The sequence below is a fragment of the Tiliqua scincoides genome, chromosome 11 (genome assembly GCF_035046505.1).
Source record: "Tiliqua scincoides isolate rTilSci1 chromosome 11, rTilSci1.hap2, whole genome shotgun sequence".
Lineage (NCBI taxonomy): Eukaryota > Metazoa > Chordata > Lepidosauria > Squamata > Scincidae > Tiliqua > Tiliqua scincoides.
Window position 1 is genome coordinate 18,549,437 of NC_089831.1, and position 60,948 is coordinate 18,610,384.

General features: G+C 46.9%; 1 protein-coding gene across 1 annotated transcript; it reads right to left on the reverse strand.

The window, feature by feature from the left end:
* Positions 1–16,680: 16,680 nt before the first annotated feature.
* Positions 16,681–45,289, reverse strand: ADAMTS8 (ADAM metallopeptidase with thrombospondin type 1 motif 8). Its single transcript, XM_066639370.1, has 9 exons — positions 44,097–45,289; positions 24,949–25,188; positions 23,551–23,683; positions 22,534–22,701; positions 21,079–21,377; positions 19,974–20,157; positions 19,366–19,538; positions 18,253–18,428; positions 16,681–17,783 (listed from the first exon to the last, which is right to left on the reverse strand). Exons 1-9 carry the CDS (start codon positions 44,763–44,765, stop codon positions 17,039–17,041), a joined length of 2,787 nt encoding a protein of 928 aa, XP_066495467.1. The 5' UTR covers positions 44,766–45,289; the 3' UTR covers positions 16,681–17,038.
* Positions 45,290–60,948: the final 15,659 nt, after the last annotated feature.

Consider the following 60,948-nt stretch of genomic DNA (forward strand, 5'->3'; position numbering starts at 1 on the left):
AAGCACAGGCACCATCCAGGCAGGCTAAGGTGCCCTTGCTGTGAGATGGGGTGGGGTTTAAGCCTGTGTGTCAGTGTGGCTGTGTGGCTGCATGTGTCTGATGAAGGGACAGAGTGCCAGCTTTGTATGCAGAAGATCCCAGGTTCCATATCCAGGTAGGGTTGGGAGGTGGGAATCTTGCCCAGGAGTCTGGAAAGCCACCGCCATTCAGCCTAGTGGAAGTACTGGGCCAGGTGGACCACTGTTTTGCTTCATGTTGCTGTTCTTGCTGAAATCTATGGGGCTTACTGTGGTTTGGTTGGCTTGTGTTCCTTGACTAGGCAAATGAAAAAGTACATTGACTTGGCACCTCACACTTAATAGCTAGGGAAACAAATGACAGCCCAATCCTACGCATCTCTACCAGCAGTAACCTTCCCCCGCCCCCCATTGAGTTCAATGGGATCTACACCCAGGTGAATGTATAAAGGATTGCAGCCTGAGTCTCCCCTCAAGGATATTCCTGCAACAGGTCACCACTACCAAAAAGGCTCTCTCTCTCTCTCTCTCTGTACCCCAATTCTGAAGTGCATAGGGTAGGGGTTTATCCCCACTCTGCTTTTTTTTTTTTCTTCCAAGGAGCATCCTGAGCAGGTGAGTCCTCTCAGATTCCGGGTCCCTGTCCAGTCACCCCTAACCAATACAGCCCCATCTCACATCTTGTGGATTCTGATCACCACAGTCGCATCATGTGAAGGCCAGAGGCTGCATATAGTCATCATGGCTTGCAACCTTTGATGGACTGTTCCTTCATAAATTTTCCAGTCCCCAATAGTTTCACAGGCTTGTGGAGTGCTCTGTGTTATCATGATATGGTACAGTCAGCCCTTGTTATCTGCGAGTTCCGCACCCGTAGGCTTCACTCAACGTGGATGCTGAGTCTGCAGCTGGAGGGCCTCAGAGAACCTTTCAGGTGCAACTGGAAGCACCTTCCTGTCACATCCAGGAGGTCCTGTGAGGCACCTCCATGGATTTGATTATCCATGGAAATAGGTGTCCGCAGTGTCCTGGAATGGTTCCCCAAGGGTCCACTGTATTGTTATTACATGGCAATATTAGCCATCTCTGTCTTGCTTGCTCTCTTTCACACACACACCCCTGAGCTTCTTATCCTTAGTTCTCCAAGTATCAGTTGCAAGAACATTTGTCGGAGCCCTCTTTGAAGCCGTCGCCTGGAGTCCACCATTCCTTATCGGCCTTGTTTTGTATCGCTCTTCACAGCTTGTAGCTCTTCTGTATGACTTCCTGTGAAAATGCTCTGTACTTCAGCTTGCAAGGAATGCTTTGCAGCCCAGCTCCTGGAAATCCACTTGAGCTTTCCTGAGCGCTTGAAAACCAGCGGTGGAGATCTTTCAGTTGACAATTCTTGTCAAAACAATTCTCCAGTCCTCCAGTCTGGAGGCGCAATCTCACGCTTCCTGCCCTGTGCGAGGCGGACACCCAGTCCTATCTCTTGGCTCCATGCTAGCGGTGCTGCTGCCAGTGCTGTGTCGAGGAGATGACTAATTTCTTGTGATGAGCGCTGACAAGTCAGGTCTGTAATTGATTGATCCCATGCGTCCTCACCAAACCGCTCCCCACCCAGGCTGCTTCCTTTCCTGGTCGCTTTTTGCTCTTCCTGCCCACCAAGACTGGAATTTATTTTTGACTTTTGGCATGTGGACTTTTCATTCTTTACGTCGGCACCCCGAGGACAATGGCAGGAATCATCCCCTTGACAGAAAGCCATTTTTGCTCTCTGTCTCATTGCAGGTACTGTTGTCTTCCAGGTTTTGAACACAGCATTTTTCCAAGCCGTTTAGCTGCCGAGGAGCTCTTAAATGTTTGCAGTGTAATTTCTGTGTGTCTCAGAGAAGATTCTTGGAACTGTATTTAAAAACAAAAATCTGTAAGAACCAAAGCCCACAGGATCCATGTCCTGGAATCCACTAATTGGAAAGTGCCGTAATCTCTAAACCTTTGTTGTATCTCCATCATAAACATCCAGGCTATTAACCCATTGAGGAGTGACCCGTCCTTTTTGATGACGCTTCTCTATAAAGCACCATGTGCCTTGATGTTGTTGGTATTAGTATTAAATAATAAGCACTGACAAAGGCTGTCCTGACTGAATCTTCACCTTGTTTGTTTTTACTGCCATGACACATACTGTCAATATCTTTGCTCTAGGTGTTTGCCAAGAAAGCAGCTTGAGGCTTTCTTCATGATGCATTTATGTACAGAGTGCCTTTCCTCCTATAACCCTGGCTGGCATCACTTCTTTCTGGGGCAATCAGTCATGTCATGCAATTTCCTCTTTTGTAAAATGCCTTTTACTGTCTTTGGAACCTTGGCATCATGAATGTCATCCAACAGCCATTAAAATCAATGCCCATTAACTTGAGTGATGAAGCTGTGTTCCAGTTTGGGATTCCGAGGCTCCTAGACAGTGCATCATCCTTTACCAGGGGCTCATGTGCTGCCTCAGCTTTTTCCCAATGTGTCCTCTATCGCAATTAACAACCTCCCTTGTTGGAGTGCCCCACGAGGATTGCTACTTGTTACCACCTCCCTTGAAGAGTGAAAAACCCTTCCTTGATTTATTCTCAGAGCTTAAGCCATTTCTGTCCAGTGTTGCATATATATGCAACAGGGATCAAATGTGTACACTTGTGGGCTGGGCAGAAATGGGTTAAGCTGCTTCTGTTCCCCTTCTGCAGCTCGCTTTCTCAGGGGATGTTGAAAGAACCTTCAATCAACATTCCCATGGATTTTGTCTGAGCTGGTTCACACCTGCAGCATCATCATGTGACATGGGGAAGGGCTGTAGTCGAGCACACCCTTTGCTTGCAGGAGGTCCCTGGTGCACTCCCTGGCATCAATAGGTTGGGCTGGGAAATCCCCTTGGACTGTCTCACCAGCGAGTTTGGATAAATGACAGCCAGTTTGGTGTAGTGGTTTGGAAGCTGGAAGATCCAAGTTCAAATCCATGAAGCTTCCTGGGTGACCTTGGGCCAGTCACTCTCTTAGCCTCACAGGATTGTTGTGAGGACAAAAAGGAGGGGGGAAACTATGTATACCACCATGAGCTCCTTGGAGTAAGGGTGGTATAAAAATTAGATAAATTAGAAAATATATATTAGGTGAGGTGGAGCTGTGACTCAGTATAAGGAAGGCTTCCTATGATTTGCTTGTGTGAATGGCCATCACTGCTCCAACACTAGAAATAAGAGCTTTCGTACTGCCTTAAGCAATGCTTTTCAACTGAATCAGTTCACATAGACAGCTACTGCAGACAGGCATGCTTGAACTAGTCTTTGATCTGTCAGTTGTCCATTGACCTCTCCTTCCAAGACCTGTGGCTATTGTTTCAGTTGTAACAATTGGGCACTTCAGCCCTAATCAGGGGCTTAATATTGCTTGCACCTTGTGATGTTACTCATGGGGAAGGGACCACAGATCAGTGGCGCGACACGTTTTGAATTGCAGGAATTCCCAGGTTCAGTGGCTGGGTTCTCCAGGATAGCCCAGTTTTTACCTGAGCACTTGGAGAGCCACTGACAATCTAATAATAATAATAATAATATACAGTATTTATATACCGCCTTTCTTGGTCTTTATTCAAGACTTTATTCAAGGCGGTTTACACAGGCAGGCTTATTAAATCCACGCAGGGATTTTTACAAATTGAAAGAAGGTTCTCTCTTTCAAGAACCACCACATTCAAGATGATACACTCCGATCTGGTTTAACATTCTGGCCTCCATCCTCCCACGCTCCGAGCAGATGGAACAGCTCAGCTGCAGCTTGCCAGCTGCTTCAAGGTCGCACAGTGCCGGTGGCCTCGAACTGGCGACCTTGTGGATGTTAATCTTCAGGCAAATGGAGGCTCTACCCTCTAGACCAGACCTTCTGCCCTACATAGGCCATGCTGAGCCTGATAGACCACTGGTGGTCCAACATTCCTGTCAAGCACTGCAAAGCGCTTGCATGTGTCTGGATGCCAAGCTACGGGGCGGGGGGGGGGGAGGTAGTGGTAGCTGGAGGAAGAGTTACACAACTTGTCCCCAATCAATGGCAGCCGTACCCTCATCCTTATTTTGCAGCTGTTCAGTAGTAACTGGGCTTCCTAGACCTCTGTCTGCCACTGAGCTTCCAGTCCCCAAACAAGGAAGATATATATAACGCTGATGGCAGAGGAAATTAATGAATCCCAAATACAAATCAAGAAAAAAGGAAACCAAACCAAGTTATCTTAGAGGAAGTCTTTTATTTGCAGCTAAAAAGCTAGTGTTAAAATCCGGCTATCTGTTTTTAAAAGATTAAAGAGAAAGAATGTCTTTTTAAACACGGAACAAAAAATAAAATTAGAAAGTTTATTTCCATCAGCAAAGCTTGGCTGAAAATAGCTTCCTGCCATGCACATGAAACTGTACTGCTATATTAGTTGTCCAATGAAACCATTAAGAGAAAGGGGCAGCACTTTTCTCATGTGCGAAAAGGTAGCTGAGAAGATGGGAGAAGCAGTAGCTTTGTGGAACACAGTTAGTCAGCCCTTCTTCCCCGCCCACCCTTGACATCTCTGAACATCATTATTGACTTCTCTTGACAGATGTTGACTCTTGTCTCTCCCCAGATGTTTCAATGGAGAATGAACCTCTGTATTTGTTTTGAATTCTCCATTCTGGGTTGCGCTGTGCCACACAGTGATGAGATATAGTGGGTGCTGTGTGTGAACCAAGAAGTTGCTCTGGAACGTGCCCCATAATCCTCTGCAACATGGTAGGGTTTCTTGGCATACACGTTAATGTGAAAATGGACCCCCAGCAAGGTAGGAAGTTTGAAAAGATGGGGACCAGGGCTTGATGAGTCTGTGGCATATCTGGGGGGAAGCTTCCAAGCAAGAAACCCCCGAGAAGTGTTATGCTTATGAAACCTAAGGGGATTTCCTTCCTAGACTCCAACACTGGTTCACATGAATGGAAGGGAGATGCCCATTTCCTGGTGCAGGCTCATTAAAAACTTGTGCCTTCCCACTCCTGCAAGAAATCTCAATCCTGCCTTCTGCTGAGTCAGACTATTTGTGCAGTTAGTGCAATACTGTGTTGACTGGCATTTGGTCTCCAGGCCTTGATTCAGGAGTATCTTTCCCAGCCCTACCTGGAGATGCTAGGCTTTGAACCTGAGTCCTTCTGCTTGCTAAACAGGCCTTCTACCATGGAACAACAGACCCTATGTCCTATTCTGAACTGAGAAAAGTTTGGCGTTTATTTCAGTTGGGTTTTGTATACATTGTGCTGCTGCTTTTTTTTTCTCAGCACAGCACAAACCAAACATAGAACCACATTGGGCTCAGAAATGATCTCTCGTTCCTTTTCTGTAAAAGGAAAAAGCAAACAGTGGCCTGCTCCTACAACAGTGATAGATGAGGTGTTGTTCTCCCCAGTTCTGGCAGAGGCTTTATGACAACTGACATATCTCTAACATAGCCTCGGGGAAATGTCAGGCTAAAATACCCGGCATATTCCAAAGAGGTGTTAGTTACAGCCCCAGAGAAAAGACGCACATTGTGACCTTTGAGTTTGGAACCACAATGCCAGAGAGAAGAATGAATCGAGATGATTACAATGGCAGCATCCACTTCCGATAAATTGCACTTAGGGGGAAGACAGACACAACATTCTAGCTGTGGCCAAAAGTGGTGTGAATGCACCTTTGCTGTCTTGGGGAAAAAAAAATTGCACACGTCATTTAGTCCTGGAGCAAGCGCTGAAAAACAAATGGTTCTGCAATTTTCCAGTGTGTCATGGAAATGCTGAATGTGGTTAATTGCCTATGGGCAAGCGCCCATGCCATCACCAAATTTGGATGCTGCCTCTTTAAGAGGCAAGCCCCAGTGGCCTTAGGATGAGATAGGACAAGCGAGGTACTACAGGAAACGGTTTTGCAATTGCAACAGACGTCTGTGTGATTGGTTGACCCCGTATGATCTCTTGCAATGGATCTGAACAATCCCTAGGTGCGGACGATTGGAAAGCATAGGCTAGCCTTAGAAAAAATGTACTTGAGTCGCTAATCTAAGTTTTCCACTGAGTTGTAAGCAATGCACAGTCAAATTATTAGATTGCGTCTAACGGCACATGCTGCTATTCTCACCTAGGCAATATTCTGATGGCAAGAATAGGATTCGTTTCCAGCAGAGGCAGCGTGAAATTGTGTGAACAGCATGCTGGGACCAGTTGTAGTTGTCATTTTTCCTTCCTTTCTGCTCCTGTGATTAAAAGGACTGCATTGGACTCCGGTGAAGAATACTATGAACTGTTCATAGCACATTCACACATACCTCTGCTGCAGGAGTTAAATTGCTTTCTCACATGGCCTGTCTCATCCCAAAGTTTTCAGAACTTGCCTCTCAAAGACCCCAGTACGCAACGATCAAGCCACTTCCCCTCACTGACAGTCTCCTGAGCCATCTTGCAACCATGGTTTCAGGGTTCATGGGAGAGACAAGGCTATATATATGGCTATATAAACGGTTCAACAGACAGGCTTGATCCATAGTCGCTATGCTTTGATCCATAGACACATTCAAGGCATGTTGCAAAGCTAGGTTCGCTCTGCTAGCAAAGAGTTTACTGCAATCACGGTTATGAATGCAATGGCTGCAGAGTAAGTCCCATTGACTTTAATGGGACTTACTTCTGAGTAGACATGTATAGGATTGGGCTGTATGTCTCTCTTCAGCCCCTGAACACAGCAAAACATTGTCAGAACACCCCATTAAGCAAACCCTCTTGTTATTTATCTGATCTCCAGGTAGCCTCACACCAATATTGAACCATAAGATAGTTCTTTCCACCCAAATTCAGTTTTGTCCAAATGTTTTAAATCTGACCAATAAGGAGATTTCTGCAGTTGCTAGATACGGGTTGAGATTGCCTGCGGGGTTGGGAGTTTTAGGACTGATCCAAATTTTGCAGCTGTTGGGTTTCTTAAATAGGGCAAATTTGAAATCCTCCAGTTTGTCTGTCACAGGTCCCAGAACAAGCAATGTGTGGATTTGGCTCACCTCTTGTTTAACTGAAAATGTACTATGCTGGTAAAATGATATATGCTTTTTATACACAGAGAGAGAGAGAGAGAGAGAGAGAGAGAGAGAGAGAGAGAGAGAGCTTGTCACCAAAAAAATGGCATCATTTTCTACAAACACACTGAGAATGTCAAAGGATTCTCCAGGATATCTGCAAAAATGCAAAGAGCACGTCCAGTGGTTTGGCTCAGGAAACTCACCCAGGTCAGAAGGAACTCTATCTTCGCTCCAGCCCTCTTTGCAGGATAAGAGATGTTCTTGGCTTCCACAGGAGTTAGCCATATCCTGCAAGGGGGAGGCTGGGCCTGTTGTAGCTGCCTTGTCTTGAGCCTACAAAATCAAGATCACTGACTGGTGAGGACAAGGATTCTGGCTCCGATCCTCAGTGTTTCCTGTTTCTGGTCAGGCCTCTCCAACTGTCTTTTGTTGCGATGTGTAGAATTTCTGCCTCAGGTTGCATCCAGATCCTTGAAAGGCAGTGGCAGCAGCCAAAGGTTTTTTCTGCCTAGGCACAGTTCAGATGTGGGTCAGCCGCCTTCTTTCCTACCTGACTGGGAGACTCCTCCGCCTGGCTCCAAGGAGCTGGCTGCTGAATGATTTGCAGAAGAGCAGCTTCCTACAGTCAGGCCATGGGCCACCTAAGCAGGCATTGTGGACACTGACTGGCAGCAGTTCTCCAGGGTTTTGAGGTGCCCAGGATCAGAGGCATAACCAGGGCAGAGCCTGAGCGGCATCTGCCTCTGGTGCTATGCCAAGGGAATGGTGCATGACTGCTCCTTTGGATCCGCCTTAGTTACAAAGGAGGCACTGGCAGCTTTGAGCCCCCATTCCTTCTCCTTCAAAGGGCAGCCTCCAAAAGGGAAGGAATGGGGGGCACAAAGCTGCCGCAGCATGTGCTGTTTCATTTGGGGGGGGAACCCGGAAGTGACATTACAGCATCACAGGACATTGTGATATCACTGCCCCGCATGCTGGGGCAGTGTGTTACACCTTTGCCAAGGATTGCGCATGGAACGCCCTGTAGGCAATGCAGGCATTCTACCCGAGTTTCATCATACGCATGATGTAGACCATACTGTAGACCTGAGAGATGAAGCTGAGATGCAGCAGCTTGCCCAAGACCAATTTGACGAATTTAGATCCTGGCTAGATCAGACCAAAGGTCCATTGGGTCCAGCATCCATTGGTGGCCAACCAGATTTCTCTAAGAAGCAAAGGCAAGAGTCCTTCACTCCTGTTGTTCTCCCTCCCAGTGGCTTGTATTTAGAAGTACACTGTCCCTGGCCATGGAGGTTCCACATAGCCATCAAGACTCAAAAAATAGATCTCTCATCCGCGGACATGTCAAATCCCTCTCTAGAGCCAGGGCACTTCCTGATTTCCAAACTGCAGCACTCAAACCCCACACGCTACATAATACAGAGTACACATTTCAGCGTAGTTTTTTCCATTCGCCTGTTTTATGCAGGATCGAAAGAGACCACTGACACCAAGCTAAGTTTAAGGCTTTTTATTAGGAGGAATGGAACCTGAACCAAACAAATGGAAAGACCTTATTTCAAATCCCCCCAATTGAGAGAGGACCTGAGGCAAGCAGGCAGGCACTAGGCAGGCAGGAGGCAGCAAGACTTGAGGCAGGCCAAGGGCTGGAGGCTTGATGGAAGTTTGGTTCTCAGCTCCAGCAAGAGGCTCTCTCCCAGGGCTCCTTCCAGCAGCCCTCCCGCAGAGCTCAGGGTTCAGCTCCTCTCTACAGCTGTTCCCTGGTGGTCTCTTGTCCTGCAGCTCAATCTCAAAGCTCTTCTCAGCAGCTTTTCCCTGGCGGTCTCTCAGCCTGCAGCTTGAAGCTCCTCTTGGCAGCTCTTCCCTGGTGGTGTCTCTGCGCTCTGTGCTGGTGCAGCCCCTTTTATAGCCTCAGTGGCTCTACACACAGCAGCCTCTACCTTTCCTCCAGTGGTACTGCAGCCTTTTCTCCTGCAGCAGTTTTCCATTTGGTCCTCCAACTCTCTAGGACTTGTTACAAGGTACTCAGTTCACTTTCCTCAACAGTGAGCCCATTGGCTCAAATGAAACTTTATAATGATTGGCTCAGACAAACTCAGACTGACTGTCTATTGGCTCATGAAAGGCACAGGCTACGATCCCCTCAGGCCAATTTACAGCAGTCAACTGAGCCCAAGTTCTGCCCATATCACCTGTCTGTTCCAGCAGGGCAAGCTTTCGGCACTCATTAACTGGCTCTGCTCAAGAAGAACGAAACCAGCTTCCCCTCAATTGTTGAAAGGCTGCCAGGGGTCAGGGCCTTCACTTCGTGGCAGGTCCTCGGTGAAAAGGTTTTCCCTTTCACACCAGCGGAACGAAGCTGAGCTCTTTGTGCTCAGCCAAAGCTGCAGTGGCTGAAGACAGAGCCCCTTCCAAACACACTGTGCAGAACCACTTTTGCTTGAAAGGTTGCTGTCTGCAGGGAAACGGGGCCATCCCTGCCCCGGGCCCACCCTTCTTGCAACTGCCAGAGCACATTCTGCACTGTTGCAGGCCCCGAGGGAGCAGCCAGGCCATGCTGTGGAATGCCGGAACTCTTTCTCAGGAATGCGCCGGGTCTTGCCACATCCCAGAAGCCAGATGCTCAATGACCTTCGGAACTGGCATCAAAGGTTGCTTTGGAAAAACGTGCATGTCTGGCTTGCAGACAGACAAGCCAGAACGTAGACTGGGCGTCAATCTTGGATGGCATCGGCCTTGGGCTGCCACAGCAGCCTTGAGCCATTTTCTCCTGCACGTCCCATACAATGTACAATTAAACACCCCGAATTTGGACAGTGCCACTGCAGATTACATGTGAGGTGTGTGGCAAAACCAGTGTTTGGGGCAACTGGATTGGCCTGTGAAGCAGCGGGGAGGTTTTCTTGGTATTCTAAAGAGAACATGCAGGGTAGAGGAGCAAATTCTGCTCTGTCTTACCTTCCCTCACTTGGCTCAGCAAGGCTGGGTAAAATGACTGAACACAGTGGAGTGTGCTTAGGTAAGGACAGAGGGGAGAAGATTTTGCTCCCCTCTCCCTGTGCAGTTTTTGGGATATTAAGGAGCCCCCCCCCCAACTTCCTGGGGGAACAAGACAAGCACATGTTATTTGGCCAGGGGAAGGAGGAGCCATTTTTATTAATCTTCCTCTATGCAATGAAACACCCTGCGTGCCAGTAAACTAACATGCAGGGAGAAAAGTTTAGCAGAAACTTTCTGCGTCCTAATAAACTAGCACATCAGGGCACCTTCCGCTGAGTAGATCTACTTCAGTGCCACAGACTGCTGTTTCAGATGGCAAGCTGGGGTGATGGGAGGGGGTCGAGGAACACAGTCTCAGATCTTCAAAGATGTACTATCTTCATTTGGAAAGGGGAAAAAGGACAAATGAGAAATGAAGAGAACCAGGGCTTTCATTCCAAAGCAAAACACATGGTGTAGAGGGAGAGCAACACGTAGGATGGAATCTCAAAAGATAGACTGAAATATTGGATTACTCCCCACCACTCCATCTCTGCCTCTACCTGAGTATATATAATACACTCTTTTTTTTTTGGTTTGTGTGTTTTTGTTTTGCAAGACACCTCTTGCTGCCAGGATCCATTTGTCTCCATGCAAGTTCTATCAAAGGCAGCTTGCTTGAAAAGGTGAAAGTTCACTCAGTGATTGGGTGTCTGCTCTAGGGTCAGACAGTCTGGGCTGGAGGGAGATATTTTGGCTGTTCTACTCAGGATTTGGCAGGGATCCTCAATGGGAAGGAAAGGCTTCTCCATCCTCAGGAACATGATAGGAGCAGAGGGCCAAGTAGGAGATAATGACAGGATAAGGATCGTGGTGCAGATGAACGAGGAAGGCAGCAATACAGTCTCTGTTAAATAGTTGGTTAAATAGGGAGGTTTGGGGGTTTAGCAAAACATGTGCCAACTTCCTTAATATTGAGTCCAACCAGCTCCTCATATATCTAACTGAAATCAGAATTTGCATTTTTCTAGTTGAAAGCAGGAGATAATTCTGGATTATTTTATTCAGGCTTTTGATATTGGGGGCCTCAAAGAAAAAATTCAGTGAGCACCCAGGCTGTTTTCATACCACAAGAAGCAGATGGAATTGATGCAAGGTCCTTTGCACCTCAAAAGCCAGTGATGGGGTCAGACAACTGGGTTGGTGTACCGAGAACCACCTATACTACTACGGTATAGATTCTACTGAAAAGTCCACCAAGCAAATTGTTCCAAGGCTGGTGCATCAGCACTTTCTACCCATGGGTGGGATTTCACTGGGGACAGTAATAACCTGAATCCTCCCTGACATTGCATGTTTGCCAAGACCATCCAGGGGAAAAGCTGCAATCTGAGGCCTATGAGTCTGCATATAGGAAGACAGGAAAATGACCAAAGGAGCTAACAAATTGCTCCGATTCATGGTTTATTTCTGTGTCGTCCGAAGCTTCAGCTGATAGACAACACACACACCTCCTGTCCTGCATGGAAAAGCTTAAACCCAAAGCCATGGGTTTTGTGTCTCAAGCGATGGGGTCCTGAGGAATACCATACAGGGATCCTGCTTGAGAGTCCCATCAAGCTCTTGCTAAAGGAGGGAACTGCAGGGAAATGAGGCAAGACAATAAATCTCCTAAACAACTATAGGCCCGAAATATACTTGCCCAACAAGACATCCAGGTCAAGTTAACTTGCTAATCATAGCAACAAGGAGACTTTGCTGCAGGATATTTTTTGCCTTCCTCTTCCCCAACTGTTAACGTGAGTTGGATCTGTCAATGCCGATTTTGTCCCATTTAAATGTGCACAGGACTGCACATTTACCTGGGAGCAAGTCCCAGATAGATCTGTGCATTCACCAGAGTCCCAACTGTCTGTTTTGCTTTCACAGTACAACCCTGTGCATGTCTTCTCAGAAGTAAGCCGCACTAAGTTCCGTGGGACTTGCTTCCAGGTGAATGTGCACAGGACTGCAGTCTTAGCAACCCATTTTCCCCTCTGAAATCTAAAAGAAGACCTAAGGTTTGGTGCAAGAGCTGCTGAAACTGAAAAGTTGATGCCCATGCTCCAGTGTAAGTGCAGACCACTTTGCTGGATCGCAGCCACTGGGAAGAGGCCAAAGGATGCTGAAGTCAATGTGGCTTCAGGTCTCAAATGGGTCATTAAGTGACTTCACTAGAACTTAAGCATGACCAACTCCATGCTTGGGTGGTGCCCATTATACAGAACTGAAAGAAGAGCTCTGCGTTACCCAGGCAAATGCTTACTTCCCAAAGACATGCTAAGACGGGTTAGCTTGACTGTGGGAGTGTGCCTCTGATCAGGAAGGGTGTGCCCATTTTCCATGCCCATTGATTTATTCCCTGATTTGTCACCCACCCACTCAACCATCCTGATTAGCACTATGTAGCAAACACACACACTTGCTTTGTAACATGTGGTTCCACAAGATGCAGAATCTCACTGATTTCAGTGGAACCGACTTCCATGTGCTGTGCTTATTTATTTATTTATTTATTATTAATAGAATTTATGAGCTCAATGTTAAGTTCACAAGCAAAAGAGGAAGGTACTTCCCTATGAATCAGAATATTGGTCCACTCTAGGTCAATATCACCTATGCTGGCTGAAAGCAGCTCTCAGACAGGTGTCTTTCTCAGCCCTACCTGAAGGTGCCAAGGTTAAACCTGGGATTTTACGCATGCAAAGCACATGCTACTATAACACAGAGCTGTGACCTCTTTGCGCTTTGGCTTCTGGTTGTTCCACAGGAGTCACAAGCAGAATCACCCTTTACATACATTCTGAAGCTTTAATTGTAGGAATTTAATTGTAGGTATGTAGGAACATACCAAGATCCAGGTCTACAGAGCTTGCGTCCTGAGTACATTTCTGTACCGCAGCGAGTCATGGACTCTTCGCTCACAACAGGAGAGGAAACTGAACGCTTTCCACATGCGCTGCCTCCAACGCATTCTCGGCATCACCTGGCAGGACAAAGTTCCAAACAACACAGTCCTGGAACGTGCTGGAATACCTAGCATGTATGCACTGCTGAAACAGAGACGCCTGCTCGGTCATGTCATGAGAATGGATGATGACCGGATCCCAAAGGATCTCCTCTATGGAGAACTTGTGCAAGGAAAGCGCCCTACAGGTAGACCACAGCTGCGATACAAGGACATCTGCAAGAGGGATCTGAAGGCCTTAGGAGTGGACCTCAACAAGTGGGAAACCCTGGCCTCTGAGCGGCCCGCTTGGAAGCAGGCTGTGCAGCATGGCCTTTCCCAGTTTGAAGAGACACTTGGCCAACTGAGGCAAAGAGGCAAAGACGGAAGGCCCATAGCCAGGGAGACAGACCAGGGACAGACTGCACTTGCTCCCAGTGTGGAAGGGATTGTCACTCCCGAATTGGCCTTTTCAGCCACACTAGACGCTGTTCCAGAACCACCTTTCAGAGCGCAATACCATAGTCTTTCGAGACTGAAGGTTGCCAACAAAAAAATTGTAGGAATAAGAATCAGACTTGCTGCTGTCAGATTTTGGGCCCAATCCTATCCAATCTTCCAGTACCGGTGCAGCTGTACCAATGGGGCATGTGCCACATCCTGCAGGGGGCAGTCATAGAGGCCTCTTCAAGGTAAGGGAACATTTACTCCCTTACCTTGGGGCTGCAGTGCAGCTGCATTGACACTGGAAAGTTGGTTAGGATTGAACTCTTAGGGCACAATCCTAACCAGCTTTCCAGCAGCAAGGAAAGGGCAATGTAGCTTCAAAGTAAGGGAACAAATGTTTGCTTTGCTTGAGGAGGCCGCCGTGAGTACCACCCAACTTCAGGATGCAGCACAAGCCCCATTGGCACAGCCGTGGGGAAAGTTGGTTAGGTTTTGGGCCTAACAGTTAGAACATTTTATATGCTGCCTGATCCAGTGTTCAAGCATTCCAGGGAACTGAGCATGAAAAAGGTCAGTGAGAAAAGTTCCTGGAATTCAGTGTCAGCACAATCACTTAACAAGGCTGCAGTCCTCTCCTGGGAGTAAGTCCCTTTGACTGTAATGGGACTATCTTCTGAAAAAGATATGCGTAGGATTGTGCGATCAATCTATGTATTGGGTTCTGGCTATTGTTATACTGGCCATTGTTATACTGGTTATACTGTTATTACTATGTACAACAAATGCCCTCTCTAGGATACTCTATATCAGGAACCCCACTACTGTCAGCATTTTAAGGATGGATAGGCCAATATTCAGAATTTGGGCCTGCAAATTGTTCATCATACTACTTAGGGCTTCAGCCCTGAGCATGAGTCCTGGGAATAACCTGCACATACTTCCAAGGAAACATGGCTAGGGTTGAGATGGTAGAGGAATGGTATTCCAGCACTCCAGTTTTTGAATGGAAAATTTTTTTGTGGGGGACACATGTTTCTGACCTTTTTCAGCTTTGGTCAGTGCCATTATTCCTCTTGGCTTCTTCTTCTCCTTCTTCCTCTTCTTTATCATCATCATCATCATCATCATCATATGGGCAATCAGGGATCACACACTGAATGGGATACCATCACAGTGCTACTTAGCTAATCATCAGCTGAGAGTGAGGGCAATCTCAATGGATTTTTTTTTTTTTTGAAGGGGTGCCACAAAGGGCCAGAAAGGAGAGGTGTTTTGGGGGCACTGCCAAAATGGGGGGCGGTGGAATGTCAGGTCTGGCAATTATTGCATGTGAAATGCATAATTATATTTCCAAGCTGTATAACTCACATTTATTAGTCTGGTTATTGTTAATATGGTCTTCCAGCATGATGCCATACACCTAAAACAGAGACACCAGAAATGGCAGCAATTTTGGTTCAAATGTCCATGATACAGACTGGGTAATACTATGCTCCACCTCCATTTCCCTGTTATATGTGTACAGACCTCGTGTCACCCCTAAGGCTGAAAGCTAGATTAACAACATGAAGCATTTAATAAATCTACAAGTAAAACAAGTCAGGAGTTACTGGGGATATATTCATAAATGCCAACATAACCGTATCCACACTGAAACTGGGTAAACTATTCTCACAGGTAATAAAATACATGGTTCCACTTTCTTTGTGTGTGTGTGAATCATCTCCTTATCCAAACATACAGCTGGCAATTATACAATGGATGGAAACCACAAAGAGTTTCTGTGGACAAGAAAATGTGGTGCTCAACCCAAGACAAGAAGAGGCTGAGATGTCTTTGTGTTATGCAACAGGCACGACACGTCCAAATGTTTTGGATCATCTGTGCTTCTGTCAACTCTCAAACCTCCTTGTGAATTTAAGGCATTTGTTGGTTGGCCTCACTTCCTCATCCACAAAAAGCCCAGCCACAAATGCGAGACAAGTCTTGTTTGCAAGCTACAAGGGGAATGTCTTGGGGATGTTCTCAACATCCCAGTAATCATTTCAAAGCACCCAAACCAACTCATTTTTAATGTACGTTCACTGGTTCTGTGGCTGCATCCCAAACATTGTGGGGGGGGGGGGAGAAAGGAAGTCAATCATGTCTCCCACCCTACTGGACAGAGGGTGGTGAAATATTCTCCATGTTCCCTAAAATTACACTTATCTTTGTCCTACTGCCACCACTTGCACTACTGATAAGTGCTAAGCGTCCAACACGGGGGTTGTAACAAGACAACAAACATAAGGATGGACAACATCTTCCATTTTTAATCCCCAAAGGCAATCTTAAGTAGCATTTCCCAAGGCATGGGGCTCTAAGCAAAAAGTGTCAGTGCCAAATCAATCCATTGCAAAACTTTGATTGAGGTCTCGTGAAGCACCGGTCAATTGTGTACCAAAGCACCAATGAAGCGCAACTCATGTTTACCTTGGAAGTCTTGTGTAGACTCTCACCTAATCCCCATAAACGTCCCCAAAGACAGGTTTGTATTGGTACTAGGATATTTGCATCCTGGACAATTGTGTCCTGTTTATTCATGTCCAGATTTTTGGGTCCTGGCTATTTGCGTTCAGCTATAACTGGGCAACAAACCCCATGTTACATAAGCTAAACTTCTTTCCCCAGCACTAAGCCTACCTTTGTGTTGTAAAAATAAAAAAGTATATCTAATATAAATAAACATATTGGAACACATAAAAGGGGTGCAAATGTCCAGAGACATGAATGACTGGGACACTTTTGGCCAGGACATGGTTGTCCAGAATGCAGTGGTCCTATCAGAGTTTGTATCAAGAGCCGTGTTTTTCACCAGCTTGAACTGAGGCAGGGACTGGAAAATAAATTATTCCAGAAGAGTCCTACCGACTGGGAAGCGCACGTGTTGCAGCTTGAGTAGATTATGGAAGCCACTCCAAATCACATGAAAGGCTAGTATCTAGGATGGGACCTGGCTTTCATGCCTAGATTGAGTTGTTTCCATTCTGGTGACAGGAGTTGTTTAACGGTGACATTCAAAGGAGGTTCTCTTTGCACCTGGTGGGTTTTCTTGGATGTCATCCCTACAATAAGACCCACAAAGAGATTTGGCAAAGGCAGGGATGAGACTCAGGTCAACTTTGGAAACAGCCTCGGATACATTTATATTTCTCCGCAGATGTTAAATATGGCCTTCAAAATGAACAATAAACAAAAATAATCATATCAATCATCATCAAAAAACCCCACACTATTTGTTTCCCACTGAGGTAGATGTCAGCTTGGAGGAAGACAAAGCAGAAAAAAACAGTGGTTGTTATTCAATGCCTGCTCATCTTGCAAACAGGTTGGCCTGGGGGGGCCTGTTCAGGTCAGTTAGTGCATTTTTGCCTTCAAACCTATATCCTTGCTTGGCCATACCAAGCCTGGTTCGTGTTAGGTTAGTAGTTAGCCTATGTTACACATGCCCCCGACCACGTGTTAGCCCTTGCTTGACCTCAGCACTCTTGCAGCATACAGGGGGCTGTTCCTGCCGGTGGCTGCGGTGCACTACATTTCTCTGGGGAGATAGGTTTCCCCGCATAGTCAATGCACAAGGCGTTCCGCGTCCTCGTTCCCTCTCCGCACGTTTGGGAACAGGAGGACCAAGGGCCCATCTGCCAGATGGGACATGGGAGGTGGCCGCAGGGCTTGATGTCCTCAGGCTTGAGTGCTTTGTCACAGGTGGACGAGGCCTGGCCTTCCACATCGAGGCACTCCACTGTTCGTCTTTGCCAGCCGGAGCCACAAGATCGGGAGCATTCAGACCAGTCCCCCAGCAGCCATTGCGCAGTCAACATGGGCTTGATGACATTGGCCAGGTTCTTCTCCTTGCCCTTGGGCTTGCCAAAGTGGACGTTCTTGGGGATGAAGAAAGTGTACTTCACCTTTGGATTGAACACCCTGGGAGGAAAGACCTCACTAGAAACCGACAGCACTTGGACTGTGAGAGGTTCCGGTAACTGCTGGTAACTCTGCAGGCGTTCCAAGGTGGTCAGGGAGCCGCTGTACCGCAGGACGGTCCCTTTCACAAAAATGTCTTGTTCCATGGCTGAGATGGTGAGGTTTCCGTTCAGGAGGTACTTGCCATCCAGGGTGCGAAGCGCTAAATAGTTGCCATCATACCTCATCCCTCGGCTATGCTGCTTGATGTCAATGTTGGTTGCTCCCGCAGGGATCGTGACAATCTCATTATACCCACCCCTGCAAAGATCAAAGAGATAATTATTGTCCTCAACATTATAGACACGTAAACAAAGAAAGACTGTAGGGTGGGCCTTAGACCACCTCCTGGACATGGGTAATCGTCCCCACCTGTGGATTCAATTATCTGCAGGTATCAGTATCTGCAGGGGGTCTAGGAATACTCCCCACGGATACCAAGGTCCAACTGTATGTCCCTAACAACAGCAACAGGTAAATTTGGGGACTTGTGGGATACAGTAAAGCCACATCTGCTTCTGGATCTCCCAGCCCCAATGCATGTTGTGATGGAACCAGTGCTCTTTGAATCTATGGCTTGTGCTCAGGCAGAGGAAGCCCTTACAACCAGCTCCAGCAGCAGCATGAACAGGATAATCAGATCAACTACATGTTATCTCCTCATCTACACCCTCTTCCTCCGCCTTTGCAATACCAGGACTGGGCTGAGCTGCCCAACCACGTCTCTTACTTGGATCTGTTGAGAGAGCCAGATATTTTCCTGCATGTCGAACCGTTGCCGCCGCAAACCCCACATTTGTCCAGCTTCTTGGGTGACCCAATGACATGGTCGCAACCAGCCTTGATGCACTGACCATGTACACAAACAGCAAGAGTCTGGGGTGCGCAGAGGGTCCCATCAATCACCTGGCACAAAACCAAAGGCGGAGCAAAATTAGATTGCATCACCCGTTCCCCACACCCACTGCTGCTTCAGACCTATCACATGCAAACCCGCGTGAACTGGGAATATACATTCAGTTGAATGTCACTCCTGGTTCTCTCTTACTGCCCTTCAGGCTTGGAACTGCCTCCCAGAATATCTGCATGATGCCACTTCTGGTATTGTCTTCAAATTCAACTTTTCTATAAAGCCTGTAGTACAACCTCATTCCTCTTTCCTCAAGAGCAAAGTCCTAACTGGTTGTTCGCTCAGCGAAAGTCCGTTGCACTGGTTTGGGAATGTTGTGAATGTGCCGTAAAGCACATGTAAACTATTCTGGAGTCGGGGAGGCTGGCACTAGAACCCACACCAGCCTCCCCGTGCGAGATCCAGGCCCCAGCCAATAAGTTTCTAGCAGCCAAGGGCCACTGGCACAGGGGTCAGTGGGGTTGGTGGGATAAATCCCCTTACTCCAAGTTGTGGGGCAACCACCTTCTAATCTGTGCTGGATATGATGCAGGCCAGTTGGAGAAGCCCTTGACCATGAGCAGCTCCTGTGCAGCTGAGAGAATATTTAAAGACCCAAGCACACAGGAAAGGGGTTGATTGTGGGTCTCTTTTCCATGCAATCAAATCCCCGTCTGGGCAATGCGAAATGGGTGTGTATTTTTCATCAGCCCACAGCCATGCAGTTGAACCACTTGAATAGTTCCCCAGGCCTGTAGCAGCTGTTTGGGAATCAGTGGCTTCCATGTAACTGGGAGAACTTCTCCAAAGGGAACACTCTCACACACACAAATAGCCGGAGAAAAGCCCAGATGCACTTATGCAAGCCACAAAAGCAACAGTGGCCTGAGGCCCTTTGCTGCGGCCACCCCTCAAGGAGGACAACAATGATGGATGCCAAGTCAGAGCTCTCACTTTGGTATCAAACACTTTGAATTCGTTGCCCCTTTTAGCCCGACAGACCAGCTTGCAGCGATCTCGAGGAGACACCCCTGTGTACATGGGGATCCACTCCAGCAGATTTCCGCTCAGATCCGTGATGTTGTAGCTGTTGTATTTTTCGCACTGTTCCTCTCGAAAACTCTTGCCTGCAAAGAAAGGAAACAGATCCCACACAGATCTCAGTAAAAAGGGGAGATTTTGCTTTAGTCCTCTGGTTCAGGTCAATGATTTGATGGTTGGATTTTGTATGCAAATAAAATGTGTGTGTTTTGGGTGGGTTTCTTTTTCTGGTGGGAATTGTAGTTTTTGTGAAGGAGGGTTAGGAGTTGCTTAGAGACCTCTCCGTACTATAATTCCAAGGATTCCTTTGGGAAAGTCGTGACTCTTAAAATGGTCTCAACTGGCATGCCTCTTGTGTGGATGTGGCCTGAAAGCACATCAGCGGATGTCTAAGAGCCAGTTTCCTAGGTTGTCCGCCAAACGACTTTGTTTATATCAGTCACTCCTCTTACATGCGGAATATCTGCCCCTTTCTCCTGGTGCCACGGGGAAGCAAGCATTATTAGACAAAAAGTGATTACCATTTGATACACACTCTTCGGTGTTGCATGACTCATACTGGACCCTTTGACCCTCACAGTATTTGCCTCCATTCTTAGGCACAGGGTTATCGCAGTCTCTATATGAGAAGTGCACTCCTCCACCACATGACCTGGAACATGGCCCCCAAGGGCTCCAGGGTCCCCAGTTTCCATCCACTGCAGGCTGCAAGACATAAGGTCCATGGTTACTAAACTGTAACCCACCAACTGTATTTTCTCTGCAAGAAAAACATGGCAAGATCAAAGTATATGGGAGCCTTCTTCAATTTTTGGCCCATGTGAGACTCTGTTTTGCCAGTCCACGCGCAGAAGCAAAGAGGCACACATATTCAGTGGCAACACTGAAGGCAGAAATGGAGACAAAGTCATTTTTTTTGCCTCCTGCCTTGATTACCGCACCTGTAAGATTTACCCTGGGAAAGACAGCAAGGGCCAGCTGTCCGACGTTTAATTCCAGTTTAGCTCACTCATTGAGACTGGCATGGTCAGCTCCAGTGGGTAGTGAGTGCATTGGACTTAGGCATAGGAGATCAGAATTCAGAGCCCTGCTTAGTCAAATATTCGACGAGTGACTTTGGATAAATCACTATATCTCAGTTTCCCCAATGTCACATTGACTGTCGTGAAGAGATGGGGGGGGGCATCTGTGCTTTAGGGAAGAGCTAAATGTGAAAGGCAGATGGGTAGTTCTGGAGTGCCGAGGCGAACAGTGGGAGCTGGACGAAAGCGTCTTGTGGTTTTTGCTTTCTCCTTGGGCTTAACAAGGTTGGCTGCTCCTCTCAGTTGAAGGAAACAGATGCCAAATTTGCATATCAACCATTCCTGCCATTTGTCTGTTCAGAACCATGCTCTCCATAACTAATGATGTTTCCACAGGAGATATGGGGCTTCCAATGGGTTCTAAGCAAATAAATGGTAGGAAATATTATGCACGGCCAGCCCCTGTTGGTCCTCCACTCCTGAGGCTAGACTTCCACATCTGCTTTTTATTCAAATAGAAATGGGAAGAATCACAGAACTGCCCACATTGTTTCATCAGGTCCTAAGCCAGAGACAGGTTGCCTGCTTCTCACGACAAGTTTACCTGGGGCCACACGGTGTCTCGTGCCACACAGAGGCCATCCAAACACATCTTCCCCGCCCCACAAGGTGTCCCATCTGCCCAGGGCAAGCTGCCATTTTTGGTGTGGCAGAGGCGCTCTCCGGTCTCCAGCTTGCACCAGAGCTGAGAACAGATGTCCTCCTGCGTGGTGTTTGGGCAGTGTTGGAACTCTTTGCCAAATATCTGCTGGCACTGACGATCCAGATTGTAGAAGGGCACTTGGCCTGGGAGGTCCGTGGGGAGAGAGATGGCTTTGGTTGGTTCATCAAGCAGGCAGTCACCTAGAGAGGGAGAAAGAAACAAGAAGATCACACCCAAGGGCAATTCACATCATCATGTACAGTAAGCCCTTGGTTTCTGCAGGAGATCATTTCCATGATCTCTCTCAGATACCAAAATCCGTGGATATGGCAAGGGTCATTGTACAGCTCTCTGCCACAAGGAGCTTACAATCAAAAAGCCAATAATAGGAGAAGAAGAGAGTGGCAACATTTCTTAGGGACAGATTTAGTCACCTTGGTGCAGTTCTCATCATTCCCCATCTTTTGTTTATCATCTTTTGTTTGAGCAACTGCAAACCTGGTTTGCATTTTTGACTCCTGGTAGGCTGATACGTTTACAGAAAGAACCATGCATGTTTCCAAGCCACTCAGATGACAAATCCACTGAATGAGTGGTGTCCCCACAAACCAAATCTGCATAGCAAAAGGAGCCCAGGTTCCAGTTAGGAGTGCCACCAAACCTAGAGATACTGATGTAGGGGCCCACCCCTGGAGGGACCTGGAGCAAGCTTGTTCCACCCCCAGGGAGGCCTCACATTGGCTGAAGGGGGAGGGGGTTCCAGCACCCTTGTCCTTCTCCCTAGCAGAGCTGCCAAACCTGGCCTAGGAGCAGGGGCTGTTGACCTCACAGCTCCCTGCTTCACTCTGACTACCTCTCATCCCTGGCCTTCCTGCTTTATGGAGCAGGCCCGCCCCCTTTGGCCCCTCCCCTTCCTCCAGGTGGGGCAGAAAAGGCCCTTCCTGTTCCTGGCTTGTTTCCTGCAGTGTTCCTTGTTTGCCCTGCCAGCTTCCTCTGGCTGGTTGGGGTGAGCCAACCTGCTTTGCCCCCTTCAAGGGCAGTGAAGCCTCCCCACCCTGGGCATGGGGTGCCTGCTCCAGGATAAGTCGGGGGTCAGGGCATCTGGGAGGGGCCCCGACAACTGAGAAGTTCCTTGCAAAATGAATGTGCACACAGAAGAAAGCCCAAGTGTGCAAGATTTGCCACAAGGCTTGCCTTGAGCTTGGCTTTGCTTAAACTCCACACGCAAACCAAGAAAGGGGGAGGAAAGGCAACGCTGTAGAAAGAGGTGGGAGGAGCCAGCAGGGGATTTTGAACGGCCGTTCTCACTTGGCTGCCTGAATAGCGACAAGGAATGGACAGTGAGCCAACGCCTACCATGTCCTCCGTCCAGAAACTCTGTGATGTACATGGCACTGCAAGGGGACCAAGGCAGAGTCTTGTTGAGGTGGATAAAGAGTGGAGCCATCATGTGATGCTTTCCTAAGGTCCCAAAGAGCCTCTCACAGGTTTTGGAATCATCATGGGGCATGCTGAGCACATGCCCTGGAACAGAAGAGGCGACAAAGAGACAAGTCAGCAGAGTAATTTTGTCTTTCTGAACCTAGATTAGCTCTGGGTGTAACCAAACCCTTTAAAGCATCGCTGCCATCTATCATATCCTATTGAATCCCCCCTCCCCAAGCTTCCCATCTCAGCATTTTGTGTATTTGGCACTCAAAAAAAAAAAGAAAAAAAAAAAAAAGAGTAATCCAAATTCTGCAATTGAAAAATTGAATTCTACAACTTGTTTGCATTTTACAAATGTGGAGGATTGCTCTTCTTTTGCATAACTTTTTTCTGCAATATTTAGTACTCTGTGTTATTCTTCTGCTTTCACTAATCATGAGAGAAGAGTCAGCCTTGGGCCAGCCCTGGATAGAACTCAAGGTGGGACAAGTGCAGGTTCTGCATAGTCTCCCAGCCAAGAACTGGCGAAACCCGGGGGCCAATCCTATCCAATTTTCCAGCACCTGTGCAGCCACAGTGCAATCCCAAAGTAAGGGAACTAATGTTCCCATACCTTAAGGAGGCCTCTGGGACTGCCTGCCCACCACAGAATGCAGTGCGTGTCCCATAAGAACATAAGAACAGCCCCACTGGATCAGGTCATAGGCCCATCTAGTCCAGCTTCCTGTATCTCACAGCGGCCCACCAAATGCCCCAGAATTGGCATGGCTGCACTGGCACTGGAAAATTGGATAGGATTGGGCCCCCTGACTTTTTCAGCTTCAGCAGCGGGGCATCCTCTCCTGTCTTCTGACCACATCTTGAGCTCCCTGCTCTATAAACCTGGTTATTGATTTATGCAGAAAGAGATGTTGCCCAATTGTGCCCTATGGGTTTGGTGGCTACCTAGTTCATGTGCCAAGGTATAGGCTGCCTGGAGACCCTCATCTTCAATCACGGAACAGCTTTTGTTTGGGTCGCACATGGTACCAGTCTCTGCCACTCCGAGGGTACTGCAGCTCTGGTGCCCACAGAAATCCTATGGGTGAGAACAGGAATTTAAAAAAAACATGAAGAAAACACTTGCACTCCTCAAGTGGAACCTTCCCTCAAGTTGATTCAGATTCACAGTGGTTTGCAAAGGAAATGGCTTCATACTAAGCTCCATCTACCTCAATATGGTCTACAGCAGTGCTTCTCAATCTTTTTATTGCTGTGACCTATTTTGTTGGGGCAGCCATGTCACAGCCCAGAATGTCTTACGGCTTCTGGGGAGTGCCCCAGAATGCCCGATGGCTTCCTAGTCATGCCAGTGTGCACCCCACCAATTAGGCTGTGACCCACCGGTGGGCCAGGACCCATAGTTTGAGAAACACTGGTCTACCGAGACAAACAGCAGCTCTCCAGGGTTTCACACAGAAATCTGTTCTAGCCTTTTCTTGAGATGCAGGGATTGAAGCTGGAACTTGGTTTGTTCTTAGCCCTTCCGCTGAGCTACAGGACCAGTTGTGAGGCGTCCGGTTTTGGGAATTCATCAACGGGACCAGCTTGTTAATTATTAAAGCTGAAATCTTTTAAAATGACACACTTTTCACACTTTAAATTTTTTTTTTTTAAATGACATTACAAAGCATTACTTCCATTGGACACAGTGGGACTTCCAGGCAGACAGGCAGTGAACTCCACTGTCCGACTCTTCGTGAAATATGCTACCACCATGAGAGTGCTATTGGTTATTTACTGCTAAAATGCAGCACCAAAACATGTGACTCCATTGCCAGGAGCTGCTAGGGTTAGACCCAGTTATGTGCAGAAACCCAAAACTTTGTAGAAAAGCTGCCAGCCTATTTGGTGCAGGATGCCACAGCCTCTCCAGCTGGCTGGTCACCAGCTATCCTCCACAGGAAGAGCTATAAAGGCTTCCTGTTGAGGCTGGGTGTTTACGTGTGCAATTATAGCATTTGCCTGATCTGACCCTCTGGGATAGCTCGTCATGGCTCTCACTCAGTGGACACCTAGAGCTCCTCCCTCTCTGGTAGGATAATCCTGTGAATTCGCAGGCCACTTTGGATGTATCATGAACCCAGAGTCTGCCGCTTTTCTCTTGTATACCTTGCAGCGGTCACTTGCTTGGTTGCCCGTGGCGAGTCTAGATTGTACTCAGGTGACCAGGTAGGACTGATACTGCCAGCTAAGGATCAGGACCCTAGGTTGACAGTCCCCAACTTGTTAACACTTCTCCATCCCTCCTGCAGTTCACCTTCCATAGGATGAGAACCAATTCTGGTCAGAGCATCTACGCACCTGTCTGGTCAGCAGGATTGCCGTGTCATAATGCTCTGCATCACGATCGCTGGGAGGATTGAAGAGCTGCTGCCAGGTACAGAAGTTGCGCAGCATGAGGCCTCCATTGTCGGACACCTCCGGCCCAAGCTTCTCGTCTTCCACCACCAGCACCCGAACCACCACCAGATTGATGGCATTCTTCAGGCTGGGGTGTTTGTAGATCTGAGCAGCCACAGACATCAGGGTGAGGATGTGGTTCTGGAAAACAGACAAGGGATAACTCTGTGGAGAGACGGCCTAGCGCCGGGGTGTCAAACTCATTTCATATACGCAAAACTTGATCAAATTTTCAAGGTATGGGAGAGCCCAATTAGCACATGGGCCACCCTTTCAGCAGTGACACCTCAAGAAAGCTCCACAGCTGATGATGGTGCTGGGAGAGTCCGAAGGCCAGATAAAGAGCTTCTGCAGGCTGCATCCAGCCTCCAGGCCTTATCTCTGATACCCCTGGCCTAGCAAATGCTCTGTGGATGGAATATTCCATTAACAGAACCTGTAGTTTTGTAACGCTGTCAAGCCTTTTTCTCTGAGGAGCTCACACACAGTTCTCCTCTTTCCCTGTGCTTTTTCTCAAAACAACCCTACAAAAGAGCCATGTTTCTAGGCTGAGAGATGGTGAACGGACCTGAAGTCACCCAGAGAGCTTCATGGCCAAGTAAGGATTTGAACTGGGTCCCCCATGCCCTATGCAGCCACTACCCACACTGTCTTTTGGGGTTTGAGTAAAAAAACAACAAAAGAACTTTGAGATGCTGCAACACATTCAGATATGTATTGTGAAAAAAGGAGACTGGGTTGTTTCATTTTAACATAAGCCTTGCAGTTCCTGAACGCACACTACGGAGTGTGTTTGATACACAAGGGTTTGTCTCTGCTATGGACAATGAAGCTGCCAAAACATAACCATGATGTTAGGTTTTGAGCTGGCCGTGCTAGGTTTAGCTTCCAGTCCTAGCCAGTAGACATAAGAAGAGTCCTGCTGGATCCCATCAAAGGCCCATTTAGGCTGCAATCCTAACCCCTTATGTCAGTGCTTTCCAGCACCGGCATAAGGGCAATGAAGCTCTGAGGTCAGGGAACAAACATTCTCTTATTTGTGGAGGCTTCTATGAGTGCCACCCAACTGCAGGATGCAGCACATGTTCCATTGGTGCTGCTATGCCAGTGCTGGAAAGCACTGACATAAGGGGTTAGGACTACGCCTTTAGTCTAGCAAGCAGGGGATGAAGGTAGTAGTCCTCTCCCAGCAAAGCTCCTCAGCAGTTGATATTCAAGGACACCCTGCCTTGGAACTTGAAGGTAGCATGTAGTCATCTGGACAAAATTCATGTCCTCCGTGAATTTTTCTAATTCCCCTTAAAACCCATCTAAGCCACTAATCATTCTGGCAAGTGCAGGCTTTGCAATTGCACTGAAAGCAGCCAAAGCAAGCTCCACTTTTAAGCCTCTACTGTGAAAGCACCCTCGGTGTTAAAGTCTTGCTCAGTCCCTTCCTCCGAAGAGTTCTTTCACTCAAGCACAATGTGTAGGAGAGATGCACACCCTGGGCATATTTTTGAATGAGTTGTGTTCCAATGGGCCATTTACGCACATCTCCTCTGTGTTTACACCCCCAGCCAGCACCTTCTTCTGGGGTAAACGAGACAGAAGGAGGAGGATGACCTCATATGTCAGGGACTCCAGCTATGTTTAAGGCTGATGTTAACATCTTATCAGCGAGTCAGAATTCCGGCCCCATTTGGCATCAGCTCACGGGATTGTATTCATGAGAGAAGAATGCAGTCCTTACGCAACGGCGCAGGGGTTGAGAAACAGCAAACTGTCCCTTCGTTCCCAAGCATCCTGCACTTGGCCGTGTTCTGGCATCCATGACTTCACCATCATTGTTTAATTAAGTGGTGTAGTGAGAACTTGAGAGCAGGCATCAGAGAGAGGTTCTGCTCTGACTGCTAACTGTTCAGACCCCACGTTCTTGTCCCCTGAAGTCCGGAAGGCCATCATTGAGATGGCTGAGATCGGAATTTGGGTCTGGTGATTTAATAATCTTCGCCTCGCTTTTGAATGAACGGTATCTGCTGCCTTTAAATCGTGGCATTGGCTGAGGGTCAGTTACTCCCACCACTGATCAAGTGCCCTCACCTATAAGCAGGAAAGGTGGGCACGTGCCCTGGGGTGGGCAGCAGAGGCATATCTAGGGTATGGCAAGTAAGTCACGTGCTCTGGGTGCCACTTGAAGGGGGATGTCACTGAACAGCAGCTTCCCAGACAACTCCCCTGACTCACTGCAAACCTCTAAGCACAGTGTTGGGGTCTGCTGTGGCTCAACAGAAGCCCATGGAGAAGCTGCTGGAGAAGGGATGGGGGAGGCAGCAGCCACCTTGTGAACCTACCACTGGCCTCCTCTGAATCCAAAAGTGACCTCGTGGCATTATGTGATGTCACAACATCACATGACACAGTGACGTCACCGCTCCAGATGACACTGCTCCTGGTTGCGCCTCTGGTGGGAAGTCTAATGGTATGGAGCCTTGCAGTGCAAAGGAAAATTACTGGTTTAGTAACAATTTGCCCAGACTGGCAGCTGATCTGGAAGCTTTATAGCAGGCAGTGACACCAAATTGGCCGTTGAGTGTCACGTAACTTCATAGGCCAGAAAGGATTAGGGATTATAAAGTGCTTCACAGGTCCTCCTCTGGCCAGGTGTCTCACTGGGAATGGCCCAGACTAGAGGCCAAGTCTGAACTACAAGGCCCCTGATTCGAACCAAGCAACACTTGGCAAAGCCACACTCTGTGTTTCTTGGGACTGCTTCAGGCATGACTGAAGTGGCACGATTGCCACCTGGCACCTTTCCATGTGCTCAGCTGGTTGGACGAAGGAGTGACCACCTTGTTAAGGCCAAGGTTGACTGTTCTTGACAAGCTCCTAACTTTTCTTTTGCAAGGGGGCGGTCATGACCTGGTTAGAACTGATCCAGATCACAAGGCTGTAGCTTCAGTACACCAACTCCTTGTCCCTTCCCCAAACCTGAAATAAATACATTAAAAAAAACCACCACCACCCCTTCCCCAAAGCATAGATGTAAACTAAACAGGGCAAACAGCTATTTAATGAAGATGAAGAGGTCAGGCTCACTGGTTCTACCATCTGGTATCTATTTATGCTCCCCCCCCCCCATAGCACTTTCCCTTCCAAAAGGTGGAATAAGGAGTTTTCAGCTGGCCCCACAATGAGAACCTGGCTGCTCTGGGGTAAACAACCACCTGGCTAAAGCAACAACAATAAAAATTCATTTGACCAGCAATGGCCTGCACAATTCATAGGGCTGGAATCCTGAGGACTTGGGAGGAGCGATCGGCCCTGTTTTCTCAACTGGAGACAGAGCAATTGTAGTTGCTTGGAGCTTGTGCTGAAGCAGGCAGAAAAGGGCAACTAGCTTTGCCTACAGCAGGCTCCTCCTTGCCGAGACAATAAACTCTTCTAGGTCAGGTTAGATCTTGACCTGGGCAGAATCTTATGCTGCTCCTTAGCCTAGTTCCAAGGTACCCCTGCCTGTTCCTCCTCTATATGCCTTCCATCCATCCAGTCTGCCAGCTTTGCATCCCTTTTCCGGCCTTTTCTGCCTGCTTTTTAGTCCTTCTCACCAGCCTTTCACATTTTCTCCAGCCTTTTCTGCTTCCAGACGGACCCTGCCAGGACTGACGCTTCGGCTGAGCTCCCCTCGTGTGCTCACCTGACTCTATTTACAGATCATGGGGCAGAGAGAAGAACGATACCACCCAGAAAGCATCTGCGCTGAACTTCAGGTCAAATCTCTCAGCATTTGAGTCTCCTTGTAGTTAAATTTCAATTTTAACAATAATAGAATGGGAGCTGTGACTCAGTTCCACCTGATTAATAAATCCACAGTGCACAGATCTGCAGTGACTCATTGAAACGTACTCATACCCTTGGCATCTTCTTGGAAACCCCGTTTCCCCTTCTGCGGAACTGAGTAGAAATAATTACTTAGTAAGTCTTTGTTGTGTGCCTCGAGTTTGCTGATGACCACTGGCTGAAATATTTTGTGCACATGTGTCTATTATTATAACTCTATTTAAAGGCATACTTTTTGTTTTTTCACATTTTTATTCCACCCTTCCTCCAAGGAACTCAGGGTAGTGTACTTGGTTCACCCCTCCTTTTGTCCTCACAACAACCCTGTGTGGTAGGTGAGGTAGAGAGAGAGAGAGAGAGAGAGAGAGAGAGAGAGAGAGAGAGAGAGAGAGAGAGAGAGAGAGAGAGAAACTGGCTCAGGATCACCCACAGGAAGCTTCATGACTGAGTGGAGATTTGAAACTGGATCTTCCAAGTCCAACTTGGGAGTTGGACTTAAAACTCCCAACCATTACACCATCCTGGCTCTCTTTGGGTTCACAAGATTCTGGTTTCAGTTCTCAGCATCTCCAGTGAAAGGACAGGTTGCAAGTCTAGGGAAGACCTCTGTGGAAGAGCCCAATCAGTCCTAGACCAAATGGTGTCCCAAGCAAGGAGCGTCTTTGGCAACCACATTTCTGAACTTTAAATACCTAAATTGTTTAACTGCACTTTTTTTCTTGCATCACATGACTTTGTTACATGGGTCCGCATTCATAAATGAAGTTGCATTTTATGGATCTGTAAATCTGTGTTTATATGCCATATATAATCAAATACAAATGAATTTATTTTCTCCCATCTCATAAAAGTATTTTTAATGTCAAGAATAACTGAAATGCCTGATGCCCCCTAAGCCTGGAAACCTGGGGAAGGGGATTGGTAATCTGGGTAGCCTACCCCTGTGTAGTTGCATTTGTAATATCGACCAACATGCTTGAACCATTCACTAATGAGGCTACGCTCTGTCTCCAAAACTAGACGTGATAGGGCAAAACTGTTGCCATTTTTGGAATCAGAGCCCCAAATTCATATAAAACCAGCATAAATTTCGAAAGAAGTGCTTCTGACCCTCAATTTTGCAGGCCTGTGTAATTAGAGTAGTCAAGTTAGGCTCCAATCCTACCCAAATTGCCAGCACCAATGCAACTGTGCCAAGGGGGTATGTGCTGCAGCCTGCACTGGAGGGGCAGTCAGTCAGTCAGGTCTCCTCAAGGTAAGGAAACATTTGTTCTCTTATTCCAGGGCTGCATTGTGGCTGCATCAATGCTGGAAAGGTGGATAGGATTGGGCCCTTACTGTGGTTGCCCAGGTTGGGGTCAAACCTACAGACTTTCCTGCAGAATTTAATTATGGAGACACAGGTTCTATTATGGACAGCACTGATTGGCTGGGGCATATGACGTCCTGAAGTCATCTCCCTCCCACTTCCCCAGAGTAGTTTTTCAAGATGAAAGAAACCCATGATGTTCTGTTTTTCGTAAACAACGGAAATAAGACGCTGAACAAATGTCTACTGGGATGAGTTTTCAAAGAGCTTGAATAAAAGGCAAATAACCTACCCAAAGCATGGAGGGGCAGGGAGGGAAAGATAAAGAGGAACTACGTGTGGGATTTGAAGGCAAGTATGTGTGTCATTTGAGGAGCTAAGACAGGTGGGGAACTAAGCACGGCACAAAAAATCGTGCATCGACTCCTGTTCCTGTTCAGCACACACTGTGCCATGCTTCAGGAGAGCCTGCAGAATGGCTGCCAACCAGATCAGACCATCTCGGACTACGTGGAGATTTGGTCTGGTGTAGCAGAAGCCCTCTCCCGATGTTCTTATTAGTAACAGAATTAGCAGCTCCTGCTTGCCCACATAAATGCACAGCCTTCCTGGCAGGAAATCCAGCTGGACGCGCTCGCGGCAGATCAGGTCAGGCAAAAACCCAAGACCGCAAAGTTGGAGCTGGAGCTAACTCGAAAAAATTCAGCAACGCAGACCAGAGAAGGGCAAAGAATTTGGGGAGCTGAATAACGGGGGCAAAAAAAGAAAAGAAAAAAAAAGACAGGACTATGTTTCAATCTGCTGTGGCTGACTATTGAACAGAAGTGATGATGCAGAGGCCTCTGAGGTATGGTGGAGAGGCTCGGGGAGGGGGGGTGTCTTAATGCCTTCTCAACTCTCAGAGTCTGCTAGGGCTAGCAAGGCTCGCCACCTCCTCAGCAGTGCTGAAGCCTCTCCACCATGCCTGTATCTGCCCTCCTGTCATTGCCCCGGCTGATTCCACGCCAGCGCCTTGCCCTTGATGCATCAGTCTGTCAGCATGTGCCAGAGGAAAGGCTCAAACCGCAGATGACCACACAAAACGGCCCTGCAGCTGTCTCTGTGCTGCTAAGCAGCTTCAGCTCGGTTAGAATCCTTGCCTTGGGGAAGGGCAGCGCAGCAGACAGCCGGCCCTGTTTACCAGGCGAACTCTGCAATTTCTAGCCGTTTCTGGAAGAGCCTTGGCTCCCACCGCAAATCTAGCACCTCTTTCGGCGGTTTGAAGTGCGAGCCAGGAATTTCGTTCTGCAAAGCCAGGTGGCAGCCAAAGGACTCTGTAGGCAGCATTCGGGCACGAGACAGCTGGAGAGGTTGAGGCAGCTCCACTCTCTGGCTGGCTGCTTCTCCTCTTGCCCTGAGGATGGTGTCCCTCTGCCATCTTTCCCTTTCCAAAAAGAAATCATTTCTCTTTCCTCTCGTCATTTTGTTTTAGCACCTTCATCGTTTTGCTTGCGCTGTCCTCGTGTTCATTCCCATGGAAGCCTGGCAAGGCAGTGTGGCTGTCTATGCTTCAGACCAGGGTTCCCAAACTTTGCAGTGCCGCGACCCACCTCATTCTCTGTGTTGGGTCGCGATGCTTCTGGTGGCACTGGAGGCATCTCCTGACCTGGGGACCCACTCAGAAGCCTCCATAAGTAGTGGCATAGCTAGCCAACCTGGAGCCCAGGACAAAGGTAAAATGATGCCCCCCCACGTTACACTTGGAAGTGACATCATTTCCAGGTGTGATGTCACACCCATGGTTATTTTTTTTTAATTGAAAAATAAATAAAAATCTACTACTCCCAATCCATGAGCGGTGATTGGAGTTTCTGACTACTCACTTCCCTTGCTCCATCACCTTCCCCACCCCAAGCACCCTCCTGCTTGCCCCCCCAAGCCCCCCAGTCGCTCCCCAAGTTCCCAGAACAAGGGGAGCAAGCAGCCAGAGACTGCAATTGCCACTGCCCCTCTTGCAAAGAGTAATTTTTTTTCCTGGCACATTTTGCAAGAGGCATGAGTGGCAATCGTGGGAGGGGCACAATTGTGCCAGCAGGTGGCCAGACTGTTGCCCCCAGGAAGCCTGCAGCTCAGTGTAATTGCTATCCCTGCACCCCCTCTGTTTATGCCACTGTCCAGAAGCAACTACCAGTTTTTGGAAGCAAACTGGAAGTGGCTTCCGAAAATCAGAAGTGGCTTAGAGAGGCTTCTGAGGGCCATTCAGAGGTCTACAGATGCCTGTAGGTCACTGGGCCAGGAGAGGCCTCCAGAGGCTCCAGTAAGTAATGGCAGTTCTAGAATATCTACCATTTGGAGCCAATCCATCATAAGGGCAGGCAGGAGAGCTCAATTGGTAACCCACATTTTGAAAAGCGCTGCTGTGACCCCTTTCTCTAAGAAACCTTGAGAATTGTAGTTCAGGAGAAAACATCAGAAACAGTCATCAATCAGAAGCTCCACAAACTACAATTCCCAGGGTGTGTGTGTACATAAGAACAGCCCCACTGGATCAGGCCATAGGCCCATCTAGTCCAGCTTCCTGTATCTCACAGCGGCCCACCAAATGCCCCAGGGAGCACACCATATAACAAGAGACCTGCAAGGCTTCCTGGGAATTGTAGTTAAGAACATAAGATCAGCCCCACTGGATCAGGCCATAGGCCCATCTAGTCCAGCTTCCTGTATCTCACAGTGGCCCACCAAATGCCCCAGGGAGCACACCTGATAACAAGAGACCTGCATCCTGGTGCCCAACCTTGCATCTGGGCTTCTGACATAGCCCATTTCTAAAATCAGGAGGTGGCACATACACATCATGGCTTGTACCCCGTAATGGATTTTTCCTCCAGAAACTTGTCCAATCCCCTTTTAAAGGCGTCCAGGCCAGATGCCATCACCACATCCTGTGGCAAGGAGTGTGGGTGGGTGGGGTGGGGGGAAAGAGCCATGAATGTTCAATTATAATTAATTGACATTGAGTCCTTTTCTCACTATCTACCAGGTTTCTGGCCATTTTGTACCTCACTTGTACCAAACGCTGGAGGATCTACCCTGCAACAAAGGCACCATTTCAGATTTCAATATAAAGGAAAGGAGGTTGTTTGTGTGGTGAGAGAGGGGATAAGATTTAGCAAGGTCCAAAGTCCTAATTTTATTTTATTTAAGCTGCAAAACAGCAGAATGAATATTTTTTGAAAACATTGGTTGTGATGAGTATCTTTTACGTATCAGAAGAATTGTAGGATTATCCAGTATACCATAGTTAGTACACCTGCCTTTTTAATTGGCACTGGAGTACGTCTTGTGTATATGCCAAGACTATCGCAGAGTGGCAGCCAGGGCTGTTCCTGAGGGGACGGGTGTAGCTAGAGAGAGTGCACACACCTCTGTTTTGCTCCCACTACCCGGAAGGGCCACTTGCATGCCATGGTGGGGTTCCTTGCAAAACTTAGTTTTGCACCCCCTCTAGATATGCCACTGCCTGAGTGATAATCACATGTTAGCTGAAACACAGGAGGGATGCCTGTTTCTTCTGCTTTGCTTGTTTGGTTGATGAAATTATCAGACATTGTTGAAAGGACTCCTGTGGGAACATGGTCTTGAACCTTACGGAAGCTGAGTGAGAACTGAATGCATAACCCCAATCCTGGGACAGTGAACCTCCTAACCCCAACAAGACTTGATTGGCTATCTTTTATTCTCATGCACCATATCATGATTGGCCTCTGCTTCTTCCTGTTCCCCTTCCACTGAATTCCTTGCCTACGCAATGTGTCACTTTCCAGTGTTAGCTTATTGATTCTGGTTGGCTTTCCTGCTTCTGACTCTCTCTCCTCAACCTCCCTGATCTTGTTAATTATACCTACTTGTCCTCTCTGCCTACATTTCATTCTAGCCTTGACCTGCCTCTTCTCATTCACTCTCTTGATTTAGATCAGGGGTCTCCAAACCCTGGCCCGGGGGCCAGATGCGGCCCGTGGAGAGCCTTTATCCGGCCCGCGGCCAACCTCTGATCCCCTGAGAGCCTCTGGCCCAGTTGACCAAACGCAACTGGAGTTGTGCTTGTGGGGTGGGGGAATGGGGGTCCATTTAAGTGTGTGCTTTATTTCTTGGGCTGTATTGGTGCTTGGAGGAATCCTGGACATTTAAGCCCATTCATTTATTCATTATTTCATCTAAGATCTATTTAAATTTTATAATTTTTTTTTTTCTGGCCCTTGACGCTGTGCCAGATATTTGATGTGGCCCTTTGGCCGAAAAGTTTAGAGACCCCTGATCTAGATCTTTCTGTTCTTTCTATTCTATTCTCTCTTCTTCAGAGAGTCAGAAGAAGGTCTCTCCGGAAGAGACACTCCTCTCCTCAGCATGTGAGAGGTACCAGTTATAACACATTTGCTGTCATATGCTTAGTGTCTAATTCCTGAACCTACCATCATTTGCACAACATATCACAAAACATACATATTTGGGAGTATCTAAATATTATTCCTTGCCTTCCCACTTTTTTAGACCCTACTAAGTTCCATGAAAAGTCTTCTGCAGAGTTAATTACCCAGCAAAGAGAGAGTATTGGAGAGGTATGGTATTTTTGTAATGCATGTTGATATATGTCAAAAATGCTGGCTCAGGGAGGCAGATTGGCAGTGGTAGACTTGAAATGGCATCAGTCCTCCAAAATCCAACAGCGTGCACAAACAGTACGTCCATCACTCCCTGCCCCCCATTGCGGCTCCTTGCCAGTCAGCGGCAAATCTCTTCTCAGTGGTTATGTTCAAATTGTTTCTCCCATCCAAGCAAGTGGGCTGTGTCTCGCAGTGAGTCTAATGATGCGTTTAACGCAACATACTGAAAGTGAAAACTTTTTGGGATGTCAGAGTGAAGCGTGTGTCCAATTTTAAATTAAAAAAAGCACGCACACACACACACCCCTCAAAACCTGAGCAAATGTGAGTGAACAGAATGTTTCATTGTCAACATGAAGGAAAGTCACCTGTTTGTTTTAAACACAAGATGTAAGCAATCGTTTCACAACCCAATTGGAATAGTCTAGGCCCGATGTGCTTTTCCCCAGTGCGTCCAGAAGCCATCGCCTTCAGAATAACAATGTTCACTTGTGTGGCGCATTTTTCACCCCAGAGTGCTGCTTTGCCAGAAGCTGTTCAAGAGGTGGGCTGTGGCAGCTGTTTAACATTACCCAGGACTTAGGGGAGGAAGTCAAGAAGAATCCTGCATCCACTGGGGGCAATGTTGGAAGAAGCCAGGCTGCAAGGACTCAGATTGGAAAGATGTCTCTTTATTATCTGTTCCAGTTGATTGGTCCCAGCAGATGCAGGTGAGGGCTCAAGCTGCCACAACCCCCCAACTCCCACTTGCAAGGAAATGTCCAACTGGGGACCCTGGAAACAAAAACCAATATCCAGAAGAATCCAGGCACTCTTTTTGGTTCACTCTGGAGGGGCCATCAGGAGACTCCAGTCACAGCTTGGACTGGATTTTGCAAACTGCAGCTATGATCTGCTTTCACCTCGATCCTTGAATCAGCAGAGGGAGCAACATTACTGCCTTGTCTCATCAATGCTGCTTTGTCAGCTAAATAAAAGCTAAGATCACAACGTTAAGTATGGCTTACAGGTAAGAATTGTCTCAAGGCAGGACTATGACTTCCTCTGGAATTTCTAGATCATTAGAAGGCGGTGTTTATATAGTATTTTTCCAGACTTTTGGGGTCATCGTTCAGTGATAAACACCTGCTTAGCATGCAGAAGGTCCCAGGTTCCTACTTGGTCTTCAGGTAGGGCAGCGAAAATCTCTGAATTCCAAATGCAAGGGAGTGGCATCTTGTTGTCTTGAGTGCTCCCCAAGGCATTGTGGGTTGTTGTGAGATACAGGAAACTGGATTAGATGGGCCAGTGGGGCCATTCTTTTTAATATTGATGGGCCAATGGCCACCTGTCCCTCTTGACTGGAATCTGGCCCTGCTAAACTGTTGCCCCTGTTTCATCTCTGCGGAATGTCTTCTTAATGGGAGTTTCAGGAACTGCTCAACTCACTCTCCAGGATCTCTGAAAATGTGTCATTATTGCCCATGACATGCTTTGCCTCCATGCAGAGAATAGCAGCCACCCGTGTGTGTGTGTGGGGGGGGGGTGCAATCTGGTTTGGGCTAAAGCACCTTCCTTATGACGTAAGGGGGCTTTTGGTTGAGGGTAAAAAGTGGTTAAGGGGAGGCATCTAAAATTATGCACAGAGAGAGAGAGAGAGAGAGAGAGAGAGAGAGAGAGAGAGAGAGAGTACACTTACAACTCTAGAGTGAAACATCATCAAGTGAAACTATTTGGCAGGGGATTTAGGATGAGGAAAAGGAAGTACTTCTCCACACAATGCATAATTTTTATTTATTTATTTAAAAGTTTTATATCCCACTTTTCCTATGCAGAAGCAAATGCCCTAGATGGCACAATTAGAATGGGGAACTCATTGCCACAAGATGTGGCAAAGTAGTAAAGTTTAGAAATGGCTTTAAAAGGCAATTAGACAAAGTAATAGAAGGCACCTAAATCTGTGGTTGTTAATCATGACTGCTATGCAGGTTCAGTGGCACTGTCTCTACATACCCGTTGCAGGGAAGCAACAGTGAGAGACTGGTGTACCCTTATATACTTTGTGGCCTTCCCAGAGGCAGCTGGTGGGAAACAGGGAGGCTGGATTAGCTGGGTTTTTGGCAGGGCCAGCTTTAAGCCAATTGGGCCAACTGCACCAAATTGGGCCTGAAAGGGTCCAGCTCTAAGATGAAAGTAAAAAATTAAATTTACTAAATCATTTCGCAGCCATTAAAACAAGTGGTTTTGTAACTGTTTACTTTTCAAAGGCAATCTACACGTTTTGTCTGGTTACTTGTAAGCTCACATGTATGCCATTTCATATCAAAATGCTCTTAGTTCCATTTGGTGCTTTAAACTCACATGCACTTTTCAAGCGCACCTTTTGATTACTTTCCATTCTACCATAGAGATATAAAGTCTATACTAGATTTTATTTCTCTCTCTAACAGTGCTGACACTAGGGTTTGCATCACCCAGTGTGGGGGGCCAGCAAGTCACCCCTATGATGGACCACCTCCCATGGAGTAGATGGGCAACACCCCAGGTAGTGGGTGTGGTGATGTACCATTTTTGACTGCTTTTTTGGCTATAACTTTTGATAGAATAGAGATATTTCAACACAGTTTGTGCCATTGCATTCTGCATGAAATTACGCATCGCTTGATATATAACATGATGATATTATTTGAAAATACCAAGATTTTAAATATTTTGGCCAGTAGTGGTGTCACCCCCACTGTGCGCATCACCCAGTGCGACCCGCAACCCCCGCACCTCCTAGCAACACCACTAATCTGTAAGATTCAACATACCTTGGCTGTGAACCTGGGGACCTGCAAAAAATGTTTCCAATCAGGCCCTGCAGCTCTTAAGGCCCCACCTGGCCTTTGGTCTCATCCAGCAGGGCTCATCTGACTTATGTGGGGGACTCTGAGGCAAGGGAATTAAACCTTTTGCCTGTGCCACAGTCCCGATCCAGGTTGCCCCACTGTGGCAATTTGCTATGCAAAAGTGTGCTATACAAAATTTGCTATGCGAACATTCAGTACATCAGGCCAATGAGGAATTCAACATAGTGCATGATTTAATTCCAATGTTACGATGCTAGGCAAGGTTACGCGGGAGTAAGTCCCACATTAACCGTGTCAGCTTGTGGCTGCACATCAGTGTCGACACCAATCGCGTGAGGAGAAAATGCAACCCACTCTTTCTTAACGCATTTTCTGTTCTTGTGCCCCCTTTTAGTGTGGGGTTTCGGAGTGCTTTCATGGGTCTCTTCTGCTGCAGTGAATGTTAGGAAATAAGCCTCAAATAATGCTCCTGACCTTTTAATATTTAGCAGTGAAGGGGAAAAAAATCTGTGTAAACACCACAGACCCTACTGACTCAATGTTTTTGTGACATGTGTCCCTTTTTCGTCAGTTACAATTGACACGAACATGTCTCTCCTTCTGTATACTTCTCTCTGCGTCAGCAATATAGCTATGGGCAAGCAAGAAAATGCAGGAAATGAGTGCAAGGGATCGAAAGAGAGGGGGTGTTGCCAGTTAGGAGTTGTCAGTCTACCAAAAAATGACACTGCTGCTCTGTTTTTTTCTCTATTGTTGGACTTGTGGCAAACGGTCATTTTTGGGCTGCCCTTGGACCCTATCCCTTTCCCGCTAGGCCCTACCCCAGTATCAGATTTTCCCCCTGTCCATTTTCAAGGGTTGGTCGTCTTAGGACCTCATCAAGCTTCATGTCAGGGCAGGAGGTCTGGTCTAGAGGGTAGAGCCTCCGTCTGCCTGAAGATAACATCCACAAGGTCGCCAGTTCGAGGCCACCGGCACCGTGCGACCTTGAAGCAGCTGACAAGTTGAAGCCGAGCTATTCCATCTGCTCTGAGCGTGGGAGGATGGAGGCCAGAATGTGAAGCCAGATCGGAATGAAACACCTGGACTGTTGTGGTTTTTGAAAGAAAGAACCTTCTTTCAAATTGTAAAAATCCCTATTTAATAAGGGATTTAAATAAAGCCTGCCTATGTAAACTGCCTTGAATAAAGTCTTGAATAAAGACCAAGAAATACCTGTTGTTGTTGTTGTTTTGTTGTTGTTGTTGTTGTTGTTATTCATGTTGTGAAATCACAAGGCTCTCCCTCAGAAACCTGAGATCTTGGGGTGCATCTAACTTGGCAACCCTACTGCCTACATCAGTGGTTCTCACTCCTTTGGCACCGGGACCCACTTTTTAGAATGAGAATCTGTCAGGACCCACCAGAAGTGATGTCATGACTGGAAGTGACATCATCAAGCAGGAACATTTTTAACCATCCTAGGCTGCAATCCTACCCACACTTACCCAGGAGTAAATCCCATTTACTAGCATTTTTAAAAGAATAGACATAGTAGCTTGTTAAAAGTACAGGTCTGTAACATTTCCCCAAATGCAGTCACATACCTTGGTAGCATCAAGTCTAATATATTAAAAATAAAATATTGAAATGAATGGGGACCCACCTGACATTGGCTCACGACCCACCTGGTGGGTCTTGACTCACAGTTTGAGAAACACTGGCCTACATAGCTGTAAACATGTTTAACTGCCATGGCTCCTCTTTGTGGATGTTTGACTTGGGACACCTATAGGCTATGCTCATGTTTTCTGAGGGAAATCACAGTAGTTAAAATGTTTCCAAATCTATCTTATAGAACAAAGACCTCAATCCTATACACACTTACCTAGGAGGAAGTCCCATTTGAATCAATGGGGTTTATTTCGGAATAGATATGCAGAGGATTGCACTGTTTGATTTTTTTCTTCTTCAAGTACTATATTGTAATGCACATGTGAAATCTAGATTGGGCATCTAGTTTAGAATGGGTTTGAATGTGGATACTGATTTTAGAAGTAGGCTACCTCAGAATGCCAGCTGCAAGGGAGGACACAAGGATGCAGGTCTCTTGTTGTCTTGTGTAGTCCCTGAAGCATCTGGTGGGACACTGTGAGATACAGGAGGCTGGACTAGATGCGCCTTTGGCCTGATTCAGTGGGGCTCTTCTTTTGTTCTTAGGTGTGGAAGGTTACAGAGGTCTTGTAACCAACACATGCCTGGCAGGTGACCAGAGGGAACTCATTGCATCTGTCTGGCTGGCTTCTTGTTAGCAGTCAGGAGTGGCCCATTTTTCCTAGGAAAACAGGTTTTCCAGGCTTGCAGCATCCACCAGCTGCTCGGCAAAGCATGGAACACCCCTTAGGCAGCAGGAACAGTGGGACTTGGAACAGGCATGCGTCATCTTCTGAATACACCTGTTGCAAATCCCAAGCTCAGGCTGCATGTGACATCACCCTCACACTTCAGAGCCAAAGGAGGAAAAAAAAGAGTGTGAACAAGACCCAGAATTCCAAGTGGAGAGAAGGTTTCCTGATAGGCAGAGAGTTCCCATTGTTAGCTGTGAGATGCCAATGTTTGCACTGGATCACCACCAGGAGGGGGGAACACTCCAGATGCACATACTGTTTGAAATCTCCACTGAACTGAAATCTCTGCTAAAGAGTAAATTTTTTAAAATCCAAACATAATGGCAAGAAAAATGTTGCATGATCACTTACGGTCTTCAACCTTTTTTGTGCCATGACCCAATCAATCAATCAATCAATCAATCAATCAATCAATCAATCAAGAAAGAAAGAAAGAAAGAAAGAAAGAAAGAAAGAAAGACCTGGAGACCTACCACCAATCCCACCCCTCCTAGGACTTGATCTGCCCACCCCTGACCCATTTCCCCTATCTCTTGTGTCTTCACAACAACCTTGTGAGGTAGCAACCTGAGCAGAGCTGGCCTTAGGAACTGCTGGGCAAGACAAAAGGAAGAGGCTGTGCAGGATTGTTCAAGATTTTATTTCTGATAAGGAAGTACCATTATTGGATCAGATCCAAGCCCTCTCTTGCACAGGCGTTGAAAGGTTACCATGACCCCTCAAATGAGGCTATGTGAGTCCACTGGGGTCCCAACCCCAACAGAACACTGACTGAAGCAAAACGACTTCAAAATATATGACTTCCCCTTACATTCACATGCCCAATTTCATCCAGTTATCCTTTTACAAATGCATTTCAAGTACTGGTTGTAATATATAGAGCTACTTAAAATGTGTGACTTGATGAACAGTTAATTGCCAGTCCTAGAGAAAAGGGAACCTACTAGGTGACCTGCAGTGCTGTATATCAGCAAGGGTTTCTGACCCTGCAATAGTTCCACAAAAGTGAGTAGAACTGCAAGTCAAACTGGAGCTGCTGTCTTGGCTGACCTTGTGCTGATCACTTATTGCTGGTACCCGGGATTCCTAGCTGTAAAATGGGAACATTAATTGGATGCCTTTGACCACATCATTTTGCTCTCTCTCTCTCTCTCTCTCTCTCTGTGTGTGTGTGTGTGTGTGTTTGAATATGTGTATTATCCTAGTGCATGACTGATGGTAACTGACTCCACCTATAGTTTTGCCTGACTGCACACCCCCAGGCACTATTTTGCACCTGAAATTTGAGATCCTACCCCCAAAATCAAGATGCACCTGCAAGCTTGTGTAGCCTGCTCACCTCTATTCTAGAGACCTGGAGAATGATCTGAAAGTACACTATATGAAAGCCTAGCTGAAGTTGGTCAGTGCCTGGATGAATTACTGCCTGCCTGGGAAACTACATGCTGTCTTCAGTTCTACAACAAGAAAAAAGGCAGGATAGTAAATGAAAACAAAACACCATATAGTAAATAAGAAAAGTGAAACCTATTCAGATCAAGACCTTTCAAACCTATGGTTTTCCTATTTTTGGGAATGTGCTGTACTTGTCTACTACTGTATACATTTCATTATGACTCATGTTTTGCCCTGTTTAGACATTCCACTGTTGTAGATGAGATTCCCAGATCCACGTGGTGTCAGGATACAGGGGTTTGGCTTTGATTCAATTTATAGGCTGCCTGCTACAAAATTCACAGTGGCAGGATACATGGACAAAGGATAATTCATTCACATAGTGCTGTCCAAAAGACATAGAAACTTTGCAGAATCACACTGATATATATATATATATAAAGGACAGCAGGTATGAGTCCTCAAAGGTCCTGCAATCTAAATGTTGACAGTAGGTGAAGGAAACTTTCCCAACAGAGGAAGGAAAGGGAAGGGAGAGACAAAAAAATCACAAAGTACTTTTGTGTAGTTCTTTTCAGGTAAGATGAAATAGGTTCAGCTCCAGTTCATTCCAGACTAAGAGATTGTATAGTGTTCTCTCTCCCCACAGAGTTGGTTTGAAAAAGGGATAGCTGCTTGCTTCTGGCATGTACAGTTACCCCAACTTCAATCTCTGGTAAATTGATGTGGCAGGTTTTTGTGTTGTTTCAAAACCTTGAATGATTGGTTTCACTAGGAGCAAGAACGGAACAAAAGTGTGTGTGTGTGTGTGTGTGTGTGTGTGTGTGTGTGTGTGTGTGCGCGCGCCCCACATGAAGCAAAGCTTCCCTCAAAACCTTAAAAACTGTTGTGTTTTCCTCCAGTCTCTTGCTCTCTATCTCCCTCCAAGGGCTGTACTTGCTTGCTTTTTTTAAAATGAGCAACTTTTTCTGACAGTGTTTGGTTCTGTACTTTACAGACACATTACTGTGTAACAGATGTTCCCATTTCCAGTTTCTACAATTCTACCCACTCCATGTGCAAAGCAAGATACTTCCCCACAGTCCCAGAATCAATCATATTGGTGCCGATCTCCTTTTTTGAAATTATAAAAAAAACCTTTGACTCACCAGATGAAAGAACTTCCATTCTAAAAACCCAGTGATTGCCAACGAATCATCTGTGTGTAGCAGCAGAAACCACTGGAGTGAACTATGCACATCTGTTTCCATACCCCTTCAAGAAAATGCCCTTGCTATGATTGGTGCATAATGTCTCCACTGAGAAACTAGAGGTTTCAGAAGAAGTGAAGTCATTTGTTGCACATACGGATCATTTGCTGCAAATTTCTCTTTTTTAGAGGTAATATGGTGGAACAGAATATTCACTTCATGTTGCCTGATTTGGAATCTCTGGTGTAAATGCTCTTCTGAAATGGATGAGCCCGGTGGCTCTTTTTGATTGTATGGAAGGAGGGAAGCCCAGCTAAGATCTTCCCCTTACAGAGTGGAAAGTTTTGTCCTCTGGCTGCAAAACATGCCCTCTGGGACCAGAGATTATGCTACTCATATGTGGTTGGGCATTCCCATTCAATCTAAGCAAAGCTCTGTCTACACTAATGGCTCTCTAGTGACCTAGGTTGGTGCCACTTAATCTAGAAAAGGGGCAGATTTTGCAATCATATATAAGATTTGATTTGACACCATGAGCATTTGTATGGCAAAATGGTTTCGTGGTTACCGTGCCATGAATTTGGTACTGACCAAAGTTATGGCATCGGTGCATATCTGTGCAAAAAGGGCGAGGCGATAATATTTTGACCAGACCAAGTTGCGCTAATATGGGAGCATGTCAAAATGACCACTTCTCTGGGACACTTAGCCAGGCACAATGGAAAAGAAACTGCATCCAAAGTCTCTACATCTGGGTTAAAAGGCAGATGTTTCCGTCTGCTGGGAGGGGAGCCAATTCCCAGGCTACACGTTTTCTGCGAGGGGAGAGCGACGTGTCTCAGGGCCGCTGCCAAAAATGGCATCCCCGTGTTGCGTTCCCTCTCCTGGAATATGCAGGAATGCTAAACGCATGATGACTTCATTGCATGGTGCGCTTTCCAGCCCCTGATGGCGCCCGCCAATAATGTGCAACGGGGCGGGGAAAAAAACATGACATGATGATGTCACATTGCAAGGTGTTGCCACACATTGGAAGAGAGCTCAAGAAAGGTTGCGGTCTGGTGGCAGCCCAGTATCCCCGAACATGCTAAGTCTGCTCCTAGATAGAAGCATCCTCAAAGAGGTGGAATTTGTCCTACAGTGAACCTATGCACAGTTGCGTCCTGGGCCTCTTGTCCCATCCCCCCCGTTTGTCTTTCTCATGCATACATCAAAGTATTCATAATGCTTCATACTACATCAATGTGAAAACCGCCCCTGTAAAGTGAATCCATTGTATTATTAACCCCATTTTACAGATGGAGACTGAGATAAGGTTTGGAGGCTTTCCAGTCCACAGGCCAGTGCACCACACCAGCTTGGCCGCACAGCCCAACAACCAGGTTGCTCCACCACATCTTTGCACCCCTTGCATGCACACACCAGCCGCACCTGCTCTGAGTCTCGTAAAGGGAAGATTGAGCAAAATGGCATCCTACCTGCAAGTCGTCCCCATAAAACTGGACCATGGACGCATCGGCCACCAGCAGGGTCTCCACGTAGCGGGCCTCTGATGTGAACCGCTTGGTTCGGCTTCTGGTGATGCCGGGGTCTCCATGGGCTTCCCTTTCTGCAAAGTCCTCTGCTCCCTCTTTTGCCCACCCCCTCTTCTGGAGCTGGTGAACCCGCAGCAGGGGATCCCCACTCCTCTGTCCTTGGGGCTGGATGAGATATTTGTCTCCATCAACCAAAAAGGAGCCGTGGATGCCCTGGCACAAGCTGACAGCCACCAGGGAGTCCGGCTCAGCGTTCACTGTCCCGGAATAGAAGCATTTCCGTAGCCCTGTGTCTTCCTCTGCCAGGAACCCCAGGGGCTCCTTCCTTCCAAGGTGCTGGATCTTCAGTCCAGGAGCTAAGAAGCTGGCGTCGGGTTCCAACTGCAGCACAAACTCTTGCCCAAAAGCGGTGATGGAGAAGGACACCTGCCCTTCGCTGCCACCCAGAGGAGCTGCCAGCCAGACAGGCACGACTTCCTGAGAGTCGCTGTCTTGGATGGGTAGTGCCTGGGCATTGCACAGAAGGATCAGGAAGGGCAGCCAGGGAAAGAGGGAAGGAGAAGCAGGTGTCAGCCAGCCAGGGGATGGCTGGGTTTGAAGTGAAAGGGGCATAGATGCCTGGAGCTGGGAAGGAGTGACTAATATGAGAGAGAGAGAGAGAGAGAGAGAGAGAGAGAGAGAGAGAGAGAGACTGTTGGAGATGCAACTCCCAGCTGTGCAAAAAATGTATGCTGCAAATCTGATAGGGAGAGGGAGAGAGAGAGGGAGAGAGAATGGAGAGGAAATCTTTGCCAGGCTTGGAGTTAGCAGCAAGTTGCCCAGTGTGCAAGCAGAGCTGGAGACAAAAAAATGAAATGAAATCAAAATCCTCTTTCTGCCTGGAGGCTGGCTGGTGAGGTGTCTTCAGCAGCCCCCCAACCTCCCAGCTCCCCAGCAGTAGCCCTTCCAAGCCAGATCTATCACTCTAATACCAAAGGCAGCTGCAAGGGCTGGGTTGGTCCACTTGGAAGAAGACTGAGCTGAGCTGCAAGGCGCTGGGGGGGATTCAGATCCTCTCCCTCTCTAGCCTGTTCCCCCCTTTTGCCTCTCTGAGTGTTTCTCTGGCTAGGAAGCTCTCCAGCTCTCCCTTGCAAAGGCTTTGAAGCACCACAGCAGACAGCAAAAGCCCTAAGTATTTATACTTTCTTCCCCCTGCTTTGACATAAGAGGTTTATTTTTGATCTCTCTCACTATTCCACATTCCCCTCCCCTGGGACCCAGACAGCAGGAGGAGGAGTAATGAAAGGGGGGGGGGGAGTTTTTGGATGGAACTTGAGGCCAATCAGAGACAGGGGGAGCCGCCTCTCCTTTAAGTGTCAACTCAAACATTTTTTTCCCCTTTCTCTCTGTCTTATTCTCTGGGTGTTAACTCTTTCAAGACCTTCCATCAGATCAGAGAGCTATTGGAGTTGGAATTATTAATCATTTTTTTTAAATATTCTGTTTCAAGAGGGTTTTTTTTTCTCTCCTTAAAAAAAAACCTGCACTCATTCTACACTGCCTTAAAATCTGGGCTCCCAGTTCTTCTTCTGCCTAATCATATAATATATATCCCTGAAATCCACCCCTATATATCCTCCCCTGAAATCTTTGGCATCCCAAAGAGAGCTGCCATTCACCAAGCCGGGGATTCTGTTGCTATCCCCCCAGCAGATAGGATTCTATAAGGTCCCATTTGAGATTTGTTTTCCCCCCAGAATTCTTGTGCTGAAATAGGCAAGAGAATGCATAGGGATAGAAGAAAGCAAAACCACACCGTCAGCTGTGTGATTGTGCATCCACCCAGTTCTTTGAAGTGGATTTGTTCCACAGTCCTTCATCACAATTTCTTTTTTCTTTCAAAGGGGAATGTTCACTAGAACAACAGCAGCAGCAGAGAAAATGCATTTTGTACTTATTCGGTAAAGAAAGCAAAGCTGCAATCCAGAACCAAACTAGTCTTTTATCTTGACCTCTCCAACTCTGACTTTGTTTGCAACATGCCCACTGTATACAATTCTCATTTTTCCCCCCTTATTCTATGGGTTACTGATAGGGTTGCCAGCGATGCCTTACTTTAAGAATCACCCCTTCTCGTGGAGCGTCAGGACACCACACAGAACATGGTGGGTGGCCTTTAATTTATTTTCCAGAACTTTTTACCCCCTCCTTAGCAAAGCGCTAGCGATTCCAGAAACGGCCGCTCCAATCGGCGCCCATAGAATTTCACGAAATCCATACTGATCTTCAGTAGTTCTTTGTGTGGAGGTGCTTGACCTGCTATTTGTGCCTTGCTGAGGGGGAAATGACAAGTGCTTCCCAGGGAGTCACACCATTAAAGATTTGGGTTCGGTAATCAGTTCTTCAGTAATTTTTGACTCTCTGGTACAGATTTGTCACAATCACAAACTATGCAAAATGGTTTGGTTATGACACCATGATATATATGAATACAATGATATATATATTTACCTTTAGGAAAAAAAGATTTTCATTTTAATAATTGTATTTCAATTTTGTGCATGCATGTTTAGGGGGTCTAGTTCCGGTGCCGATTCAAGGTAAGCAAGTGCTATTCAGTTTGGGTTCAGTTCTGGTCCAACTGGGAAAAAAATTCTCTGAACTGGTTTTGGGTTGGTCTAATTCCCTGGTGCTTCACCCTTGTCCCACCATTCCGTTGGTCCAGGTACAGGAAGGAAACATTGTACTGAGCCAAAGGGTGCTCACTGAGGATTAAGAACATCCTTTGAATAAGGAAAGTGAGCTGGGAAGAAAGAGAAGTCTCCTTTCAAAGGGCCAGTATTCCATGCCTGCTGTCTGGTTTAGCTCCATTCCATGATGAAATTCTATGGAGCCTCATTACGTGTCTCCAAAGGAGTAATTTTGCATGGTGATGAATTCAGTTCCACTTTAACTCCCCTGGAACTTACAGATCATCAGGAAAGACCAGTTTACTTTCCTCTGTAGCCACAAAGCCCCTTCCTCCCCTTTGCAATGTGCAGTTGGAAAGCCTTAATCCTGAAAATATTTGAAAGGATCATATATAAGCAGTGATTTAAGGTTCCAGTTACCTGCTTTCCCTGGAACCTGGGAAAGCTGCTTTAAGGGAAAGGCCTGAGGATGAGGGCCCAACGGTTAGCGAGTGTTTACTATGCACAAATGTCCCTGTGTCTGAAGGGAAGAGTATTTACATCTGCTCATCTCTGTTGAAAAGCCCCCTCCGTATACTCAACACACACCAGCTGTGTCTCTAAATAGCAGCCTCTTACCCAGAGGACAACATTTCTAATTACTAAGTGCCTTTTTATAAAGTGAGGTTCTTTTGATGGTAAAAACAGAAATGTGGCAAGCAGGGGTCGGCTCATCCATGAGGCCAAGTGAGGCCGTCGCCTCAGGCAGGAGAGGCACCCACCTCCGTCTGATCACTCCCATTCTCTGTGGTTCTTCCTCCATCCATTCCCAGGACTGGAAAAGGAAGAGGGAGATGATGTGGAAAGTGTGGAGGAGATGGTTGACGAGCTAGAGCGTCTCCGACTCTTCTCTCCTCCATTGTTCTCTTCCTTTTCCAATCCATGGAGTGGAAGATCAGAGGCCGATTCATCATCAAATAAACAAGGTCATTGCATTTTATTAACAGTATTATTAACAGTATTTATATACCGCTTTTCAATTAAAAGTTCACAAAGCGGTTTACAGAGAAAAATCAAATAACTAAATGGCTCCCTGTCCCAAAAGGACTCACAATCTAAAAAGATGCAAAAGAATACCAGCAGACAGCCAACAGAACAGACACTTGCTGGGGTGAGATGGGCCAGATGGGCATTTGGTCTTGGGCTAGCCCTGATGGCAACAGCTGTCCGTTTATGCTTTTCTTCACCATTCTAGACCAAAGATGTTGTCACTGGCTGCTCTACAGGCATAATAACTAGTGGCAGGTAGTTCCATGGGACAAAGCATGTGCTGAGGGCAGACCAAGGGCTTCATGCAACCAATGCTGGGAAAATGTCCATGGGGTGGCTGCATGTCACACAAAGATGCTCAGGTTGTTGTGGCCCGTTTTGTAAACTTGGAACATCTTTGATAAAATAAAGGCATGTTTTTTTTTTTTGTTTTTTTTTTTAAAAGAGTGATCAGGAGGGGAGGTTTGGCAGGTGGAATGCCTCCCCAAACCTGAGATCTGGGGATAGAGGCCCCCTGCAGGCGTCTTTGCCAATATTGGGCTGGTCCTGGAAACAGTCACCCACTCATAAGTCAGCAATAGCTTTGTCTGAACTGCTAGCTGTTCAGCTCGTGAACCGAACCTCACCCAGGGACCTGAGAAGCCCCTCTCAACCCCCACCCCCATGTCAGGAAGGAAGCCTGTGGCGTGCTAGGGACTTTGCAACGCCTCTGCAAAAGCCCTTCTCAAGCACCCTAAAGAAATTGGTGGAACTGACTGAAGGGAGCACTGAGCTCAGTTCCATGAGCACTAAGGGACAAGATGGGCTTCAGTGCAGAGGAATGGCAGGAGGGAGCCTCGAGGTGCATGGAGGCAAGGGATGTCTTTATTTCTGTGTGTCTGTCTCTGTGAGTTCATCATGAGCATACCACACAGCCTTGTTCCAAACCAGATCACTCCTCTGCCTCACTCTGAATTGTCTGCCCTGGTGGGCATCACTGTCTTGATGGGCATCACTGATGGGACCTTCTGTGTGCAAAAGCAGGTGCACTCTCACTGAGCAACAGCCACAGCCACCCCAGTACAAAAGAGTACATAGTTGTCATCTCACAGACCTGAGAGGGGTATATGCTCCTCTGCCCCAATGCTTTTAAAACACTTTTACATTGTTATGTTGATCTTTATTATTAGCTTCTCAGGACTCCCAAGGTGTCTTTGGGAGCTTTGCCTGAGCTGTTTAGTCCCTTTGTTTCTGTCACAGTTCACTGTCCTCTTTGTCCTCTTGCCCATTAGGAAACCTGCATTTGGGGGAATTTTGCTGTCTCCTCCAAACCTTTGCTGGGGAGAGAACGATTTCTCTTTCGCGTAGTGCCAGCACTGTAGATCCCTGGCCAGCCATATGTTTTCAGTAGGGCTTTCTCTTGCCCTGAGTAGATGTCCAAGACTTGCTTTCATCACCTATGCTGCTCCTGCACAAAGAAAGGAACTGGCAAAGGACTATTTGCATGGTAAGAAGAGAGCTTTGTCAAAGCCTCCGTTTCTGAGGAGAAGAGCTAAAGGTCTTCTCCCTTCTAGCTACTTTTTTAAGAATGCTTCAAGGGGATGATGGTTTGGTTAAAATTGGGGAAAGTCAAGAAAAGGACTGGTGGATTTCATAAAGAGCCCCAGAAAGTGGCAGAGGTACATCAATAAGAGAAAGACCCTTGAGATGAAAGATTAGCTGAGATGAGGCAGGTAGGAAGTGCCCCCATGCCATCCATCCATTGCTTATCTCTACCAGCGTTGCCAGGCTGGGTGGATCCAGAAAGGTGAGCTTATTTCTGAAGCAGGCCGCTGCGATATCACAAGGCTCCCAACCCTTGAAAAATGGGGAAAGAATGGGGTTCTGATGTAGCTCCCAGTTGTCAAGGGATTCTTCCAAGGGGTACCATAAAGGGGTGGAACCCTGCAGTGAACAGGGGCATCCCAAATAATGACCTGAGATTAACCTTTGACACCCACCCACCTGAGAAAAAAAAAACATTAAAAAGCTGAAGGAATAGGATTGCTTGGGGCAAACCACCAGCCAGAATCCCTACCTTCAATGAACAAATGTCAGGATTGCTGAAGATGGCCCAGCAGGGCCCAACAACCCTGTTGCAACATTGTCTTTGCAAATACTGTGACCATTGGTTGCTGTCAACAAATAAGTCTTTGGCTTGAAAGCCCCCCCCCCCCCCCGCACAGCCATGCCTGTGAAATGCTGGCAGACAGTGCTTTTGAACAGGATGCATTTCATTCAAATTCCCATGCCCTCCCTTTATACCTTTGACCTTAGAGGACACACCGAGTCCTTTTGATTCTAGGTGGTCCCGGTTTTCATTAGTGGTCCTGGTTGTAAATGGCCACCTGGGAATTTCTAGTTGCTTTCAGCCACCCTCGCAAGGACGTGCTGAAGAGATGTTGGAGGAAGACTTCAGGATAGCACAAGCCATCAAGGTTTTTCCAGAATCTTCTTTAAGCACAGAGCAGACTTCAACATCAGCAAAACTTCCAGTCAGTTCAAAGGGTGGAAAGGTGGAGTTAAAATTTTCCTGTAATTGTTTGAGAGCATTTTTTTTTAAGTACTTATTAATGAAAGTAAATTTATGTCCACTTTGATCAAACTTCTCTAAGAATTCTCAAAGAAAACAAGGATGCATTGTGTTGGAAGAACAACATGACATCAGTCAGAACTTCCAGCTACAAGGTATTAAAGGGTGTCTCCATGTCTGCTTGGACCCATATTCTGATGGACATGTGAATGGTTGCTAGCTTGCCTGATTAAGATCTGTGAAATGTTGAACCCTTGAAGGATTCATGCCTGCCCTTCCCTTTGTGTCCACAGACCAATGTCTAGTAAATCTTGGCTTTCTTCCTGTCCCTGGATATCCTTGTTTAGGTAAGCCAGGTCTGGGAGAGCAGTTGACCTGACCCTTGTAGAGCGGCTAGGTCTTATCATTCTTCTCTGTCCTTCCTGGGATCCACCCTGACTCACACACCCTTCTCGACCCCGGTACAGCACCACTCATTGAGGGACAAGTGATAATAAACTGGTCATGAGGAGGTGGGCTTAAAACAAGGGAAAGGAAATTCTTTTTTTTTTTTTTTTTTTTGGTCAACAAAAACAACAACACAGTCATGTAGGGGACTCAACTGAGACCTGGGAAGGGTATTTAATCAGTCCTCAACCCCCTGCACTCCTCTCTTGCAAAAATTGCCTCTTGAACAGTGGCGTAGATAAGGGGGTGCAGGGGGTAGCAGTTGCACCGGGCATCAAGCTTTAGGGGGGCAACAAGCTGAGCTTGACACTAGTGACCAAAATTGTGAAAATCTTGGTATGTATGAACAATACCATCATGTTATATATCATTGGAAAGGTAATTTAATGCTGAACGCAGTGCAACAAACAGCACTGGAATATCTGTATTCTATCAAATGTTATGGTCAATTAACCAGAAAATGAAAACACAACTGCCTTGTGGAACAAAAAGTGGATTTGCTTAACTCCAGACTGACCTGTGAGACTGATTGTTCTGAGTGCCAATGAAGTGTTGTTGTGATACAGCAGATATATGCCTTAGCTATGCCACTGACTGGGGGGGGAGGCAGCAGAGGAAGTGGGTGATGAGCTGGTGGGGGGGAGGAGGTGGGTTTCTCCCAATTTTCACTTTTTAAAAAGCCCGGGTGTGATGTCACTTCTGGTTGTGACATCTCTTCCGTGGCAACATTTTGAACTTGGCACTGGGCTACACAATCATTAGCTACGCCACTGCTCTTGAAGAGGCTGTTTGCTCCTGAAAGAGGTAAGCATGGCTATTAAGCCATTGAGGAGGGTGTGATTTGGTGGCAGGGAAAGAACACAGGTGAAAGTGCCAGAACTCCCTGTGCATCTCCCTGTCCTACCTATATCAGCCCCATCTACACATCTGATTTTTGACCTAAAAGGAGCATTTCTCATTTAAAGTTAGTTATGGGCTTAACACAGTTGTTCCCAAACTGTGGGTTGGGGTGGGTTGCAACCTGATTTTTGGTGGATCACTTAAGGGTGATGGAAAGATCAACTAATTGCCTGAAGCCCTGAAGCTATTCAAAAATCACATAGCTGCTAATTATCCTGCAAAGATCTGAGCTCCTGAAAGCTTGTGTAAATATAGGGAGATAAATGTTGGAGGGTCTTTTTTCTTGTTACTATTACTTGTAAATAAATAAAATATTTCTTTCTTGATCTCTTTTTTTTTTTCCAAAGTCTGGTAAACCTAGGTGGGTCCTGATAGCATGTCATTTTTAAAAAGTGGGTCCTGGTGCTAAAAGGTTTGAAAACCACTGCCTTAACATAAGCTGTCAATTAGCCCTGGGCTGCTGTAAGTTGAAGTTCGTATGGCTGAAGTTCCTTTTGGGTGAAGTTCCTTTTGGGTGTCTCCCATGTTAGACTGGATCAGGATTTTGCATGACTCAGGGCACAATCCTAACCAGGTCTACTCAGAAGTAAGTCCTATTTTGTTCAACTGGGCTTACTCTCAGGAAAGTATGGTTAGGATTGCAGCCTCAGTGTCCTTCCCCACATGGGGCTTAGCGCTGGGGGCATGGTGACGTATGACCCAGTCACTCCTGGATGTCAACTAAGATAGAAGGAGCAATGGGCAACTCTGTAGTATCTACAAAGGTGTTGCGTCTGGTGGGTGTCAGTTGCCAGCTCACCAGCTACCCAGTTCTTACGAATGCAGTAGTAGGAACTACAGTTGTATACAGATTGGATCATGCCTCCAACAGAACTTCGGAAGAGCCATTCCATTATCTTGAAGGTACTGAAACCCTTTGGCAATGACACCAAACACCTGAATGTCTCTAAGGTATCAGCCGGTCGTAGCTGGCACAGTTCAGGCCAACACAGTAAATCGCTTTCTCAGTCTTGCACCTGCTGTTCAGTGTATATTCTTGTTTGGAAAGATCAGGACAATATGGAAAACTTCAGACTGGCCTTCTCTTATTTTTCCCCTAATACAGACAATTCTGAAGTGGGAATACCTACATTTTTTGTTTGTCTTTTTTTAAAAAAAATCAGACATATTATTCCAGATGACTTTCAGGCAGGTGTGTGCCGGAGCCACGGGGCCAAGTCTCAATAGGCAGCCGTCACGACTCATCCAGAGCCATTTTTCGAGTCATTTTGACTTAAGTCTGGGTCTTTTTGAAAGCAAGTCAGATCTTGGAAGTGGCAAAAAAAAAAAAAAATGCACACAAGCAAGTACAAAAATACACACATACAAAATGGTAGGTATTGATTTTACCATATAGGTATACAGTGCAGAAGCAGTGGTTATCAGGACACCAACTGCCAGCAGCAGACTTAGCGATGGGCAAATGGGGCAAATGCCCTGGGCGCTGAAGGACCGCATGGAAAGCCTCGCTGAGGATCCCGACATGGTTGGAAACTGCAGTTCCAGTTTTCCAGAAGTACAGTTTAAGACCAATGGGGAAGTCTCAGAAGGCTTCCCCAGTTGGTCTCAGAGTCACTCGAAGTTCCGTTGCACTTGGAAGGTAGAGGGGCAGCATTGCGCAGGGGGTAGCATAGCAGGAGGGGGCGGCACAGCAGAGGGGCGGCACTGAGGACCTTGACCCCAGGAGTGGGGAGGGGTAAGTCTGATACTGCCTACTGCTTACAATCTTTCTGCCCATGCCAGTGACCTGTTCGGGGAGGATAGTTCATAACCTATGCACATTTAAAGACCTTAGTTTGAAAATTTTCTTATTTGATTGCTGTTCTGACTTTCCTCAATTTTGAAAGAGATTTAAAACACACACACACACACACACACACACACATATGTCTATGTCGTGCCATAACTTCCCAAAACCACCACTGGATGTCAGTGTTGTCTCACCTTACTGTAAGACAAAGCCAGGGTGGAATCCAAGACCTTGGGAAACCATGAAAACCACACATCACTGCACTGTGGTGTTCCTGACCCCAAACAGCACAATTTGTGAACTAAGCCCAAATGCCAAGATCAAGGAAATGTGGATGGAGAACGCTGGTTGAAACAGCAAGACGTGACAACCATACACACCACATTGGCCGCATTCAGATAAAAAATTGCACCATGTTTTCACATTCATGGGTGCCAGGCCGGCCATTTCCGCAGCCCTTCCTTACGCAGCAGATCTCAAGCAGCAGAATGTCCCAAATACTCCTTGCAAAAATGGGCCCTGCAGTATGAAAAGGACAGAAACCTCCTCCCTGGCTGTGATATGGAATCTTTGCATTATAGAGGGTTCACAACCACAACATAGACAAAGTGCATCAATAATCAATAATAACACAGGCCTGCAAAACTGAGGGTCAGAAGGCGAAAAAAAAAACTTTTTTTATGTGGTTTGATGTGGTTTTGGTATGAATTTGGGATGCTTTCCAAAAATGGCATCGGTTCCTCCCTATCACGTCTAGTTTCAGAGACGTGGTATAGCCTCACTAGTGAATGGTTCAAGCAGCTTCCTCGTGAAGAAGCTCGTGAGGCTGTGCTGTATCTCCAAAACTGAACATGATAGGGCAAAGCTGGTGCCATTTTTGGAATCGGTACCCCAAATATACCCAGGATTAGGTCTTAAAAGACAGCAAAATGTGTGCTGTCCTGGGTAATATGATGATGTGATATTTTCAGCACCAGGGGGCACTCTTGTTTAAGTACAGTTGAGGATCTGCCTGCATTTGGAGCCCTTGTTGCTTTTTACTGGTGCTGCACAGTGAATTTTTAACCTGGGTCTTGTGCTGTGGGCAGAGAAAGTGCTGGCCAACCAGCATAGAGCCCTTTAACCCCAGAGCAGCTGGGCAAAGGAGTCTCCATCACCTGACAGAAAGAGCTCTTAGTCCTCAGGGAAAGAAGACTTACCCTTAGTCCTTTGCCTTGTCCTCCAAGCAAGCACTGGGCTAGGGAAGCCAGGCCCAGTCAATTCCTAGCAAACTGGAGGGATGCCTAGGGCCATAGGTGGTGCCCAGGGGTCAAGTCAGGCCAAGGGCACCTCAAGAACCACAGCAGCCCCCCCCCCAAGTCCTGAAAATCTGGAGTCACATTTTTACACTTAATTTTCCTGACTCTTTATGCAGCCTGGATTGTTTTTTTGTTTTTTTTGCCTGGGAACATACATGCACTGGGTCTTTGGGCAGGCAGGGATTTCCCCTTCTCCCCCCCCCCCACACAGAACCAGTGGGCTTGATGGTGTGGACAGGGTTTTATGTTAAATACACCAATCCTCTCATCCCATCCCCCGTCCAGGAAAGGGGGCACAATTAGCAGTGGCCGTCCGGCAGACAAGTGAGCAGAGCGTTCCCCCCTTCTCACCCCACCTCTTCTCCCTGCCCCAGACTGAGGAGCAAAGTGGCAGCACGCACACAAATAGGGGCTCCAAACTAGCCATAGGCCAAGGGTGTAGGGCACTCTGCATGCATCATGTCACTCACCCCGGTGTGCTGGCTTTTTCTTGCATAAACGGCGGCTGTGGGGAGGCCCAGCCTGAATCAGTGTGCCCCATGCATGTAGTTTTCTCCAAGAAAGAAAACTTGTGTAGTGGGGAGAAATCTGGCTTGGGCCCGACATGGGTACTATTTAAAAGAGAAACAAACTAAATAAACACAAGCAGTTCCAATTTTGGGGCTCATTCACTCAACTTGGACAGTCTTTGCAGTCTTTTAAGAACATAAGAACAGCCCCACTGGATCAGGCCATAGGCCCATCTAGTCCAGCTTCCTGTATCTCACAGTGGCCCACCAAATGCCCCAGGGAGCACACCAGATAACAAGAGACCTCATCCTGGTGCTCTCCCCTACATCTGGCATTCTGACTTAACCCATTCCTAAAATCAGGAGGTTGCGCATACACATCATGGCTTGTACCCCATAATGGATTTTTCCTCCAGAAACTCGTTCAATCCCCTTTTAAAGGCGTCTAGGCTAGACGCCAGCACCACATCCTGTGGCAAGGAGTTCCACAGACCGACCACGCGCTGAGTAAAGAAATATTTTCTTTTGTCTGTCCTAACCCGCCCAACACTCAATTTGAGTGGATGTCCCCTGGTTCTGGTATTATGTGAGAGTGTAAAGAGCATCTCCCTATCCACTCTGTCCATCCCCTGCATAATTTTGTATGTCTCAATCATGTCCCCCCTCAAGCGTCTCTTTTCTAGGCTGAAGAGGCCCAAACGCCGTAGCCTTTCCTCATAAGGAAGGTGCCCCAGCCCCGTAATCATCTTAGTCGCTCTCTTTTGCACCTTTTCCATTTCCACTATGTCTTTTTTGAGATGCGGCGACCAGAACTGGACACAATACTCCAGGTGTGGCCTTACCATCGATTTGTACAACGGCATTATAATACTAACCGTTTTGTTCTCAATACCCTTCCTAATGATCCCAAGCATAGAATTGGCCTTCTTCACTGCCACCGCACATTGGGTCGACACTTTCATCGACCTGTCCACCACCACCCCAAGATCTCTCTCCTGATCTGTCACAGACAGCTCAGAACCCATCAGCCTATATCGAAAGTTTTGATTTTTTGCCCCAATGTGCATGACTTTACACTTACTGACATTGAAGCGCATCTGCCATTTTGCTGCCCATTCTGCCAGTCTGGAGAGATCCTTCTGGAGCTCCTCACAATCACTTCTGGTCTTTACCACTCGGAAAAGTTTGGTGTCGTCTGCAAACTTAGCCACTTCACTGCTCAACCCTGTCTCCAGGTCATTTATGAAGAGGTTGAAAAGCACCGGTCCCAGGACAGATCCTTGGGGCACACCGCTTTTCACCTCTCTCCATTGTGAAAATTGCCCATTGACACCCACTCTCTGCTTCCTGGCCTCCAACCAGTTCTCAATCCACGAGAGGACCTGTCCTCTAATTCCCTGACTGTGGAGTTTTTTCAGTAGCCTTTGGTGAGGGACCGTGTCAAACGCTTTGGAGTTTTTACTCACCTGAACAACTGGTTTTCATCTGCAGTGGCACCTTCACTGCTCATCCCTAACCAGTGGTGTCTTTGGGGCAGGGGGTGTGGATCACACCGGGTGAAACTGCTCTCTCTCTCTCTCTCTCTCTCTCTCTCTCTCTCTCTCTCTCTCTCTCTCTCTCTCTCTCTGTAACACCACTACTGGCCAAAGTTTTGGAAACCTTTTGGAGAATTTGCATTTATGCAAAATGCCACCATGTTATATATCACTGGAAAGGTAATTTCATGCGGAATAGAATGAATCAAACCCTGTTCAATTATCTGTGTTCTGTCAAAAGTTATAGAACTTTAACCAGAAAAAGAAAACGTAGCTGCCTTATGTAACAAAAAGTGGATTTTCTTAACTCAAAACTGACCAATGACACTGGTACAGGAAGAGGTCCATCATGGGAGTGACAGAATGAGCTCTTAAGAACATAAGAACAGCCCCACTGGGTCAGGCCACAGGCCCATCTAGTCCAGCTTCCTGTATCTCACAGCGGCCCACCAAATGTCCCAGGGAGCACACCAGATAACAAGAAGACCTGCAAGGCTTCCTGGGAATTGTAGATAAGAACATAAGAACAGCCCCACTGGATCAGGCCATAGGCCCATCTAGTTCAGCTTCCTGTATCTCACAGCGGCCCACCAAATGTCCCAGGGAGCACACCTGATAACAAGAGACCTCAGTTTCAGTACCTTTATTGGCATACAGTTAAGAAACCATTAAACACTTTCATACATCTAGAGATTCATTTGCTAATAACATACCAACCTACAATAAACTCCCATAAATCAGAGTCTTCAAGAGATGGGGACATGCTTCAAATTGGACGCCACAATTTGTGAGATGCATGTAGCTATCTGAAGAATGGTGTTAGGGTCAGTGGAAGTTAATAAGGATTGCAATATAGCAGAATCCTCAAAAAGAAAATTAAAATGAGGTTGGAGAGCTGGACATTTCTTAACAAGAGACCTGTATCCTGGTGTCCTCCCTTGAATCTGACATAGCCCAGCTCTTGCACCGGCTGACGTAAACCCTAGTGACATCTCTGTCCCTAACTCCAGATTATTGCTGAACGAGTGGAACAGCATCTGTCCCTGTACAGATGTCCAATTCTGTATTCCAATTCTTCTTTTTCTCTATGGTGAGATTTGCCTACATATTCCTACTGTTTGCTCCCTCTTGGTAAGTGGAGGGTTGTATCTCTGCCCTTGAGCGCATTCATGCAGAAGGGATGAATCTCCAGGGAAAGACACAGGAGAATACCCACATTGAATGCCCAAAAGGAAGAGAAAGGCTTGTATGTATGTATGTAGAAATAAATACAGAAATAATAGTTGCCAACCAGTGCCGAAAATAATGAACTAAAGGAAAAATGGTCTCCCTCCGTTGGTGGCAGCTTCCCACACCCAGGAAGGAAGCAAAGTGGAGTATAAACATGTTAAATATATATGTTCCTACATTTAACCAGTCACTGAGATGACACATAATCTGTTCCCAAGACTGCCATGTCAATTCTTTCCCCTTAGACTTCCCATAGACCCGATTCGTTTTGTCTTATGTAGCGTGCACAGATACTGATTTTTGAACCGTGATTATCTTTAAAAAGCCAATTAAATTTGCCATTTTATTTCATTTTAAAAAGGATTAGGGGTGAACCCTGTCCAAGGCTCTGATAAATTCATAGACTTGAAAGACTCTGTCCAAGACTGATAAATTCATAGACTGAGAGATTTGTTCAAAAATAGATTTAATTCATCCATTGTTGGAATATGGACTGGCAGGAAGCTCTCAAATTCAAAATATGATTTTGTACTTGAGAAAAGGGAAAACGACAGTGAAATCAGCACAAAAATGTTCCTTCAGTACATGTTTATAGGGAAAAACTGAAAACTAAAAAAAACTTGAGAAACACACACATCACCACCACACAAAGGAAAGCAAAACCATATGATTAAACCAGTGTTTAATTAAAAAAAAAAAAAAAAAGTCTGTGTATGTATTTGAAAAGAACATGTCTTTGAAAGAAGTCAGGTTCTACCAGCCTCTTCAAGGAAAGCTTTCTGCAGCTGGGTTGCCACTACCAAGAGAGGCCTACATGCATGCATTAGTGCATTTTAGTGCTTGCATAGATAGTGGTATATACAGCAGAACTTCTGCTCCTGATTCCAACAATTGGAAAGGGTTGCATGGAGCCTAACAGGAGAAAACTGTTAGAGACTGGAACCTGAAGCAGGAGCCTCTAGGCCAGAAGCCAAGATTAAGGTTGCATGACTGTGTGTGCTTGAGCCTCCAAGTCCTTTGGTTATAGAAAGGAATTCAGGTATGAAACATTGGCTGCTGTGATGAGACACTGAAGACTCTGGACTGGTCAAGTGTAACAGAAATACAAAAAGCCTGGTATATTTCAAGCTCCAGCTTCAGGAAATCTGAGCTGCACTATAGACCTTCTAGGCAGGCCCAACCCAACCATGAGGCCATCTGAAATGCTAGCGTGGAGTAGTACCCTTGGGCGCCTTTAAAGGGCAGCAAATGGATGAGTTCCCAGCCCATCTGTCCACTGCCTAATAAGGGACTATTTCTAGTGCGGCTTATCTAGGGAGTTAATTTTGTTTTGTTTGCTCTTTTTACCAGCCTGCAAATTTCACTGGTTTATCCAAGGCAAGGCGGTTTACCAATGCTATAAGAGGTACTGATTGGGCAGAGGGTGTGGATGAGCTGCCAGTACTGCCTGAAGAGCTAAGAAGGAGAATCTATGGCCGTGTTTCTGCATGGGAGACAGAATGCCAGGCTGTGACAAGCTGCTGTACCTGTCCTGGAAGGACAGAGTTGCTAATGCCCCTTTGACATCCGAAGCGGCGTGAAGCAGGGCTGTGTTCTTGCACCAACTTTGTTTGGGATTTTCTTCGCTGTCCTGCTGAAGCAGGCCTTTGGAACTGCAACAGAAGGCATCTATCTCCGGACCAGATCAGATGGAAAGCTCTTCAACCTCTCCAGACTGAGAGTAAAGTCCAAAGTCCAGCTGAAATGTCTGCGTGACTTCCTCTTTGCCGACGATGCAGCTGTCACTACCCACTCTGCCAAAGATCTCCAGCAGCTCATGGATCGTTTTAGCAAGGCCTGCCAAGATTTTGGACAGACGATCAGCCTGAAGAAAACACGGGTCATGGTTCAGGATGTGGACTCACCTCCCTGCATTACAATCTCTGCGCATGAACTGGAGGTTGTCCATGACTTTGTGTACCTTGGCTCAACGATCTCCGACACTCTTTCTCTCGATACCAAGCTAAACAAATGCCTCGGTAAAGCAGCTACCACGCTTTCCAGACTCACAAAGAGAGTCTGGTCCAACAAGAAGCTGACGGAACATACCAAGATCCAGGTCTACAGAGCTTGCATCCTGAGTACACTTCTGTACTGCAGCGAGTCATGGACTCTTCGCTCACAACAGGAGAGGAAACTGAACGCTTTCCACATGCGCTGCCTCCGACGCATTCTCGGCATCACCTGGCAGGGCAAAGTTCCAAACAACACAGTACTGGAACGTGCTGGAATCCCTAGCATGTTTGCACTGCTGAAACAGAGACGCCTGCGTTGGCTGGGTCATGTCGTGAGAATGGATGATGGGCCGGATCCCAAAGGATCTCCTCTATGGAGAACTCGTGCAAGGAAAGCACCCTACAGGTAGACCACAGCTGCGATACAAGGACATCTGCAAGAGGGATCTGAAGGCCTTAGGAGTGGACCTCAACAAGTGGGAAACCCTGGCCTCTGAGCGGCCCGCTTGGAGGCAGGCTGTGCAGCATGGCCTTCCCCAGTTTGAAGAGACACTTTGCCAACAGTCTGAGGCAAAGAGGCAAAGAAGGAAGGCCCACAGCCAGGGAGACAGACCAGGGACAGACTGCACTTGCTCCCAGTTTGGAGGGGATTGTCACTCCCGAATTGGCCTTTTCAGCCGCACTAGACGCTGTTCCAGAACTACCATTCAAAGCGTGATACCATAGTCTTTCGAGACTGAAGGTTGCCTACTACTGTTGGAATAATAATTTTCAAGGTAATGTTTATCTGCATGGGTGGTCTTTATGGTGTATCTGTAAAAAATATGCTAGGAAATGAATAATT

Excerpts from the sequence above, each read along its gene's own strand:
- ADAMTS8 (XM_066639370.1), bottom strand. The coding sequence starts at position 44,765 with ATGCCCCTTTCACTTCAAACCCAGCCATCCCCTGGCTGGCTGACACCT. Across the intron at positions 23,684-24,948 it reads CAATCCTGCTGACCAGACAG|GATTTCTGTGGGCACCAGAG; the intron begins GTGCGTAGATGC and ends TCTCACCCATAG. Across the intron at positions 21,378-22,533 it reads GTTTCTGGACGGAGGACATG|GTGACTGCCTGCTTGATGAA; the intron begins GTAGGCGTTGGC and ends CTCCCTCTCTAG.